Source organism: Leptodactylus fuscus, chromosome 4 (genome assembly GCF_031893055.1).
Source record: "Leptodactylus fuscus isolate aLepFus1 chromosome 4, aLepFus1.hap2, whole genome shotgun sequence".
In the NCBI taxonomy this organism is placed as follows: domain Eukaryota; kingdom Metazoa; phylum Chordata; class Amphibia; order Anura; family Leptodactylidae; genus Leptodactylus; species Leptodactylus fuscus.
Genome location: NC_134268.1, coordinates 66,669,704 through 66,741,792, shown reverse-complemented (window position 1 = coordinate 66,741,792; position 72,089 = coordinate 66,669,704). Strand labels below are relative to the sequence as shown.

The window sequence follows — 72,089 nt, the reverse complement described above, 5'->3', positions numbered from 1 at the left end:
ATTGATTCTCTAGGAAGTTTATCAACTGAATTTGTTATAAATCCCAAACCTAGTTAATATATTTTCCAGTCTAATATTGATGAATCTCGTCTGCACAATTCTCTAATAAGCAAGTCAGCCAAATTGGTGGTCAGTTTTAATTTGCTTCAATACCTGCACTATAAGGTCTCCAGGTTTATTAACTTGCACTAGAGGTCCTTTGATTCTTTGTGCTGATCAATACACAGTGGGCATAGGGAATGAAACTTTATGCTTCAAATATGTTCTTGGTTGTTAGCAGTAAATCATAGTGTTTAGCCTTTGTTCACACTAGTGTCATGTCATGATAACTACAGAAGATTCAATTGTGAAACTAATCATAAAGAATCTCTAAATATCCCACTGACTCATTATAGGCCATTAAGGTTTCCATTAGTTTCTAATGGGAGAGATGAGTACGGCAGAAAACGCTATTCTTGTTGTCAAAAAGCTAAGGATATCGTATTAGCCAGTAGATATAAAATATAACATTGAGAGTCTTTAGTAGTTAGTAAGTTACCACGCCTGAGAACGAAATAGTTTCGACAGCTTGTCATATATCCTATATGTATTTATGTGACCCAATGGTTACCGTGTGAGTTGTATTCAATTAAGAATTTGGTCTTTTTTGCACTTTTTTCTATAGCTCTGTATTTCATTAACCATAATTCTCTTATTACTTGTGCTGCTGTATCACATATACTGTGCTGTTCTTTACCTGTACCACATGCAATATGATTCTACTGATGTGTCCTCCCTTACCTTTTCTCTGGTCTGGACATGTCTAAATATGTCCAAATGACAACTGTTGATTAGCATTTATAAATATGAATAGTTGATATTCTATCATGAGATGCCTATCCTTAATGTACCCATGTTTAGCCATTGATTGATTGATTGATTGATTTTATTGTGTACTGTAGCTGGTCAAAGGTTTTGTTAGTAGGTTGCAATCTTTTCACTGTATTGAATTAGAGAATTAATGGTGTTGTGTCAGATGCAGATGCAGAGTAGTCGTGGCAGATGCTGTGCCACCAGATAGGCTGAATGCCCTTAACTTCTCTCCCCTGCTCAGCTCCTAGGCCAGACACTGACTTAGGGGGCCTGCTGTGCTACTTGATGTTGGTGGTAGTAGTTCCCCTGGGGTGCTGCAAGTCAGAGAGGGGTGTTCTCTACTCTGAGCTGGTGGGATGGTGTTTAGAAGGGTCCAGCTGATGCCCAGTGATGATAAGGCTCTAGGGACGTACTTCACACTTCATTCTCCTCCAGCAGAAGATACTAGGGGGCTGTACTCCTTAGTAGTCATAGCAGGGGTCTGGTTACCTCTAAGCAGCAGGTCCCGGATAACACCGCAAGGTACAGAACTCCTTCTCTCCTCCTGGCACAGTGTACAGCTGTGGTGTATGTTTATTGCTGTACCAGTTCCTGTACGGGGTATATGTTTATTGCTGTACCACTTCCTGTTAGGGGTGTATGTTTATTGCCATACCACTTCCTGTTAGGGGTGTATGTTTATTGCTGTACCACTTCCTGTAGGGGGTGTATGTTTATTGCCGTACCAGTTCCTGTAGGGGGTGTATGTTTATTGCTGTACCACTTCCTGTAGGGGGAGTATGTTTATTGCTGTACCACTTCCTGTAGGGGGAGTATGTTTATTGCTGTACCACTTCCTGTAGGGGGTGTATGTTTATTGATGTACCACTTCCTGTAGGGGGTGTATGTTTATTGATGTACCACTTCCTGTAGGGGGTGTATGTTTATATTTCTCTTCCAGTAAACATGATATCTAAGTCTCCTTATAAGAAATAAAATGTAATACTAATCTTAAAATTGTGCACATTTAGCCCATGTTAGTTAAAAAATATCTTATATATTATAGTCCCTTTTTTTTACCAGCCAAAAGAACTGTTTCAGCTGTAATTGAAGAAGCCACTTATAGGAGAAAGAAAGGGAGAAAAGCAAGGCACAATAGGGAATAGATACTGTACATAGCTTGCAGGCTTTCCCTCCCACACATATGATTTAGTGTTGTTCAACGTCTCACATGGGAAAATGTTGCCCTGCTGACAATATAACTTACAGGCAGTTCTGCCTCAGAGACATTCCATATGCATATTGATAACATGCACTTTGTTTTGCCTGAAGATGCTTTTAGAAAAGCATGTTTAAATGTACCAACAATTTTTATTTATATCCTTCTGCCAGCCACAGATGAGACAAATACTTCCTGGTGGTCCATGTCTTCTACCAGCAATATATGTATTTTATAACCTAGCCGACCATATGTATTTCTTATTTATAGCGTGGGTGAATGTAAACCTGCCTTGAAGTTTAATGAGCAATTAGGAATAATATACCAACATTAATCTTTATGTTTTCTGCCTGATGTAATCCTTCCATTGCTAAAAGTAACATAAAACAGAAATGAAATGTTAATAGTGTCTCAGCAGTGTAGCTATAAATACCCAATCTTCATCGGTTTATATGGAAACGTATGCATGCAACTATATGTCACTAAAGATCTAGCAGGGCCAACTTCTTAAGTTGTAGAGTGAAGTATTTTTAGCATAATGTATTTTCAGGAAATAATGTTTTATGGCATTAATTATAATGATATATAATTCAAGAGTATTCTATTGATATGTTATATATAGTACTGTATATTAGGATTAGTCAGGTATGGAAAAAGGCCACCCATAAGAATGCTTTCAAGCATAGAAGGGTTAATAGTTTTTTTTTTTTTTTGTCAAATGAACAAATTGAAGTGAATGAACAAAAGAGAAATGTAAATCAAATCAGTATTTGGTGTGACCGCCCTTTGGAGTGTTGATATGGCCTTGATCTTGATCCTTGATCTTAGCAGAAGAGACAGAATGTTTAGAGCAAGCTTAGATTACAGAAGACTGGTGGTTGGTGCAGTTAGATTTTAGGAACAACGTCCCTGCTGAGTTCCTTCAAAGCCCCTGCACAAGTGCACCTAGAAGAATTGATGCTGTTTTGAGGGCTAAGCATGGTCACACCCACAATTCACTTTTAGCTAAAGTGTCCTTTTAGCAGCGGCAGTCATAGTTCCTTTAAAACAGAGCTATACAAAGTATCCCCCTAACTGTGTCACATCGCCAGACACAATCTCCCCATAACATTTCCAACCCCATTTCTCTTTTAAGAGGTCAGTCACAGTGTACCCATAGATGTGTTAGTGATAGCACCCACATAACTGTGTTAGCCACAGTTTCCCCATAACAGTTCTATATATTTTTTCATTTTAGGGTCTACAACAGTGCCTAAATGGTGTGTCAAAGTGCAGAATATGTCAGGATGGCCAAGTGGTCTAAAGTGCCAGGCTTATATACTGACCCAAAATTCAGTGTGTTAGGCACAAAATTGAGGTGTAAGTTTTGAATGATACTTCTGACAGTTAATACTGTGCCCCGGTGCCCATAGTGCCCCCATAGGAACTACATTAACAACAAGCTATCAGTGCACCCTAAAAGAGTCACCATGATAATTGTACACTAGGCTTTTCTACTTTCTGTGAGTCCTCTTCCATCTATACTGACTGTTTTTATCCTTGTTTGATTTGCCGCTAGTTATCTTGATACAATATTTCTAATGTATCTAAGGTCTTATTTCAAGAAGTGCATGGTATACTGTATGGTTGCCATAACTATCAGCCTAAGGCCTAGTTCATATCTGCGTTCAGTATTCCGTTCGTGGGTCAGCTTGGGGACCCCCTGAATGGAATACCGAATGCATTGACAAGCATGAGCTTATGAAAGCACATGGACCCCATAGACTATAATGGGGTCCATGTGTTTTCTGCACGGTGTCCGCACGGAACATGCGTAGAGAAAAGTACTTCATGAATTACTTTCCTATTCGCATGAATTGTGTGGACACCATGCGGAAAGCACATGGACCCCATTATAGTCTATGGGGTCTGTGTTCTTTCTTTGTTGTCAATGTGTTTGGTATTCTGTTCGGGGGGTCCCCAAGCTGACCCCCCGAGCGGAATACTGAACACAGATGTGAACCAGGCTTTATACAGGTCATTGCAAAAGCTGTGATATAAAATATAGTTACTATTCACCAAACTACTACTTTTGCATATATACTCTCATTTATTAAAGTACATGACTTCACGTTTTATTATATTGTTTTTTTTATCTTGTTACTGCTCAATACTTTCTATTATTCACAAGCTATCTGAAGGGGTTGCCATTGCCTTTATGTATAGTAATATACTCGTATACATTGAACACACAGTATCAGGACAGATAAAGAAAACTATCAGTATGTGGATTTTGAAGTGTTTCACCTTTCCGCCTTCCTCTTGCTTTATCAATGATTCAGGGACCTCCGAGCTTTCCTTCAGCTGATTCAGGGACCTCCAAGGTTTTCTTCAGCTGACTACTGGAGAATAGATTTGTTACACTGAATTTCTTTTGGCAAAATGTATTGATGAACATTCTTGAAATCTTAAGATATTCTTCTATACATGTGCAGTTCCCACTATGCCATGTATTGTAGAGAAGTGATTGTTTCCAGCAAACATGGCAGGTATGAATGCTTCTCTATGTGTTATGCGATACATTTTTACTTTCTTCTTCTTTTTTTTTTAACTCACAGTTCTTGGAAATGTTACCTGGGTGAAAGGTCTTATCTTAGCGTTTTAGCTTTTTACATTTTAATGAATAATGTTCATGTTGAAATTTACAACTTATCATTAAAAAATAAGTGTAGGTTTTACTATACCGTCAACTTTTTGTCAAGTCACAGGAAAGAAAACAGAAGAGACCTTGGCAAATCGTGAGAATAGAAGACCCTAGGCCATCACTACACATATAGATCTTTTAACTATAAATAATGAACTAATAAATAATTTAGGACAGGTTCATCAACTGTGGTAGGACAACAACTTGCTTAAAGGGCTTTTCTGGGAGTTGAATATTGATGGCCTATCCTTAGGGAATTCTAAGTTAAAGGAGATATTTATACTCCATATGGATAAATATCTGGTCGGTGGGTCACTGACCGCTGAGACTCTCACTGATCCTGAGAACACTGGTGGTTTACCCCAATTGTGTTACCAGCCAGTGTGCAGACAGATTGAAATAAGGCTTGCAACTTGATGGATTTGTGCTCCTCATTATTTCAATGGGAGCGCTGTACTGTACTGGTGCACCTATTGAGTGAATGGTAGCATGGATATGTCCTGTCTAGCATGAAACTAAAATAAGCAGGCCACTGTAGGCTGGCTGAATGCAGAACAGGAGTAAAACTCTCCTGTACTCATGATCAGTGGGGTTTCAACATCAGACCACCACCAGGGGCGTAACTTGATGGGGGGCAGAGTGTGTGGTTACATTGGGAATCAGGAGCCTTATAAGCACTAGCATCAGTATTAAGATTGCAGCTTCCATCTGGGTCATAAGCCAAGGAGACCCACAGAATACCCTAACCACGCTAAGGTTCATTAAACTCCTTAGCACCCGTAACCATCATTATCAAGAATTCGCTGTAGGGATGAGGTAGGGGGCCCCAAACAAACGATTGCACCAGGCCCACAAGATTCTATTTACGCCACTGACCACCACTGATCAGAGATTTATCTTCTATCCTTTGGATAGAGGATAAACATTCTTTATGGCAAAACCCTTTTATTACCAATGAGTTTCCTGTTCAGTATCAGTTTTATTTAATAATAATTTACTCCAAAATCTAAAATTATTACATTTGTATTAAAAACAAAACATATTTTCATATATTCTTGTTAACAACTGGGAAACATCTATCTAGAATGTTCCAACCATTATGGTCTATAGACAGAATGCAGTCTAAAAACCTCATCTGAAGGATGTTTTCCTGTTGCCAACACGACTATATAGACATATTTGAACTTGCTGTTTTCTTTATATGGTTTATTTTTATAGATATGGACTTAAATATGGAATACATCTTCAATTGTGAAGGATACAAAGTATAGGAGACCTGAAATTCCATTATTCTATAATTCGAGTCCCCTGTTTAGGACAGTCATTGATTATCCAAAGCAAAAAATGACTATAACAAATTTCTTGTACTCTGGGGAACCTGGCTTGTCTGTATATTACATGGATAACCCATTGTTTTCAATGGATGCCATGTAATGCCTATTTTTCTATATGGTTGTGCTGTTGAGCCCCAATGGTACAAGCACTGGGACACTTCGTACGCTTTTTACTGTTCAAGTACCTTTTCATCAAAAAGGCAGTGTCCAAAATTATTTAGCCAAAGGAGTCCTATGTAATGTGGCCATCTCCAGATCTAGAAGATTATTTTAGCACTATTAGATCAGATTTACATCCTAGTAGATGTTATTTTTCAAGACATTGCACCACAGTACATGTCAAAATATTAAGCCAATGGAGCATAATATTCTTAAATATCTTAGCAAGTGACCTCTTCCTGTCTCTTGTCTGAAGAAACAAGTCTTTTAGTAACATATGTGGTTCTCTGTATATGTAATAGGCAGTACAGCTGCCTCAATTGTTTCTTGGTAGAGTCTATGCAGCTGTTTCTCTGGAGCTGCACCTGAGGCAAGGAACAGCGTAGCCCATCACTTGTGTACATTTCCTGATCCTTCTGGTGCATTTTTCTACGGTCTGTCGTATTTAATCATTAAATCTTACTCTGTGGTTGACACCTTTCTCTTATTGTAAATCCACTGGTCCTTGTATATGCAAGATAAAGGGACAAGTAAGGCAACTATGTATATTGGAACTTTTAGAATCACTTTCTTCCAGAGATCACAGGTCTTGGGACTGACATGAAACACTAGCTATGCCTTCAGCAGTCAAGTATATATATGTATAGATCAGCATTTTGCTTACATACAATGTAATACTTTTTGACTACTTATAACTTGTCTGCAGAAAATACCATATATATAAGGAGACAGGAAATATTATCAAATTATGATGATTTTTTTTCCCATATACAAAATAGAGGATTTGTCTTTTTCACTAAACTTTTCATACAAATCTGTAATATTTCAATGTTTTTTATTCTTTTTCAAAATGTAAGAATAAAGTGACAATTGGGTGTTACTAAAACTCGTCTGTGGACCGTATTTCCTCATACTATGACACTGAAAACATGGGTTTGAAGTGTAAGACTGTTCAACCCCCCCCCCTAAACTGGTTACAGCCTGTTGCCAATATATTTTAAATGCCAAATTAAAACATTATTTCATTGGTTATTTATGCCACATGACCTTTCACTGATGTGTTATAATTGGCTATTTATATATGGTCTTGTAATATTTGGGTGAACCCAGTATAAGTTTCTATACTAGACAGACACAGACAGATAAGAGGAACAGTTATGGTCCCCTTGTTTCCCAGTATGCCAACCTAGTACACCCCTGCTCTGTCTCTTTAGTAATCCACCAGTAATCATTAGTCATGGAGTTCATGATCTTGGGTTGGGGGTTTGAGTGTCCTTAGGGTCTCGTCGTTCTTGTTTGGGGCGTGTGGGTATCGGTGGGTATGGGGTAAACAGGTGATGGGGGGTGCTTAGTGGTGTTCAGGTGGTGGGTGGGGGGTTTAATAGTCTATGAGGGGTGGGGGGTTTGATAGTCCTTGCGTCTCATCTTCCTCTCCCTCAGTCAGTTGCCTTACAGTTAGAGACACTTGTCCTCAAGCTTGTAAAAAAGAGGAAGTAGATAAGTGATCTCCTATGGCATTTATAAGAAATTCTTTATACTTTTTTCATGGTTTTAGAAATACAATATGAGACATCTATTAGGTAATAAGGCAGTACAGGGCAGTCGTGGTATATGTTTTACTATAACAGATCTAGTTTACCTAATAGTGTGTTATATACAAATGTGTTATATATGTGTAACCAATAACCACTCCACAACTCTATTAATGATTACCAGCCAGTCATGTAATGATGCTATAAATACACTTATTTACCATTCACCAGTAATGACTATGTTATAATTGGCTTCACTGCGAGCTTCAGTAAATCATGTTAGATGCATACCTTGTTACTACTATATTGTGCCTGTCAATGCATTGCCCACAGCTACAAGGGGAAATCTGAATGCAGCACGATCTGTACCATATTAGCAAGTCCATTTTACACTGACCTTATAAATGCTATGAGAGAATCTGATCTGATAGTAAAATAGACCTGATATCTGAAAATTCTCAAAAGTCTAAAGAAAGAATTACCTAGCGATCAGCTGTGTAGGTACAAAAATTAAAGGTTCGTCATTCCCGACCAGAAGCCTTTACTGCATAATGTGGGTTTTAGAAACTGTCTTGGTATAAAACCCACATTATACAGTAAAGGCTTATGGGAAAGTCGGGCATGATGTTCAGGGTGCTTCCTATAGAGGGCAGCATAACAGAGGCACTGTCTCCCTATTTACATATTGGGAGACAGATTAGCATATTCTTCCCATAATCCTTTGCAGTGGAACTATGGCTGTATAAGTCTCCACACACCTAACAGGTGGTCTCTCCATAAGGATGGACATTATCCCCATAATCTAGTTCACAGCAGGTGAACATACAGTAATTTCCTGCTTCTGTTTTCTGTGCAGGGGCGTAACTACCATAGAGGCAGTGAAGGCGGCTGCCACAGGGCCCGGGCCATTAGGGCGCCCGGTGACAGCCGCTACCGCTGTGTTTTTTTAAATTTTAAATAGGCCGTTAGGGCCCCTATTCACTTGCTGATCCAGGGCCGGGATCGGCAAGTGACACCGCAGGCCCAACAAATATTATCATTATACTCGGGGGTCTTTGCAGACCCCCGAGTATAATGATCGGCGGATCGGGAGAGGTAAGGGAACATAACAAACAGTGTTACTTACCTCTCCACGATCCTGCCAGGCCTCCTTTCTGACGTCTCTGACGTCACATGAACCCGGCCTGCGTCCCGGGTCATGTGACGTCTGACATCATTTCATAAGGATGCCAGCGGAGAAGACAGCGTAGGAGCCGGGGACAGGTAAGAAACAGTAATTTTTTATGTTTTTATTCCCCCGGGTCTCCGATTATTATACTCTGGGGTCTGAAAAGACCCCAGAGTATAATAATTGTTTATGGATGTCCACTATGGGGGATAATACTGTGTGCAGGGGTCAGTAAGGGACATAATACTGTGTGCAGGGGCCACTATGGGGGATAATACTGTGTGCAGGGGTCAGTAAGGGACATAATACTGTGTGCAGGGGCCACTATGGGGGATAATACTGTGTGCAGGGGCCAGTAAGGGACCTAAAACTGTGTGCAGGGGCCACTAAGGGACATAATACTGTGTGCAGGGGCAACTATGGGGGATAATACTGTGTGCAGGGGCCACTATGGGGCATAATACTGTGTGCAGGGGCCAGTAAGGGACGTAATACTGTGTGCAGGGGCCACTAAGGGACATAATACTGTGTGCAGGGGCCACTATGGGGGATAATACTGTGTGCAGGGGCCACTATGGGGCATAATACTGTGTGCAGGGGCCAGTAAGGGACGTAATACTGTGTGCAGGGGCCACTAAGGGACATAATACTGTGTGCAGGGGCCACTATGGGGCATAATACTGTGTGCAGGGGCCAGTAAGGGACGTAATACTGTGTGCAGGGGCCACTAAGGGACATAATACTGTGTGCAGGGGCCACTATGGGGGATAATACTGTGTGCAGGGGCCACTAAGGGACATAATACTGTGTGCAGGGGCCAGTAAGGGACATAATACTGTGTGCAGGGGCCACTATGGGACATAATACTGTGTGCAGGGCTTACTAAGGGACATAATAGAGTGCGGAGAAGGGGGTCGGTCGAGGTCTTCGACGTCGGTGTCGGTTGGGGGGGGGGCATGTCAAAAGTTCGCCACGGGGCCCCGCCATTCCTAGTTATGTCACTGGCTCTGTGTCTTGTCTTGTTGGCATGCCCAGAGTTAGCACACATGGAGACTTGAGCCTATGGATCTCTCATATAAGGGTGGGGACTCAGTCCTTTGAGTACGTAACTCACGAACTTTAATAAAAGAGTATGGTTGTTATAATAAAAAGAAACAGGGCATGCTAGCTTAAAAGCAGTTGGAACTTTGGTTATCTATCTTATTAATTAATTCTTTCCTTAATTTATTAACTTTTTTCTTTTTTGTGCATATTAACTTGATGATGATATAATAATTTGCCCTACACATATTAGATTTAGTAACTTGGATTTCAGGGGTTTTTTTGTAAACTTTTTTTCTACTTGAGTAATAAAATCAAAATAGAAAGAAATGGAAACTTTTTAAAAACTGTTTACTCAAGGTGATGTGCTGTTGACAAGGAATAATTTTCTTCACCCACGTAGGAGATACAGTCAGCCAATAAATGAGCATTTGCTTGTTTTTCAGCTGTTGGCTGCCATATTCACTGGGGAATGATCAATTCTTCTTATTAAAGCTCCTTTGGTAAAAGGCCCTTAGCCAGAGGTAACGTACTGTATTAGTTATAGAATCATAATTTGTTTTAAAAGAGTATTAATATCTTATTGTCTCATGCAATATCAGTAAAATATAATGTGTTTGTGCAGCAGTACTAGTGACGCAGACCCTTTGTTTTGGTAGTAGGTGGCTGCATATCCCGACAATATGAAATCCCTTACAATTATGGGAATAATCAATTACCGTATATACTCGAGTATAAGCCGAGTTTTTCAGCAGAGTTTTTGTGCTGAAAAAGTGCTCCTCGGCTTATATTCGGGTCATTACGGTAATTTTCTGCTAGCAGGCCAGGATAGCAGACTCCGCCCCCCCACCGCTCCATCACACGCCGGGTGACGTAGCCATGTAAGCTCAGGCCCGCACCCGGCGTGTGGCTGCTTTCTGCCCTGCTGGCAGAAGTACCGTAAGTACTTCTGCAGCTCTTAATGTACAGCATCGCCGCGCTCCTAGCAGGAGCGTGGCGATGCTTTGGGCCCCGGCACCCGCCCCGTCTGGATGCCGGGTCCGGATGCCAGGTATGTACCGTAAGTGTAATGGCGCCGCTCTGCAGAGCGGTCGCCATAGAAACCGGCACCTCCACTGTAATGCTTACAACAGAGATGCTGAAGCTTATGCCTGCGATCTCTGATTGTAGGCATGAGCTGCGGCATCTCTGCTGTAAGCGTTACAGCGGAGGTGCCCTCCGGAGATGTTCTCCCCCCTCCGGAGATGTCCTCCCTCCTTAGGCCTGCCCCATACCTTTAAAGATGCAGGCCGGCTCCTGCGCAGCGAGCTCGCAGGAGCCGACCTGTTCCGACGACAGCCGGGAGCCTAATGAAGGCTCCCAGGCCTGTCATCGCTATATTACTATTACGGCTGGTCTATGACCAGCCGTAATAGTAATGTAGAGAATCTCCCATAGACGGCAATACACTTGTATTGCCATCTATGGGACTTGCAATCAAATGACTGCAGGTTCAAATCCCCCAGGGGGGGGGGCTAAAAAATTGTAAAAAAAAAAAGTTTAAAAAAAAAATATATAATAAAAAATTAAATAAATAAAAGTTCTAAATCACTCCTTTCCCTATAATTCATATAAAGGCGGGTTCACACCAGCACCTGATCTCAGTTATGCAGGTTTCCGTTTTCTGTCGGGAGAGGACAGAAACCGACATTCAGTGTCTGTGGGTGAGCGTCTTCTGCTGCCCATGGCGAAACCGTTATGCATAACGGAGATTGGGCGCTAGTGTGAACCTGCCCTCAAAGTAGAAAATGACTGTGACACACATACACATTAGATATCCCTGTGTCTGAAAGTGCCCGGTCTACTGAATATAGGGATCTGCAGTGCTCCTATTCCGTCGGGAAGGGGTTAATAGGAGCACTGCAGATACCCTATATTCAGCCAGGCTGAATTCCAACTGGGGGTAAAAAACCCAGTCCTCAAGCTCAGGGAAGGGGCAGACAGACAACCAAAACACCCCCTCCCCTCCCCAGTATCTACTACACCCAAGAACTCGGCCATTTTAATTTTTTAAATCTTCCAGCAGCTGCTGGATTTTCCCCCCTAGGCTTATACTCGAGTCAATAAGTTTTCCCAGTTTTTTGTGGTAAAATTAGGGGGGTCGGCTTATATTCGGGTCGGCTTATACTCGAGTATATACGGTAAGTTTTTATTTTGGTCTTTTTTTTGTTTGTTTAAGGGTGTCTACCCTTAGAAGTGAATTTTATATATATTTCTATAATTAAGGTTCTACTGAATAGAATAAAGCTATCTAGAAATGTAACTTTCCATTCACATGTTGGTTTAAACCAAAGCAAAACATCATTTATGCAACCCGTGTAGCGGGCCATCTGCATTGGGTTACGGTATATACATGATGATGTGATATGGACTTTTTCTCATCTCAATAATAAGGAAGTTTTGTGGATCCCTCCTGTGGTGGGTTTTCTGTTCCTTGGATCTTGGACTTCACCTCCGGTTGTCAATGCATACAAGTTTGTGGGACTCTTTGGAGATTATGAAGCTGATTATACCTTTGGTATCCTTGAAGTCTGGCTACCATTTTTATTTTACCTAGAGAGTTCCAAAACTCTGTGGTGAGTAATATGATCTATTTTTAATAACAGAAAAAAGGAATATTCAGCTTAAGAGTTCTGCAGTGCCTTCACTGTTTAAACACAGATCATTATCCTGGTAACTGTGTAATTCAATGGAAAAAGCATGCTGGTCCAATGGATTAACCCCTTAACGCTAAATCACGTACCTGTACGTCAGGGAATGTGGTTAGTTCCCGCATTCCCACGTACCTGTACGTGATTGAGATTGCACGGGCTCAGAAGCAGAGCCCGTGCGATCTCCACGGGAGGTCGGCTGTATCTGACAGCCAGGCTTCCCCTGTAGCAGCAGGGACGGTGATTGCACCGACCCCCGCTGTTTAACCCTTAAGGTGCCATGATCCATAGTGATCATGGCACCCTAGGGGTTTGGCCGGGCTATAAATCATGTTGCCGGCAGCATCAGGAGTCTGTGTGAGCTGTAATTTACAGCTACACGCTGCTCCTTAATCCCTCCCCCCATCGGAGTGAGCTCCGATGGGGGGAGGGTTAACCCCTTGGATGCCAGGACGAGTGGAAGCTAGTCTATGCATCTGCATAGCTAGCTTCCGCTATAGACTGCAATACACGTGTATTGCAAGTCTATAGTTAGTATAGAACCAGTGATCCTCTCTGATCGCAGGTTCTAGTGTGCTTACAGCACAAATGTAAAAAAGTTTTTTTAAAAAAAATAATAATAAAGTGTGTAAAACAAACAAACAAAACAAACAGTTACATTTCTTGTAAATCTGGAAAATCGCTGTTACACTTGTAAGCCTTGTAACGTTCAAAATAAATTAAAATACAATCAAAAGATGATGCCGATATAAAGCAGAGATATGGGAGATAATATTTATTAATGTATTTGGGTGGTATGACTATCTGCCTGAAAAGCAGAGAATATCACATTTTGAAAATTGCAATTTTTTCCAAATTTCCATCAAATTTCCTATTTTTTTAATAAGTAAATACAAAAATATTGATTAGTGTTTACCACTAACATGAAGTATAATGTGTTACGAGAAAACATTCTCAAAATCACTTGTGTAAGTTAAAGCGTCTCAAAGTTATTGCCATTTAAAGTGACACATGTCAATTTTGAAAAAACAGGCCTGGTCCTTAACATACTTTTGGGCTGTGTCCTTAAGGGGTTAAAGCATGTAACTATATTCAAGATCCCATGTTAAAACACACATAGAACATAAAGGAGTGTGTATTTTATGCTCTATGTGTATTTTAGCATAGAAATTTCAATAACTTTGGATGCTTATCCTTTTAATGCACTGGGCCAGTATTCTTTTTTAATGGAAAACAATAGTCTGCTGTTTTTATGTGTTCATATATTCTCCCCTACTCCCTTACCAATGGTTAACTACTGTGTGCGCCATAATAAATTTAGCCCCACCCACATCCCCACAGTTTAATGTTCCCCTTTAGTTTCCTACACACTTTTATGTCCCCTCCAGCTACTCCTACAGTTTAATGCCCCCCCCCTCAAGTTGCCCCATAGCATTAAGATCCCTCCAGCTGCCCCTACAGCAAACAGTTACCCCCAGTTTAATATTCCCCTCTAGCTATCCCCACAGTTTACTATCCCCCTCCAGCTATCCCCACAGTATACAATCCCCCTCCGACTTCCCCAAAGTTTTGTGTCTCCCTCTAGCTCCTTCCACAGTATAGTGTCTGCCAACACAGTTGAATGTCACCCTCCTGCTTCTCCCACAGTTTAATGCCCTCATCCAGCTGCCCCATGGTGTAAGTTCCCTCTGCAGTTACCCCCCCCCCCCCCCCCGCAGTGTTATGTCCATCTCCTGGTGTCCCTACAGTATCAAACAAGCATGAAAGTCACTCACCTTGCCCCATTCCCCTGCTGTACTTCTCTACTGTCTCTGTTCCTGGAGTTTTCAGGGAGCAGCAGGTGCCATGTTAGTGATGTATGAACATCACACATACAGCTCCCGGAGAAGAGACAGGGAGCACAGCAGAGGACACAGCAGAGATTGTGGTAAAGATGGTAAAACACATGAAGCCCCATTAAAGTTTCTCTGTGTAGTCTCTGTTTACACATTACAGTTTTAATTATTTTTTATTTATTTTTTCAAACAAAAAGCTTATTGTATTAAAGAAATATATGGTGTTAGGATTCTCGTATATTCTCCTCACTGTAGTCCTGCTCTCTGTTGCTACTTAAAGGTTCCCGTGCCGACATGTGAAGCTTTTACTGACCCTGCGACTAATCAGAGTTCAGAGACACTGAGCCGGTCATTAGCCGAGGAGGGATATTTAAAGTCTGTTCACAACGCCCCATGTGCCTGCTATTAATTCAGTGTTATTAGCTCAGTTCTTGTTCTCAGTGCATGCCAGTTTGTTTGATGTATTCTGGGTTACTGACTTTGGCTTTTTTAGTGGATATTTGCTTGCTCACTGGTTTGGCCTCGACTCTGAACTCTCAGATTCATCTCAGCTTGTACATGTTTCTGATTTCAGTGTTCTGCGCTCTCCTGGTTAGACCTTGTTTGTTTTTGCTGTGGTTTCTGGTTTGATAAAAGTTTGTACTGCATCTATTTCTAGTGAGATCTATTTCTAGCTCTGGTGAAGTAGTGGGCTCTGGGTAGCCTTAGACACAGATAGAAGCTATAGAAGGAATTAAAATATGGCTCTTGTATTTTGTCTTTAAAGAGAGAGAGAGAGAAAAAAGATAGATTATATTATGTCATGATAAACTTCATCAACACATTGCAAGTCTCTTTTTTTATAGGACTATCTCTCTCTAAGAGTGGTCTGTAAAAGCAGGTAAGGAAACTATTCCACAGGGACTGCTTTCCCAAAAAATAATTGAGCATATCATACATTGCACAAAATAATTTCTTAACATACTAATACAATGTTCATCAACTTAAAAATGTACATTATATATATATATATATATATATATATATATATATATATATATATATATATACACATATTGAGTGTAATATAATACAGTATAAAAACAACTATGAATCCCTAAGCAACAACTATTGCAAATGTCTGATGAATCAAAGATAATCATAGGACTCCATATGTCGTGTAAGCATCGTCCTTACAAGCCAAGCCAAGGCTGCTTCCTGTTTTGAAAGATATTAGAAATAATAAAGCAGTCCAGCATTGCCACAGGGTACAACATGAATCCACAATAAGATGATCTCGTAGCACTTCATATTGGATGCCAGTGGGTCTCCCCTGTAATGAAACTTTTTTTTTTTTTACAACAGAAAAATTCCCAAAGTAAAAGTAAATCAATAGCATTGTTTAATGACGGAGAATAACTACAATAAATGTATATTTGGATCAACACAGATTCATGATTTAACCTACTAACTGTAAATGCAACCACAAAAAGTTACAAAAGTACCAGCAACATTACCGTTATGTCTACTGGATATATAAATGCATGAGAGTGTAGTTTTCGGTGCACATTTTTATCAAATAGTGTTAGTCCGCCTACCAATGACAAAGTTTATGCTTGGAAGACCAGAAGAAAAGAAGCCCAGTTGCGCTCACAGGAGGAGTAGATATGGCAAATCCAGAAGGTGCAAAGGATGATATAAACGTCTTTTTAATGACAGCAAATGGGGCACAACGTGTTTCGAAGATTGACCCCCCCTTTATCAAGTGCAATAAAATGACCACCAGCCTCGGTGAGTTGCAGAGAGGTTATGGGGTCTGGCTGACTTCATTTTGACCGTGCATGCCACACATCTGTCCCAGGGTGATTTTATCTAGAACCTAATATGGTTGAACTACACTTCCTTAATTTATTTGGAGGCCCAGGCTCAGAGAGAGGAGGATGTTTGTAGTTGCAATGTTGCTGGCAGATGGGCTTAGACAATTTGATAAAAATGTCTGCTAAGAACACAGTAAAGGGGCATTATAATGTGTAGGGCCACTAAGTGGGCATTATACTGTGTGGAGTCACTAACGAGGCATTATACTGTGTGGGGTCACTAAAGAGGCATTATACTGTGTGGGGCCACTAACCAGGCATTATACTGTGTGGGGCCACTAACGAGGCATTATACTGTGTGGGGCCACTAACGAGGCATTATACTGTGTGGGGTCACTAACGAGGCATTATACTGTGTGGGGTCACTAACGAGGCATTATACTGTGTGGGGCCACTAACGAGGCATTATACTGTGTGGGGTCACTAACCAGGCATTATACTGTGTGGGGCCACTAACGAGGCATTATACTGTGTGGGGCCACTAACAAGGCATTATACTGTGTGGGGTCACTAACCAGGAATTATACTGTGTGGGGCCACTAACGAGGCATTATACTGTGTGGGGCCACTAACGAGGCATTATACTGTGTGGGGTCACTAACCAGGCATTATACTGTGTGAGGCCACTAACGAGGCATTATACTGTGTGGGGCCACTAACGAGGCATTATACTGTGTGGGGCCACTAACGAGGCATTATACTGTGTGGGGCCACTAACGAGGCATTATACTGTGTGGGGAAACTAACGAGGCATTATACTGTGTGGGGAAACTAACGAGGCATTATACTGTGTGGGGTCACTAAAGAGGCATTATACTGTGTGGGGCCACTAACCAGATATTATACTGTGTGGGGCCACTAACGAGGCATTATACTGTTTGGGGCCACTAACGAGGCATTATACTGTGTGGGGCCACTAACCAGGCATTATACTGTGTGGGGCCACTAACGAGGAATTATACTGTGTGGGGTCACTAACGAGGCATTATACTGTGTGGGGTCACTAACGAGGCATTATACTGTGTGGGGCCACTAACGAGGCATTATACTGTGTGGGGCCACTAACCAGGCATTATACTGTGTGGGGCCACTAACCAGGCATTATACTGTGTGGGGCCACTAATGAGGTATTATACTGTGTGGGGTCACTAACGATGCATTATACTGTGTGGGGTCACTAACGAGGCATTATACTGTGTGGGGCCACTAACGAGGCATTATACTGTGTGGGGCCACTAACAAGGCATTATACTGTGTGGGGCCACTAACCAGGCATTATACTGTGTGGGGCCACTAATGAGGTATTATACTGTGTGGGGTCACTAACGATGCATTATACTGTGTGGGGTCACTAACGAGGCATTATACTGTGTGGGGCCACTAACGAGGCATTATACTGTGTGGGGAAACTAACGAGGCATTATACTGTGTGGGGCAACTAACGAGGCATTATACTGTGTGGGGCCCATAATGAGGCATTATACTGTGTGGGGCCACTAATGAGGCATTATACTGTGTGGGGCCACTAATGAGGCATTATACTGTGTGGGGCCACTAACGAGGCATTATACTGTGTGGGGAACACTAAGAGTAGTCCTTCGTAAAATAAAGAGGGATTCAGCATAGGGAGCCTGGAATTTTACTTAACTAGGGAACCATCATGAGCTTTGGGTCCATGAGATTTTAGTGTGTGTGTGTGTGTGTGTGAAAATAAAAAGCAATGCATGAACATGTGTTATCATATATCTATTGCATCACTGATGTACATGTGATGTTTGATACTTATCATTTTAATGATAAAGTTTCAGTATTTAGGAAAGAGGGCTATCCTCTTACTATGTTTCCAAATTAATAGCGTTTTCCTGGAACAGGTATTTTCTGTATGAGGCAGCTATCTACAGTATGATAGAGAAGAAAAAATACCCCATGCCAGGTGAGACACTAGAAATAACAGGGCGCACTTGCAGTAACAACTCCATGATATGTTGTTTAGTTTTCTCAAACACAATAAAAGAGTGATACCGTAATAGCGATGAGCAAGTAAATTGCAGGTTTATTAGATTATATACATACTATATACAGTAAGGGTACATTTACTGTACAATAGCTGAAAAACAGAATTATAGGATTATTATAATAAGTAACATGTCTGATGTTCTCCACTCTTGTAGAATAATCACTGTCATCTTAAAGAGTCCATCCACTACAAATAGATAATGTTATACACAGAATCCTAACCATTAGGTGTACTACAATATAATGGTTAGCAAAGCACATGCTGCTGATTCTGATATAGACAGAAAACTGCTTATACTGGCTCACAAATATTCACTTAATCTAGAGGGAATTTATTGAGACCCATGAAAAATTAGCTGAAATAGACATGAAGACAATCATGTGATACACGTGATAGATCGTAACTTTTTTCAACATTTTGTCAGTGGTTAGTAGACATCTTACAGAGGACCTATCACCACCTATGCCAACTTCAACACATTGCATTCCACAATAGGTGCCGCTCCACTGATTCTGACTCAGTTGGATGGTTTGTCTATCCCTACCATTCATAAGCAATTGTTGCTGTTAGTTTCAGCACCCAATGTGTTAATTAGTCTCTACTGTCAGGTGGGTGGTCCTACAATGTTTCATCCCAGCTCCACCCACCTGACAGTAGAGATCCTAATTATCATATTGCTTTAAGGAATTGCTTAGAAATGGTAGGGGCTACAGAAAAAAATCCAACTGTACAAGAATCTGTGCCTATTTAAGAATGTAATGAGTTGGAAATGGTGGAGATGAAAGGTCCTCTGAACTCATGTTTTCAGCTTAAAAAAGATTGCCGCATCTTCAAGGAAACAGATAATATCCAAAGAAGTGGATTCAGTAATCGGGTTATTTCCTTTACACATTTTTTAATATATGGAAGTTACTACTTTGAAAAGGACATACAGTCCGAAACGCGTCAGTCTGACGCTGAAACAAACTTTATTGTGTGTAAAAGTGTTTTAGGCGAATGTTTCAATAAAGAAGAAGTTTTATTCGCCATCATTGGCCGTGCTGGATTCGTTTTATCTAAAGATGTAATTACCAACGCTCTGAACCGAGGGACCAGAATATCCATGCAGAGCCAGGGGCACATAAGAAGTGGAGAAGTTCGATTGAACCCATCACCTGGAAGTGGCGGAGTATTTCTTTTCCCTGTTTTCCCTGTCTATCATGTCTGTATGCCAGATTGCTAGCACGTAGGGCATGAAAAAGTCAGAGTTCATGGTGGATTCTCAGGATTTTGTGCAGAAAGTGATTTTTAGTTTTTACTGCCTGAAAAGTGGGTAGAGATCAAAGTGGGTCACACTGTGGACACCTAGCTCTGATGGATATATTTTAACTTGTACCAGAAAACTGGTGTAAGTTATATCAGCTCCATTGGCTAGAATGAAAACTTGTATATTTCAGATATTATATCTGCATATCTTCTTAAATTAAAACTTTAACAAATATCTAAGTGGCGTGGAGAAGACAACTATAAAATGGCAACATCTATATCTCACATCTAAATGTTTTCTACCAAACACTTGGGTAACAGAAGACTAAAGTAAGCCGCCATCACCGCATCCTACCATGAAAGTGCATTCCACGCTAAACTAAGAGCAAGGTCTTTGTCTATTTTTAGAGTGTGATTCAGACTTTTTCGTGTGGTCCTCCTGATAAATTGCTAGTCATTCCACAGATCAAACAAAGGGAAAAATACATAGACAGGAAAAGAATGGTGCTTAAAGATTTTTCTCCTCCTCAAGCCATTTGATGTTTTCTCCGGCTGCTTCTTCATCTGTAAAGTACTTTCTCAAAAGTTTACTATAATAATCAAAAAAAAGTGAAAAAACGATACAGATTTTTTTCAAAATACAAAAAAGATAGTAATAACTATATTTCATCTTTAGTGTTAGTTGCATTGTGCATTTTCTGCTCCTCGGATAGTGATTAAATAGGGGGATATCTTAATCAGCACTGACAACAACCTATTATATGCCAGAGGAAAAACCATTTGTTTGAATTTGCCAGCGGGCACCTTAAACTAATGTGCACTGTCAATCTAGATGCTAAACGGGCAGATTTGAGGCTCAATATTGACTTCTTGTTAAATTAAGGATCACTCTTATTTACCTCAGATTTGCCAAAAGGACAGCATCCAAAGATTACGTGCATGTCTTATATAGTGGTACTTTTATACTGTGGAGCAGTCAAGCTTCGAAGGTACGGTTTGCTGAATGATATAAGTATGAGATAATATAGCTGCTTTATAATATATCGGTTTCCTTGATGGAGAAAGATGTTGGTGATGGTCTAGGTTTTTCTCTGGCTTCTGGTTCTAGTCATACCGAAGATAACACCTCTCCAGAGGCATCCTTTCCTTTTTTCTCATCAAAGACATGGACAATCCCAGGTTTCAGTAATAGATCATCTGATTCGATCTGACTTTTACTTTCCTCTACTTCACTGTATTTCCCTTTGGATGACTGGGTCGCCTTATTTAAGACCTCTTTAAAACGATTCTTGAGTTCAGGATCTGGACAGAAGACGTATTCGTAGAGCGCTCCTGCCAGAACTGCTCCTATCACTGGTCCAACCCAGTATACCTAGGAAAAGATATAAGAGATAATTAATATTAACAGTGATTAATGGGGTATAACAACCTGGACATATTATTATTGTTATATCATTTGGGCAGATACTGCATGTGTATCAACAACACAAAATTGGACTTGCTGTTACTTTTTGTCTATTTTCTGATTTCAAGATTTCTTAAATATAATGTTGGACCCAATCACCATATTTTAATGACTTTTATTATATATTTTTCCCTTTTTCCGTTAATTTGTTACATTTAAAGGCATTCTATGGTTGGTATGATATTTACCCATATCCCTGTTTCTGGAAATGGTACATTACTACTACTCCCCCTCCCATCCTCTCTGTTATACTTACCTCTCTTCCTTCCAGATTTCCACCTGCGGGACGGCTCCTCGATGATTTCTGACTGCCAGCGTGTGCAATGGTGGGGAAATGGGCTGACTTGGTTGGGTAGGGTTAATAGTGGGTGGGATAGCTAGAGGGACGGGGAGTGGAGTGTATGGGTGGGAGGGAAAGTGGAAGGTGGGGATTGAGGTGAGAGGGAGCTACTGTGGAAGTTACATAGCAGGAAGCCGAACCAAGTAAACAAATGCAGAAGCTACCAGGAGCTTCCAGAGACACCCATAAATCACTCAAAACACTGCTAAAGGTATTTGGTTACATTTATTAATAGTACTAACAGACATTTTTTATTAAAACAAACAAACAAACATTTTTGCCTGAAATACCCCTTTAAACCTGTATTAAAAAAGAGCCATTGGTCTACAAAATCGAAATTGTCCTTTTTTGACTGTTCAAAATCTGTAGCGTATGGCTATGGTAACCCTGGAACTTTAATCATAACTGATCTTAACTAGAGATGAGCGAATAGTATTCAAAACTATAGTTTCGAATACCTCACTCCCATAGGAATGCATGGAAGCAGCCGAACACCAAGGGGTTAAGCTCCGGCCACCAACATGCATTCCTGTGGAGCGAGGTATTCGAATCTAGTATTCGAATCAACTCTAATCTTAACCCATTTTAGGATATATCTTGGATTTTTTGGCTGGCACTGTCCATAAGCCATATGTTGCATAATTTGTGGGATAATTTCCATCAATGTAATAAAGAATTTTAATATGATACATTTTTCAATGTAAAGTCCCAAATACCCAGCGGATAACAAGCGGTCACTCTCAACAGAAAGACCAACTTAAAGCTGCAGCTAATAGAAATGAACATTTCCATGAATATTGTCAGATACTGTGTCATGTTATTTATTGGAAACAGAGCATGAAAGATGTTATATGTTGTATAAAATGTAATTCACTCTTCAACGTAATAATCTGTTTGCATGTCTTCCTTGTATTTTCTATTACTTCAATTTACAAAGTTTGAAGTCATAGAGGTTGGGCCTTTACCTTTCTAATACAACATAATCCGATGAGAAATGACAGAATATGATGTCTAAGATTAAATTGCTGCTTAGATATGTTTGTAAAAGTCAAGTAAAACATAATGTGTACCTGCCCGGTATAGTCCTGGTGTTGGGAGGACTGTAGTGTGACTGTCAGAGCCGTATTCCTTTTATCCCAGCATGGAGGGGGTGTCTGCGTGATTTTTAAGTACTAAGTATGAAGCATTTAGGAGAATGCAGGATATATTTACTGAATTACCATATTACTTGATTTTCATTGTGTGCTTTTCACACAAATCTAACTGCTATGAACTAAATCAGTGAAGCTAAGTGCAAACATTAGAGACATTTTTAAGAACAGGAAATGAAAGCTATACTGTGATTGGTTGCTATGGAAACAAAGACATTTCATAAATGTGCCCCTGTTTTTATACATCTGAACACAATGTACTGTTAGGATTCTCAATATGTGATATCCTAAATGCAGCCATCATACTTTAGTGCAGCATTGCTGACAACCATTATTTTAATGCTGCCTACAAGTGAAGCTTTGGCTGGGTCTACAGACAGTCAGATCTTGAAGACACTGAGCCAACTTGAGTGCTGTTTCATCGCAATTGTGAGTGGTGACAGGGTAATTAAACTTTGCTGGAGGCTACTCAGGTACCTGCTATTGTTTATAGTTAGGATTGTATATCTACTGATTCCCGGATTATTAATTTTGGCCTGTCTTCCTGATTATTCATTTTCTTACTGACTTGGCTTTGTCTGTGAACTTCTGGACTTAACCCTTGGCTTGGATATCTTTATTCTCCTGCTACTGTGTAGATACTCCTCTTCTCTCTTGCTTTTAACTCTGCTTGCCTGATTTGTGTCTGCTGTAGGTTTACTGGCCTGTAAGTGGTTTTTGCTTAAACTAATTCCACTGTGAGCTGTAGGGAAAAAGTCAGGGTCGCCTTACACTCCATCAATGGAATCTAACAGAAAAAAGTTGAGGTATATTGCTTCAGATGCAATATTATAGAGGTATTCTCCCTTAGAAGCATTGGCTTCACTCTGCTTGTACAGAAAGGGGTTGCAAATGTGATGTGCCACAGATCTGCAGTCATTTTCAACTTTTCACATTGCAGATAGTGAAGTGGATAGATGTGGACAGGTAAAATACAGTATATCTCTGGATCCACAGTGAAAAATCATAGAAGCTCAGGGGAAGATTACTTCATAAAAACACAACTAAATGTTGAGACATTTTACAGAAAAAAAAACAAAAACTGTCATACGTGACTTGCACCACGTTTATCAATAACTTTGCCTGGGGTTTGTGGCTTATCATTAATGGGTTGTGGCCTACTGCATTAGGGGGTATGACTTAATGAAAACCTTTCAGTACCTTTGCACAGTCTAGCTCCTCCTGGTGGAGCATTTTTTGGGCATTAAAGGGATCCTATCATTGGGTACCCTTTTATTCTGACTAACACATAGGAATAGCCTTAAGAAAGACTGTTCTTCTCCTACCTTTAGATGTCTTCTCCATGCAGCACCACACCTCTAATGAGGCGACAGCCTCAAGTGGCACTCCGGAGAGGTTGGCAGTCGAAGCAATTTTTTTTTTTTTATTACTTTTTTCCCTAAACTAACACAGGAGAGCGGCCGCCCTTAAAACAACCCAAGCGGGCCCTCTCCTGTGCTGGTTTGGACCTCTGCGTCTGAGCGCAGGCGGCGTCATCACGCCACATACGCTGAGACGCAGATGTCTTACTGCCGGGAGAAGAGGCGGTGGCAGCAGCAGGAGCAGCGGCGAGATTGGTAAGTAGTATACTTTTTTTTTTTTTATAATAGGCCGCTACCTGCTGCAGTATCCCCAGCAGGTAGCGGCCTGTTTACCTTCCTGCCCAGGCCTGCTCACTGCCGCCCCCGCTTCCCCTTCTACTACCAGAGCCCAGGCCGTGATCCCACTACGGCTATTATTATACTCGGAGGTCTTTTCAGACACCCGAGTATAATAATCGGAGCCCCAGGGGAGGTGAGGAAACATAATAAACAGTGTTACTTATCTCTGTAGGATCCAATTTTAATCCTGGCAGGCTTCTGACCTATATGGTAATGTACCAGACATCATGTGGTCTGAGATATTACCATATAGGCCCAAAGCTTGTGCTAGCAGTGCCATATAGGCCCAAAACTGAAGTAGTAATAGCCTGTTACTGCTAGCACAGGCTTTGGTCCTGTATGGCAACAGGCTGTATGTATATATGCAGGGGTGTGTGGAGAAGTGAGGAGTCAAAGTTTACTGAGTAAGCGGCCGTTTTCTTGTGGCCGCTGGCACGCGCAGTCTGCCCAAGGCCTAGAAGATTGAAACCCAGGACAGAAGAAGACACAGGGAGAGGGTGTTCCAGAAGAAGATAGAGGCATTGCTGGAGAGTTCTCTCGCACCATTGGGGACGCCCCCAGTGCAGTTTGAGGGCTGGGGCCCTCCCCCAGTGCTGCAAGAGAACTTATTTGCATATAGAAGAAAACCCAGATTTCTACCGAACGGTGGCGCGGAGAAGACATCTAATGGTAGCAGAAGAATAGCCTTTAAGGCTTTTCCTACATGTTAGTCAGAAAAAAAAAGGTATCCAATGATAGGATCCACTTAACTAAGCCAACAAATACATGGAGTAAAGTCAATTTATCATCCAGAATCAGCCATTGTGATAAATCTGGAGCCATTTAAGACTGTCTATCTTTGCACTGGTTCTTAGACAGTATACAGGCTCCTTGAACAGACAAGAATAAATTCACATTGCCCTCATTCTGTCAGAACTTTATCTTCCAATGGAAAAAATAAATGTGACAGATAAAAGCTCCTTTCTTTTTTAACTTTAGAGTGAATGATGATAAATGAAAATGGAAGGTACTCCACCGGTATTCTTCATTCTGTCAACATTTCAGCATATTGTTCTGATCCTACAACATATCAGAACAATGGAGAGAATGATGGCAGTGTGAACATAACCTAAATGCTGATTCATGTCCTATGAAATATACAATTAACATGTAAGTGAAACAGCAATATTAATAATATACTGAATATAATGATTTTACCCAATGGTGCTCCCATATGTTCATAATGACAGCTGGTCCAAAAGATCTAGCTGGATTCATGCTGGCTCCTGTATAATTGATCTAATGAGACATTGGTACACATACAGTAATGTTAGAAACATATTGTTAAAATAAAAACAGACACAATATCTATAATAAAGATGATGGTTTTACAGAAAGGAAGCATTTTTAATATGGCTCTTTAGGGCAAATAGACTCACATCATTTTTTATGCCCATATGTAAGTCACATCAGTGACATCAACAATGAAGAAAATTGTCTTCTAATTCACTGAAATAAATGATTTACATTGTTTTATGAAATGTGTTGATTTAGTATATAGAATATGTGAAAACCTATATATTGTAAAGGATTGAAGTACAGCATTATGTTTCTTTTTTTTACCACTGCAGTCATCATATCAACCACGTTGTCTACCTTATTGTATTTAACCCTTCCCGCCGATAGCATTTTTTGATTTTCGTTTTTCGTTTTTGACTCCCCTCCTTCTAAACCCCATAACTTTTTTATTTCTCCACTCCCAGAGCCATATGAGATCTTAATCTTTGCGGGACAAATTTTTCTTCATGATGCCACCATTAATTATCCTGTATAATGTACTGGGAAGCTGGAAAGAAATTCAGAATGGGGTGAATTTGAAGAAAAAATGCATTTCTGCAACATTCTTACGGGCTTCAGTTTTACGGCGTTCATTGTGCAGCCAAAATGACATGTCTCCTGTATTCTGTGTTTCGGTACGATTCAGGGGATACCAAATTTATATGGTTTTATTTACATTTTGACCCCTTAAAAATTTTTTAAACTGTGTTAAAAATGTTTTTTTCTAAAAGTCGCCATATTCTGACAGCTGTAACTTTTTTATACGTCAGTGTACAGGGATGCATAGGGCATCTTTTTTTGCAGGGCCGGGTATACTTTTTAGTTCTACCATTTTCGGGAAATGCTATTGCTTTGATCACTTTTTATTTAAATTTTTATCAGAATCAAAACAGTGAAAAAAACGGCAGTTTGGCACTTTTGACTATTTTTCCTGCTAAGGCGTTTACCGAACAGGAAAAATATTTTTATATATTTGTAGAGCGGGCGATTTCGGACACGGGGATACCTAACATGTATGTGTTTCACAGTATTTAACTACTTTTATATGTGTTCTAGGGAAAGGGGGGGTGATTTGAATTTTTAATACTTTTTAAATATTTTTTTTTCCTTTTTTTTTTGCATTTATTAGACCCCCTAGGGGTGTTGAACCCCAGGGGGTCTGATCACTAATGCAATGCATTACAATGCTAATGCATTGCAATGCATTGCAAAAAATCATCATTTCTTTTGCAGGCTGAATAGACCAGCCTGCAAAAGAAAGAGATTGCAGACCTGTCATGGCAACGTGACGTGATTACTGGCAAAACGGCGGCCTTTGACCGTTGCGCCGGAGGGGTTAATGCCTCCGATCGGTCCGGGGCAGTAGACACTCGACGGCTATGGTGGCCGCCTGGCTCCCGGGCAGTCGCCATAGTTAAACACCCGGCATGCGCCGTACTATTACAGCGGATGTCAGGAAGGGGTTAAGAAGGCTTACCAAAAAAGAGGACTTACCATCAATCCTGATGTGTATTTTCAGAGATATTTGTATTTCCTATTAAATAAAACTGGAGCATCTTTTCTTATGCTAGACTCACACCTGCACTGGGGTCTCCGTTCTTCAGGTCCAAGTGACCCGAAGAAGCAAACAGAAGCCTAATCCACTTAAAAAGCATTTACCTGCAGAGTTTTTTCTCCGCATTTTTGAAGTGGATTCGGGGATGGAAACCCCAAACAAGAAGCAGGTCCAGGTGTTGCAGCTGTGTAGAGGTACAAGACAATCTGGGGATCTTTTTGCCCAGTGATTTAGGCAGGACATTGAGTCAGTAAAGAAGGGGATCCCCTGGAATATCTCTATGAACTAATCTCCACACCTCATACCAGAATGGGCTAAAAGCCTAAGAGCTGAAAGAAACCACATGAAAACTCATTGATTTATCATGTTGAGGGAGTAGATAAGGGTAGGGGTATAATACCAATGTATAAAATGTATACTGTGTTTTGCTGTAAGTAGAAAACCTAAAGGACTTAGAGGCCTAGCTCCATTTTATCTGTCATTGTTCCTGGGTCTCCCAATTGCTGCTTCCCATTTAGTCATATATCTACTGTATGTTAGAGTGGCGTGCCTTCATCCATAGATGAAAAGATCTGATAAAGTGTCATAATCACTCAGATGCCATGGAAGTGAAAGCCTTGATGCCTTTAAGTTGGAGGCAACAAAGTGGCAAATCTTAGAGTAGTGTAACCACTCATGCATGGGCACCTCTTTAATAATCTGGATATAATCTGGATATAATCTGGCGTGGCTTTATTTCAGACATGCTGCTTTCCATGCCATTGCAGGCAAAATGCACATTGCAAAAGTGACCATACAGTATATGGTTTTGCTTGGATCACTGAAGTGGGAGCAGCTTATTGCACCTCTTCAGTTACTAAAAGAGTCGCGTTCCCTGTGTTTTATGTGTATATGTCCTAACAGTGATTTCCATAAAACAGTCATAGTATATTAATATAGTAATGTCAAACCATTCATTAAAATAAATGAAAAGTCACAATACTTAATACTTACAGCAAATAAATGTCCTATGGCCACAGAGAATCCAATGGCTAATGCTACCGCTCCAGTGATGTCATTGCGCTTGGAATCACAGCTTGCACAAATTGTGAACAGTAGTTGGAAGGTTATTACCAGTTCAACAAGGATCCCATGACCAGGGGAAAGCAGTGGATTCACCTATGGATACATTTTTATAAAAAAAACCAAAACCTTAATATCACTTTATGTCACTTTATGAACGTCTGTGTGATGAATAGACATTGTAGCAAACAATATAGTAAAGAATGGATTCTTGAAATTGTAGTTTTCAATTTTGCATTTATAATTGGCTTCTAGTATTGATTTATTGACATGAATTAATATTTTTCATGTTTATAATCCAGATCCCTAGATTAAATAGTACTTTTTATCAGCTATAGAAATGCAATAAAATGGTTTATTCAATGTGGATAGTGCAGTTCCCAGCAAAGAGAACATACTACCAAGCAATAAGTGAACTCATTTGCAGATATCTTTTTGTTATAAAATGTTTGGCTGTGATCATTACCTTGGTAACGCCCAATTCACCAGCAACTTGTGATGGCGTAACTACATAGAGAATTCCTGCTCCTGCAATAGCACCCAGGCACTGTGCAACAATATAAAAGGCTGACTTTGCGATGCTGATCTTCCTCATGCACACCATTGCAATAGTGACTGCTGGATTAATATGACCTCCACTAATATGTCCAAAACACTGCACTAGGGTTGCAATGCTAAGTCCAAAGCAGAGTGAGATGAGGACCAGGTCTGCTGGTTGACGATTTTCCTTTGGACTCCAGTTAATAGTTGAACCAAGACTCAAAAGAACAAATATGAGCATAGCCAGAAACTCTCCAACCACGGCTTTCCAAAACGGTTGTGTCCAGACTCCCTTGCATGCCACCATAATGGATTCACACTTACACAGGCGACCGCTCTTGCTGAAATAGAAAGAATAACCCCATAAGCTCCCATCTTTAACCTATAACTATAACCTTATTTTCTATTATGTGGAATTTTCTGTAATACTGTTACAAGTAAAACGAATAAAATTTCACACGTTGTAGAACTTTACTAGAAGTTTATTGTATGAAACACAAGTTTCCTAGACCTCTTGAAGCCTTGTTGTTACTAGACATATTTATTCCCTACAAAATGCTTTTTGGCAGTTCTGCGAGGCAAATGTAGTTTGGGGGCACCATGGAAGATTTATCGCATTAAAACACATGAGATTTTCTACAAATCTTCTCATGCTTTTCTAAGATGTAGTTAGATATAGAAGAACTTGTGCTTATTATTTTGGGCAAATATCAATTCAACATTGTGTTTGTAGAGGAAGCGCTTTGTAAAACTCGATATTAGACCAAGCACATAAATCAACATGAAACCGTTCCATCCTGGCTGGAGGATTTTGACGAATTAATCCGTAAATTTTAATAAATATATCGGATTGTTCTAGTGGGCACTTAACATGTTCATGTATTACAATTGTACTGCCCTGCATAGCAGATACAGAGTTCTGCATGTATAAGCTGTGTCTATCTTATATTGGCATCTGATAGACCTACTTGTATAGAGTGCATCAGGACAGGGTCATAAATAAAAGGATAGAATTAGAATGATTGACTATTGCATTTCAACAAACGATTGCATTTCAATAGAAATTGATTGAATTCCAATAAAATCAATTGTATTCAATAAAAAGACGATTGCATTTCAATAAAAATCAAAGCTATAAAAACGTTTGCCTTGCAAAAAGTCAATGCACATTGGTGTAGGTATTGGGAGATTTTCTTAGTATATATACCAATAGTGGTGTGAAGATTTCTGGTGTGATTTGGAGCAAAGAACTATCTAACATGTGCCACATTTATCAAGAGTTCTATGTTTTTAAGTCAGTTTCTTGATTTGTACTAAAAGGGGCTATATGTAGGAGAATTTCTAATAAAGTGTGTTTTTATGTAAGCTTATTCTTAGTGATTCACAATTGTATAGTTTAAGCACAAATACCTAAAAAACAAAGTACAATTGTATATAGCATGGTATGTAACATTATAAGACCATTTTAATTGATTGTTTCTTCAAAGGTCAGAAATAATTTCCCTGCATGTTCATAGTACAAGCTATGCTATGAAGACCCCTGAGACAGGCACTTTATGAACACTCCTGAGTCTCATTTCACCTCTGTTACATGAAATAAGTTACCCACAACCTTTTAATTAGTGATTAACATGATAAATTACAAGACAATTAATAGAATAGACAGACATAATAACCAAATAAAATATCCACTTACCAAGGTAACCCCTATTACTAACAGAGGGCTGTGAAAGAAAACTAAAGTGAGGAAAGCAAGGGTGTACAGTATCACTTTAGGTAACTTCTCGTCACAGGCTGCTGCACAACAAGTATATAAACAGAACTGAAGGTATGTTACTACAGGATTACTACATTCCCATGTGGGCTGATGCAGGATCCACCCAGTTTTCAAGGGGATGGCGACAGCACACTGTTCTCTTACATGATGGACCCACTTCTAAGGGCAGGTTCACATAGAGGAATTGGGAGAGAAATTTGAGGTGATCTTTCAGCTCAGATTCTTCTCCAAATCCTGGCCCTGTGGAACCCACAATGGACACAATGGGGTAAATCGGCGCAGCCTCATGCAATGGGTTCTGCAGCTGAATGAACCTCAGAATCCATGGCAAGATTAAACAAGGTGCTGCTTTATTCAGAATACTCAAAACAATTGGAGTCCCATACTGGATGGAATATACAGCTAACTTCAAAATCAGTACTGAATTCCTCTATGTGGCCTATCCTTATAATAATATTACCTCCCCCATCCCTACACACACAGAGCAGTTTCTAGCTTTATCTGTGTGCCAAAATGCTGAGGATGGAGAACACCCAACAAAGTGCGAGATAATATACCATAACTGTGCCTATCAGCAGGTCCGGTATCTCAGGGCACCTCTGTATCTGACAGGCTGTTAGAAAAAGTGCTAGACCTCTCAATTCTTATAAGTAATAGAAGTCAGACTTTTTGTGACTATACCAGACTTCCTTTAATCATGAACAAGGGGTTCCCCAGGCAAGAACTATCCCTTCTGCAGATTTCATAAATGTTCATAGATGTTTTCAAAAACATTTATGGTAAAGGTCCACAAGATGCCTGTTCCAAACATAAGGAGGCTAGTAGGATTTTGCATTGGGGTCTAGGAGCTCCATAGCTCATGTGCCTAGGGGCTGTGCTCCCCAACTGATAAATGGGACATTTGCCAAAATTTCTATCTTGTGTAAATAAATCTTAAAAGAATAAATAGTAGCATAATGTGTATTATTAGTTTCCATGAAGGTACCTTTAGGTAGCTTTACAAGAAGTATATTGATAATAGCAAACAATAATAACTAACAAATACAGTGGCAGAAAGAACTGACGTGGTAAATAATACAGATAATGTATTTACATGTTATGTTATCTGTAAAGGCAGAAAAGAAGATTTTAGTTATAATAACTCTACTGTGCTTTATGTTGTTTTATGTAATGGTAATACCACATATTCATCAATAGAGGGCGCTTTTGGCTTACAAACCAGTCCTGGTAACACTGACCGAAGTCTTCAATAAATTCAGAGCATATTTAATTCCTATTTTTACAACATATTAAAAAGTATTTTATTACTGTAAGAATTTGTGTGATTTGACGTCTATCTTCTGTTGTTTTTTCCGTGCACTTATTGGTCTATTACTTTGATGTAATAGTCTAGATCATTTCTCAAATACCTTGTCTGAGGAATATATCGACATGTTTAAGCTGATGTTTTCTTACACAGCATTTACATGTACTGTGCAAGTGAATGAAAACTGTATTAAATAACCATTCACAAGTAATGTTTCTTTCCTCTTTGGATCATGCACTCAAGTAGCTATACTATTTCCTACTGATTTCATTAGGAATAGACCATAATGGAAATATGTGCAGAATAAAAGATATGTAAAACATGTAATATTTTTACTTGCTTGTTTTGTTTTTTTTTGGGTTTTTTTTTGTTTCTAACCAAATTAAGATGAGCTAGAGATTTTTGACAGCTGTTTGTTTTCCCCTCCAATGGGAATGGGAATTTGGTGACTTTTATTAAACATGTTAAAACAACTATATCTTTGGAAATGACGCAAACAAACTGCAGATGTTTTTTGTTGTTTTTTTTTTTTTTGAGGCAGACATACTTGAGTGGACTGTAATAAGTCCATTCCATACAAGTAGATAGAACCCATTCAGATGTTAGAAAGTAAAGAGGAATTTGAGACAGGTATCTGTCTTGGATGTTTTATTTTCTGCCCCAGCCCCCCCCCCAGCATTCCATTGTGGCTTTCCACCACTGAATAGGTCCACATAAATGAGTCTAACCCGTGGGGAGTCTCCAACTGTGACAGCCATGGCTGAGTCACCTGCAGAATCTCTATCTATCTATCTATCTATCTATCTATCTATCTATCTATCTATCTATCTATCTATGCACACACACGTCATAGCATATACACACACACACGACGGATCATGAACATACACAAAATACAAAACATGTACAAATACAGAAGACATAATATGTGCACAGAGACAAAAGACTGAGCATGTACTCACACATACACAAAAGTCATGAACACACACAGAATACAGAATATATATACACACACAGAAGACAGAACATGTGTACACACACACACACACACACACACACACACACACACACGAACAGCTCTTAACTGCAGGAGCCAAGTCAGGGATTGATTACACTGGTCTGTCCTAGCCCAATGTGATGGATCATCCCCTGCAGAATATGATTCAGAGAGGAGGGAGCTATCAGCCTGTGTGGGCATTTGTAGAGATCAGAGATAAGTATTGGGGGGGGAGGGGGGGAGATAAAGCACTTGGCAGCTGAGTCGGCCCCCTCGGGAACTTGGGTCCTTGGCACTTGCTGTTTGCAGATGTCAGCCCTCTATCTATCTATCTATCTATCTATCTATCTATCTATCTATCTATCTATCATCTGTCTGCTGAACATATAGATAAGTCAGTAATATGGGAGTCTGAATATATTTGGGTCTATCAAACATATTTTCAAATACATTATTAGCGGATTCTCAGTTTACATAGAGACATTCCAGACAGAGCCGCCTGTATCAGCCAGAAAAAGAGCGTAGCTTCTCTTGCTTTTTGAGGACTTGGCAAGTCCATTCATTACATGGAGAATTTATTAACTTCACTGAAAATTATTTTACTGCTGGTGACACAACAAGATCATTAGACTATTGCTACTGGGTTCCCTTATAGACTGTAGCTGTTGGCAGGAGACAGTCTGTGTTCTAACAAATATCTAACATGGAGTAAGATGGTGTAATATGGAAACCTCTATAAGTTTATGCGAATTTATGGACTCTTAGAAGACATTCCTAAGCATGTAGGTTTGACTAGGAAACTGTAGATATTATACTATGATGTGTGTTGCTAATACTAGATTAGATTAACAGAGAGAGTCTGGGTGACCCAGGCCCGACTCTCTCTGGGAGCCATTCAGTTCTACCATATTTTATCCAGTTGGCCATCTTTGAGAAGACAACTTCCAGAAGGATGGTCATCTCAAAGGGGTTTTCTGCATACAGTATGCATTTGAAAAGAAGTCTTTTATATATGGTAAAAGATGCATTATATAATATTAACATGAATTTATCAATCATGTATAGCATCCATAACATGAAATTCAATTCCATTAAAAGTAACCATAAGGAAGTAAAGCAGATCTTTCACATTGACACTGAGGTTGGAATTGGAGATATATAATTCTCTATTATTTGAATCAGTGTTTTGTATGTAACCCCCCCCCTGTTTCAATGCTACAAGGATCCATAATCTGAGCCTGTGAGTCCTGCTGAGCCTGCCCACATAGCGATTGACAGCTTCATTGTTTATAATCTTATACAATAAAAGTGTCAACTACTATGTCTAGATGGAGTGACAGCTTTCTTTTTTACATGAAAATAGTGATTAACTAATAGAAGTTGATACATGTCTCAGGATCTCCACTCCCTTAACATGATGTCCACAGAGTAGTAGATGTGACAAGGCCATTTACTGCTGTGATTGTTACAGAGAATTTGTCACCTTCCCTGGCATGACTGTTATTGAATAAGCAATTCTGGATCATCTTTTTCTACGTTGTGTCGCTCCTCTGTTATATTCCCCCTGGAAAGTGTATGAATACTGCAAATTGATAGCTATGCGTTGTCATTCCAGGAATCAAAGGGTTGGGTCCCTATACACAGTATGACAGGCAGTAGTAATTGGACAGCGTCAGGCTGTGTGTGGACACCCACCCAAATGGTAACACCCAGTTGTCAGTGTATTCATACATTCCAATGCAGAGGTCTTAAGAACAAATGCTCGAGATTTATTATTTCATGGGAAATCCAAGAACACATTAAGGGTCCATTCAGATCATGTTTTTACATCAGTTTAACAGATGCAAAAATGGATTAGCGAAACTGATACAAAAAAGCGTATGCAAACCGATTCCAACAGATGGCCACCTGTTTCCATAGACATCAGTGGTTAAAAAAAAAAAAGATCTGTTTCTGTCCATTTTTATTGAACGGACACAAAAGCATGGTATACTACGTTTTTGTGTCCTTCAAAAACACGGACAGCAATAGATCAGGTATTTTTTTAACATTGATGTCTATGGAAATGGATGGCCATGAATGGAACCTAAAACATATAGACATATCATGAGTAGTGACAGATCCGGATCCACTCATTAATGACTCATTAATACCACTTTTACAGCAAACTTACAGTAATTTTAATAATAGACAATTTTGTTTTGTACCACACCAAGCATGTTTGCAAGAACTACATTTTTTGCACTATATATGCAATATGTGCACAACTACATGGCCAGTTGCTGCTGTATTTACTAACTTTGTGTGAATTGTGCAAGCGTCAGGTGAGTCTGATATAATATATAACACTACTAAACATTAATACATGAAATATGTCATAATATAGTACTCATAATCATACAAATAACACACCGCTTGGTTCCAAGTGTCACTTGTATACTGTTAACTATCAGTGAGACATGCAGATGATGTAGACAAGAGTTGTCTGCATTATGTGTATCTTAAAGCACTTACCCTCGAACTCTTGTATCAGATCTGTCACTCATTCCTCCTTAGGATAGAATAAAATGTTCTGATAGCCCACACCAGAAGAACACAAGGAGTCAGATTACAGCAAGCTGTCTGATTGGGTTTTGCAAGACTAGGGGTGGACATGGACAGTGCTATTTGCTCCAGCTATGACGTAGGAGATATATTCTTGCCAAATGTAATTTGTATTTGTTAATATTTATGGAGCAATTACATCCTTTTCTACGGCTAATTTGGGAAATATTGTCTAAATAACCTGCAAAAATAAAAAGAATAAATGAAAAAAATATATATATTTTTAGCTTTTCAATCTTTTGTGGTGGGGGGTAGGTAACATACCAGGTAAGTGCTAGATGTGGTATGGAAGAAACCCCACCAATTTCTTGCATGTCCTATTTTGAGTGGCTCTAGTTTGCCAAACATAACAGTGATAACAGCCAGTTAGTTACTTGTTCATTAGCCATACCATCTCCATAATGTACATGACCATGTTTTCCCCCTACCTGTAGGGTTCTGTTCACATCTTCACAAGGAGCTTCAACATGCAGCTCTCTTTTATCTGATAAAATGGCAGACCCCTTAGGGGGCATTCACACGGAGTATTTTGTCGCAGATTCTGACACGGAATCCGTGCCAGAATCCGCCCGGAAAAAAAAGACTCCCAGCTTTTTTTCCCATTGATTTCAATGGGTTCTGCGTGGAAAACGGAACCCATTGAAGTCAATGGGAGGCTTTATTTCCGTGCAGATGATGACGAGAATTCAGGTCAACATCAGAGCATGGAAACTCCGTGTGAATGCCCCCTTACAAGTTAATGGCATCTGTTAAAAAAAAAATGGAAATCTTGAGGCGGTGTAAATAGAGCCTTAGTTTTCAGGAATTGTGCATAATGAACAACAGTCAATAGTCAAGGCTTATGCCGACTGTACATAGAGCTTGCTGATGAGAATAGTTTCTTCTAGTGAGCAGCTCTGGTAATGGAGATGGGACATTAAACCACCAAACAAAACTACATCATCTTTTTCTGTCATATATTGAAAGTTTTATAATCTGTGAATAGATGGAAGTAAGACGGTTGAAGGTGAAGGCCCCTAGAAGGTGAAGGCTCCTAGAAGGTGAAGGTTCCTAGAAGGTGAAGGCTCTTAGAAGGTGAAGGCCCCTAGGCAAATGCTCTTTTTGCACTAAGACCTCCTGCACACGACCATATACAGGCTGCAGGTCAGTGAAAGCAGCACGGATGACACACAAATTGGTTTCCATGTGTCATCCATGGTTTTAAATAACCAATACATTCCAATGAATTCACAGAGCCCCAATTACAGACAGGAATAGGATCTGCTCCATAATTTCTATTTCTTCAATTTGTTCAAGATAAAGAGTCGCAAAAATTATAGCTGTGTGTACGGACCCATTGAAATTTATGGGTGTGTAATTTTATGTGCGATTGCTGGTCCACAATTGCGGATAAAAATACTTTTGTGTGCATGAGGCCTAACAAAAAAGAGGTTTGAAAAATTTCACCTAATGTATTACAACATGTTCATGTTCCTGGTGGAATATACATTTGGATGAGGTTTTGAAAAACATATACATGTGTCCTGTAGTCCAGGTCAGTGGGAGGTATGTCCCGGATTGTGAGTTCTGTTCCACAATCCTGATTGATGGGAGGTGTGTCCCAGATTCAACTCATCTGCATCCGGAGAGGACGCAGATAAGTTGAATACAATGGGGAAGCAGGAGCGGACAGCTTTTGCTTCACCACTGTTCTCCTCTCTATGCTCTGGCCACGGGAGCTGTAAGTGCGATGTGATGATGTCACTCACATTGTGCCTGCAGCTCCCTGTACACTCCAGGAGAAGAGACAGAGTAGGTGAGCCAAGAGATGTGTGTATCAGGGATATTATTATGTTAAACTTTTGGGGGGAGGGTGATTGGGCATTAGACTGGGGAGAGATAAAGGGGGGCATTAAACTTGTGGCAGACAAATGGGACATTAAACTGGGGGCAGATGAAGGGATATTAAACTGGGGCAGCTGTAGGGAGCAATTAAATGGGGGTAAGATGAAGGGCGACATTAAGCTGGTGACAAATAGAAGGGGGGCATTAAACTGGTGGCAGTTGATGGGGGCAAATAACTGGGGACAGATGAAGGTGGGCATTAAATTGGTGGCAATTAAAGGGGGAAATTAAACTAGGGATAGATGGAGGGAACATTAAACTGGGGACAGATGGAGGAGTGGACATTAAACTGGGGGGACAGATAAAGGGTGACAATAAACTGGGGGTAAATGGAGTAGCTGGAGGGGAATATGTCTGCCTTTAGATGCCCCCAGTTTAATGTCCCCCTCCATCTATCCCCAGTTTAATATCCCCCTCTATTTGCCCCTAGTTTAAACTGGGGTGTGAGGAGAGGGACTTCATATTGTGGGAAAATTAGAGGGAACATTATAATGTGGGATCATATAATGTTGCATTGATTGTAGGAGCATTATACTGTGTGGCGGTACAAAGAAAAATGGGAGAGAATGGGCAGAGTCAACATAGAAGTGGGGGGAGCTAAATTTGACGTGGCATGCATAGCACGCCACACATTTGGTCCCACTTTCTGTCCTTTGAAAGCTGGGAGATATGCAAAATTGCCACACCTTCACATTTCCTTAATTATGACTTTACTAACAATACACATAAATAGTGATGCAATATACAGTATATACAGAAATAATAATGTGCACATTACACATATTCTTTTATAACACATTCTACACGTTTACTTATATAAATGCATTTACACAAAGTCACACATACACAGGCTCGGACTGGCCCACCGGTGTACCGAGGAATCCCCCGGTGGGCCCCCGAGCCCTGACTTAAAGTTTTGATTTTTACCAATGCAGATGCATTGGTCGGGGCCCGATCGGGATGGCCAGGGGCCCCAACCGGGCACCTGGCCAATGCATCTGCCTCCACACACAGGGGCCCCCATTAGCTGATGCTGAAGAAGTACACATCGGAGGACAACGTGTCTTTCTTCAGCATCAGCTAACGGTCGCTCCCTTCACTTACCTGCAGCTGCTTTGCTTCTCTCCTGTGAGGTCTCCCCTGCTGCCTGCACGCACTTCCTCCCCCTCCCCCCTCCTCCTCACACAGTCCTGTTACATCGCAGCGTGTGGGGAGGACAGGAGCCGACTGCTGAGTTCACTACTGCTGGAATAGGTGAGTAAACTCTTTTTGTAAAATCTGTATGTTTAATATGTTTATATGTACATTTGTGTGTAAAGTATGTGTCTTGTATACTGTGTGAGTACTGTATGTTTGTATACAGGTATGTGTGAGTATATACTGTATGCTATAATAATGTGTATGTATATATGTGTGTGTGTGTGTGTATATATAGTATTCATATAAGTATATATATGACTTATATGGTATATGAATGTATATAAATGTATATGTGCTATAGTATTGTATGTGTATATTGTATATTGTATTGTATATGTGTGAGTATATATGGTATATGTATAAGGCCTGGTTCACATCTGCGTTCGGTGATCTGTTTGGGGAGTCTGCATGGGAACCCCCTCCCCCTTCCCCCCGAACGGATTACCAAACGCATTAGCAAGCGGTGTGCAGTGAAAGTACGTGGACCGCATAGACTATAATGGGGCCCAATTATAGTCTATGTGTGCTTTCACTGCACACCGCTTGCTAATGCGTTCGGTAGTCTGTTTGGGAGGGTCCCCATGTGGACTCCCCGAATGCATTACTGAACGCAGTGAGTGCAATCCCATCCACACATTGCAGAAAAACACACACGGCGGACACACTGCAATTTCCAAAACTGTTGCGGTTTTGGAAATTGCAGCATGTCACTTATATCTACAGAAACACCTGCAGTTTCCCTATAGGTATAAGGCTAAGTTCACATGGGGTTTTTTGGTCCGGAACCTGAGGCGGAGGCCGCCTCAGGTTCCGGACCAAAAACAGGTAGCCGCGACTGAATGCCGGTGCACTGCACCATCATCCAGCTGCGCACTCTGCTCCAGATTAGGCCCAATAAATGGGCCTAGATGGGAGGAGGGTGTGTCTTCAGGCTGAATTGCGAGGCGAAACGACCTGAAGAATGAGCACCTCGCTTCTTTTTCTGGGAGCTGGAACAAACCGGCTCCCGGAAAAAAAAAGAACTAACCGGCTCCCATTGATTTCAATGGAAGCCGTCTTTTTGGTCAGGATTTTGAGGCCGATACGGCCTCAAAATCCTGACCAAAAATCCCTGCGTGAACTTACCCTAAAGGAAACAAAGTCCTCAGAGGAAACCTCTGCGGAGTTTCTGCAATAAGCGCTGCAGGAAAAACTGATGTGTTGCCGCCGGGGTTTTTCCCGCAGCGCTTTTTGCTTTGTCTTGCTACATGGGGCTTTAGGCTGACGCTAGGTTCACACTATCGTTCGGCAGTCCGTTCTCAGCTTTCCATCTTCTGCATGTAGAAGACAGAAAGCTGTCAGACCGGGTGCGGCAGTGTGCGTTTTATGCTCTCTGCCGCAAAACCATTTTTTTTTTTTTAAATCGGACACAGAGTACTGCATGTTCGACTCTGTGTCCGATTTTAAAAAATCGGTTTAATGGCGGAGAGCATAAAACGCTCACCCCCGCTCACAGCCGGACATCTTTCTCACCCATTCAAATGAATGGGTATCAAAGAGTCCTGCAGGTTTCTGTCTCCTGCCTCTGTTTTGTGCAGGAAATGGAAACCTGCAGAACGGAGACCGGGCGCAGATGTGAACGAGCCCTAAGGCTGAGTTCACACGGAGTTATTTGGTCAGGAATCCACCTCAAAATCATCCTCCAAAAAAGCCTCCCAATAGAACTCTAACCCAATAGAACCAAATTCCTGACCAGAAAACTCTGTGTGAACTCAGCCTTATAGTATAATGCTCAGTCTATTGAGATAATAAGGATGAAGCCCAATAGTGAGATGCAGCTAAAAAAAAATAGCTGTGGAAAAAAATAGCGGCGAATCTCAATGTATTTTTTCCACAGTGTTTTTTTCCCCGCACTTTCTCCCGATTGCGCAGCTGAAAGTAACCGGCCATGTTTTTAGAAGCGCTCACATTTTAGAGTTTGTGGCTGTTCCACATCTTTTTTCCTGCAGTGTGTGGATGAGGTAAATTTGATTATATGTCATTCACTTTGCTGGTTTTTTCTGTAGTAGCCAAAGACGTTGTGTTTCTGCAATGTGAGGTTTGAGGTATTTATGGCCTAGTCAGAGTATAGGCCATAAAAAAAGTGTAACCCTGGAAACCCCTTTAATATGTTAGCCCCATCACTGCTCCCACACAGTATAATGGCCCCATCACTGTATCCCATACATTATGGGGGACCAGTGAAGTGGCCATAAAATATTTGGCCCAGACAACCCCTTAAAACGAGTTGTCTATAAACTGGAGTGATCGCTGTGGTGGCCGCCAGGGAGGTGTAAAAATATATATATATATATTTTTTTTTTAAAAAAGAGCCTTCTCACCTGTCCCCAGCCCCCCGTTGTCCCCGCCTGTGTTTGGTCTCATGGCCTCATTTCTGGAGTTCCTGTACCTAATTGGTCTCAGCGATCACATGAGGTGCAGGACTCCCAGCAAGTAGTGCCAGTACGAGACTGAATGGACACTGGCGGCAGACAACGGAGCGCCAAGGACAGATGAGTATTCTTTTTTTATTTATTTGTTTTTTATTTTACACCTCCCTCCCACCACATGAGTTGCTCCAATTCCTGGACAACCACTTTAACCCCTTAGTGACCAGCCTATTTTAGACCTTAATGACCAAGCCAAATTTTGGAAATTTGCCCTGTGTGACTTTATCAGTGAATAATTCTGTAACAGTATAGCGCATCCAAGCGATTCTGATATTGTTTTTTCGTGACATGTTGTACTTTACTGAGAAGGTAAAATTAGACTGATATAACTTGTGTAAATTTATTAAAAAAACTCGCAAATGCTGAAAATTTTGAAATTTTTACAATGTTTTCCATTTTCAGCTGCGATATCTCACATATGCACAATAATACAGGGCAAAAAAGTTACTAGTTATATACTTCCAAATGTTCCTTTTGTGTTTCAAGCATATTTGAAATAATTTTAGCATATTTGAGTAATTTAGACAATTTAGAAGTTTATCAAATTTAAAAGCAAATTTTAGAAATTTTGAGTTTGTGATTTTTTCCTGTACCAAGCTATGTTTGCAGACAAGAATAGGTGACATAATGACAGAACCTTCCATTAAATGACCCAATTTGTAAAACTAGACCCCTTCAGGTATTCTTTGAGGGGTACAGTGAGCATTTTGATCAAACAAATATTGTTTTGCAAGAATTATTACAAATGATGAAAAAAATTACATTTTCATTTTCTTCAAATATGTGTCATTTTAAAACCAGTTTTTTTGCACACAACACGTCAAAAAGAAGAAACACACCCCAAAATATATCACCCCACTTCTCCCGTGTTAAAAAATGTACACTTTGTGGCCTTAGTCCTATATACGCACGTACAGTAGGGCCTAAGAGGTAGGGAAGGCCAAATGGATTTCAAAGCACAAATTTGGCTTGCAGATATTTTAGGCCCATTGCACATTTGAACAAGATTTGAGTTACCAAAGCAATTGTAAACCCCCATAAATGACCCCATTTTATAAACTAGACCCCTTGAGGTATTCATTGAGGGGTATAGTGAGTACTTTGACCCCATATGTTTTTAGAAAATTTGCGTCAAACAAAAAAATTTCATTTTGTTACACAAAAGTGTCATTTTATAGGCAGTTTTTTTGCACATAACACATGAAAATGAAGAAAAAAACACTCCAAAATAGATTACTCCATTTCTCCTGTGTTCAAAAATGTACACTTTGTGGCCTTAATTCTATGTACGGACGCCCGGTAGGGCCCAAAAAGAAGGGAGCACCAACTGGATTTCAAGACACAATTTTTGCTTCCAAATGTTTCAGGCCCATTGCGCATTCAAGCAAGATTTGAGTTACCTAAACAATTGAAACCCCCCATAATTGACACCATTTTATAAACTAGACCCCTTGAGGTATTCATTGAGGGGTATAGTGAGTATTTTGACCCCATAGGTTTTAAAAGAATTTGTGTCAAACAAAAAATTGTCATATTCTTTACACAAAAGAGTCATTTTAAAGGCAGTTTTTTTGCACACAAGGCATGAAAATAAAGAAAAACACCCCAAAATAGATGGCCCCATTTCTCCCGTATTCAAAAATGTACACTTTGTGGCCTTAATCCTATGTACGGACGCACGGTAGGGCCCAAAAAGATGGGAGCACCAACTGAATTTCAAGACACAAATTTTGCTTGCAGATATTTTAGGCCCATTGCACATTCAAACAAGATTTACGTTACCAAAACAATTGAAAACCCCCATAAATGACCCCATTTTATAAACTAGACCCCTTAAGGTATTAATTGAGGAGTATAGTGAGTATTTTGACCCTATAGCCTTTTCACAGATTTTACTAACCTTGGGATGTGTAGGTTAAAAATTACTCAAATGTCCCTTTATCCCCAAAGTTTTCATTTTCACAAGGGGTTAAATGAGAAAAAGCCCCCCACATTTTGTTACAAAATTTCTCCTGAACACGGCAATACCCCATATGTGGCCATAATCTGCTGTATGGGGACATGGTGGGGCTCAGAATGGAAAGAGCGCTATTTGGGTTTTGGAGGGCAGATTTTCCTGGAATAGTTTTCAGGTGCCATGTCGCATTTGCTGAACCCCTAGTACCAATACAATGGAAACCCCTCAAATGTGACCCCATTTTAAAAACTACACCCATCAAAGAATGTATCAAGGTGTATTATCACTCTGAGCCTAAAAATGCTTCCCAAAAATTAATGTACAAAATGAAAATTGAAATTTTGAAAGAAATCTGCCATTTCGGTGCCCAATACGTTGCACCCACTTTGTGTTGTCAGAGACCTGCACTCTGCCAACTATTAAGGGGCCATCCTGAGGGTCAAAAAATTATATATGTGGGTGTAAACTGCTGCTTGGGAACACAGCAGGGCTCAGAAGAGAAGGAGCAGTGTGCTTTTTAGCTTTTGGGGTACAGATTTAGAGGGACCCTCTGGGCGCCATGATGTTTTTGCAGAGCCCTGGAGGTTCCAGTAAACTGGAATTCCCTAAGAAGTGACCCCATTTTGTAGGGGCAATTTTAGGGTCTCGGCAAATATGACATGGTGTCCAAACACCAACAATCTAAATCTGCACTCCAAAAAGCACATATCGCTCCTTCACATCTGCGCCCTGCTGGGTACCCAAATGGCGGTGTATGTCCACATGTATGACACTGGTGTACCCCGGATAACGGACTTAATGCCATATGTGGGTAGAAAGGCTGTTTGGTCACAGCCGGGCACAGAAGGGAAGGAGCGCTAATTTGTTTTTTGGCGCACAGTTTGGTTTTTGGACATCACTTTTGCAAAGACCCTGAATTGCCAATAAAGTGGAATCTGCAGACATGTCACCCCATTTTGGACACTAGCCCACTGATGGGATTTATCAAGTGGCGTAGCGAGCGCTTTTAACCCTTGAGTGTTGCATTTATTTAGTTTCCAGAAATGAAATCGCAACTGACAATGAGAAGTTAAAAATGAAATTTTTCCAGAGATTCGCCATTTCAGTGCCCGATATGTTGTGCCCAACTTATGTCAGCAGAGATACACACTCCAAAAATTGTTAAGTGGGTATCCCGGGCACAACAGCTTTTAGAGCGTTCATCTCTGATACAAGGCGGGCACAATATATTATGCACTGAAATGACGGATTCGTAGAAAAATTGGTATTTTCACTTCTCACAATCAGCTTCGTATTCATTTATGGATAATAAGTTATAGCAACACTTAGGGGTTAAAAATGCTCTCTGTACCCCTGGATAAATCCTTCAGGGGTGTAGTTTCCAAAATAAGGTCACATATCAGGGGATTCCACTTTACTGGCGTTTCAGCTCTGCAAAAGTGTCATGGCATCCAAAAACCAAACTGTCTGTGCTCCAAAAACCCAATAACCCTTCTTCCCTTCTGTGTCCAGCTGTGCCCTAATATCAGTTTATACCCACATATGACATTACGTACATTATCCCGGGTACACCAGTGTCATACATGTGTCATACATGTGGCATAAACTGCAGTTTGGGCGCACAGCAGGGGGCAGAAGGGAAGGAGCACGATGCGGCTTTTGGAGTACAGATTCAGATGTTTGGTATCTGAACGTGATGTCATGTTTGTAGAGCCTGTAAGGTACCAGAAAAGTGGATTCCCCAAAGGAGTGACCCCATTTTGAAAACTGCACTCCTCAAAGAATTTATCAGGGTGTGTAGTGAGTATTAGTATCCCAGACGTGATTGCAGAGGGGATGGCGAAGAGGGAATATATAAGCTGTGCGGAGGACATTGCAAACACCAAATTCCCTACTATGTCCCAGTAGCTCCTATGATTGGTCGAGTCACTCTGGGGGTCACTTTGGGGGTCATTTCTGGTGTCCGTTCCCTCATAAGGTGTAAATATGGGGTGTCCCCTGATATACGCTCGCACAGCTTATATATTCCCTACCTGCCGCAGCCAGTTGTATTCTAATGATTTGGTGATTTTTGTCTTCACATTGCTGGATGCTATATTTTCTTAATTTTTCTGGTGATGTGGCCATATAAGGGCTTGTTGTTTGCGGTATGAGGTGTATTTTGTAATGACACCATTTTTGGGTGCTTACAATCTATTGAGTACATTTTATTAACTCTTTTTTTGCTGGATTTAAAAAAATAAAATCAATTCTGGCATTGAGTTTTCCCTTTTAAATTTTGCGCTATGCAGCGTACAGTATAAGTAACATGTGACCTTTATTCTGCGGGTCGGTACGGTTACGGCGATACCTCATTTATAGTATTTTTTTTTATGCGATACTAATTCTGCAGAACAAAAACACATTTGGGGACATAAATCAGTGATTTTTGCATCGCCACCTTCTGAGAGGCGTAACATTTTTATTTTTCCGTGGACAGTGTTGGTTGGGGGCTTATTTTTTGTGGGACAACCTGCGCTTTTTATTGGTACTATTGTGGGGTGTATATGACTTTTTGATCACTTTTTATAGCATATTTTCTAAGGTGAGATGGTGAAAAATCACTACTTCCGGCGGGTTTTTTCCGTTTTTTTCCCCCGACGTTTACCGTATACATTAAATATTATTTCAGTTTTATTGTACAGATTGTTACGGACGCGGCGATACCAAATATGTATTGTTTTTATTAATTTTTAGGTTTTTTTTTTTACATAACTCATTTTTTTATAGAAAAAAGGAGACTTTTGGGGCTTTATAACTTTATTCATTTTTTTTCAAAAGCTTTATTTATTTATTTTTCACTTTTTTTCACTTTTTCTTTCACTTTTTTATGTGTCCCTCTTAGGACACTTGATTCAGCAATGACTTCATTGCTGAATCAGTATTACAGGCTGGAGACACAGGAGACACAGGCTGCACGTGTCTCCAGTCTGTATCAGGAAGCCAAGCGATGTAGACGCATCGCTTGGCTTCCTGACAACAGGGGCAGGATCAACCAGGTAATGGAGGCTCAGGCAGTCTGGGGTCACTGGCCAGACCCCAGGCTGCATGTTTTGTATATCGGCACCCTCCGATCTCGCCGCGGGGGGTGCCGATACCGCCGGCACCATCACGGAACCGCTTCAGTTCCGTGATCATGTTTGAACACGGAACTGAAGGGGTTAAAACCCCCCCATCGGAGACCCCTCCGATGGGGGGTTATGGAGCAGGGTCTTAGCTGTAAGATACAGCTAAGATCCGCTCCATTCACGTCGGCACTGACAGGGAATCCTTCCCTGACTGCCCGACGTAGTTTTCCTATAGGGCAGTCAGGAAGGACCTGTCAGTGCCGACGTAGATTCCCTATGGGCCGGTCGTTAAGGGGTTAAAGGATTTATCCATCTTTCTAATATTGATGTTCTGTCCTTAGGATAGGCCATCAATATTACATCTGCGATGATACAACAGCCAGGACCTCTGCAGATCAGCTTTTTCAGGACACTTCAGTTACGGGTAATGGTAACATTTCTAGGAGCCATGCTGTTCACTTGCCATACAGGCTGTAGCAGTAGCTATATGTAGTGCACATGGTATAGTGCGTGAGTAGCATGGCTCCCAACATGTTATTACCTTTAACCGCACTGTCTCGGTACCGCTGATCTGCAGGGTCCTGGCGGTGGGCCCCTAGAAACAATTCCACTGGTGGGCCCTAGACATCCCAGTCCGACCCTGCACATACACATTGCACATACTCAGGTATATAAATTACACATACTTAGGTATATACAGTACACACACTCACATATACGCGTAGCTCCCAAATTTCAAAGGACAGAAAGAGGGACATAACGTGTGGTGCACATAGCATTAGCTCCACCAAATTCTAAATTGACTCCGCCTAATCCCATTCATTTCTTTTTGCCCTCCCCAAACAGTAAAATGTTCCTACAGTCACCCTAATATTATATGTCCCACATTATAATGTTCTCAAATTGACCCCACAGGATTTCTTCCCATTGATTTCAATGGGATTTTCAAGGCGGATTCTCTCTGGAGATTGGTCATGTCGCACTTTTTTGTCTGAAAAAATCAGCCAGAGGGAAAAACTGCTACTGAATGCCATTGAAATAATTTGTCTCAAAATCAGCATGCAAAAAAACTCAGTGTGAACATACTCCTAGAGGTCTGGTGGCTGTGGCAAGCCTTATGGTATTTCAGCTGTTTTCTTTGATTTTAGCCTCACTAAGATTAAAGGGGTATCCCATCTCAAGGATCCTATCTATACTGCTAGGCTATGAAAAATTTCAAAATACATTGCTTCACTGCTTCATTTGTTGCCTGCAATATTAGACTATTCATCCCATTGTTTGCTCATTGTTTCCTTGGTGCCTGGTCTGCATCTGATAACATAGGATGAGAAGGATGAGTCACTGCTCTCTGGGGCACTGAGGGGTTAATGTCCCTCTCTAATTGTCCCTAGGTTAATAGCCCTCTCCAGCTGCCCCAGTTTAATGACCCAATCTACACTCACTGGCCACTTTATTAGGTACACCTGTCCAACTGCTCGTTAACACTTAATTTCTAATCAGCCAATCACATGGCGGCAACTCAGTGCATTTAGGCATGTAGACATGGTCAAGACAATCTCCTGCAGTTCAAACCGAGCATCAGTATGGGGAAGAAAGGTGATTTGAGTGCCTTTGAACGTGGCATGGTTGTTGGTGCCAGAAGGGCTGGTCTGAGTATTTCAGAAACTGCTGATGTATTGGGATTTTCACGCACAACCATCTCTAGGGTTTACAGAGAATGGTCCGAAAAAGAAAAAACATCCAGTGAGCGGCAGTTCTGTGGGCGGAAGTGCGTCGTTGATGCCAGAGGTCAGAGGAGAATGGCCAGACTGGTTCGAGCTGATAGAAAGGCAACAGTGACTCAAATAGCCACCCGTTACAACCAAGGTAGCCAGAAGAGCATCTCTGAATGCACAGTACGTCGAACTTTGAGGCAGATGGGCTACAGCAGCAGAAGACCACACCGGGTGCCACTCCTTTCAGCTAAGAACAGGAAACTGAGGCTACAATTTGCACAAGCTCATCGAAATTGGACAATTGAAGATTGGAAAAACGTCTCGATTTCTGCTGCGACATTTGGATGGTAGGGTCAGAATTTGGCGTCAACAACATGAAAGCATGGATCCATCCTGCCTTGTATCAACGGTTCAGGCTGGTGGTGGTGGTGTCATGGTGTGGGGAATATTTTCTTGGCACTCTTTGGGCCCCTTGGTACCAATTGAGCATCGTTGCAACGCCAAAGCCTACCTGAGTATTGTTGCTGACCATGTCCATCCCTTTATGACCACAATGTACCCAACATCTGATGGCTACTTTCAGCAGGATAATGCGCCATGTCATAAAGCTGGAATCATCTCAGACTGGTTTCTTGAACATGACAATGAGTTCACTGTACTCCAATGGCCTCCACAGTCACCAGATCTCAATCCAAAAGAGCATCTTTGGGATGTGGTGGAACGGGAGATTCGCATCATGGATGTGCAGCCGACAAATCTGCGGCAACTGTGTGATGCCATCATGTCAATATGGACCAAAATCTCTGAGGAATGCTTCCAGCACCTTGTTGAATCTATGCCACGAAGAATTGAGGCAGTTCTGAAGGCAAAAGGGGGTCCAACCCGTTACTAGCATGGTGTACCTAATAAAGTGGCCGGTGAGTGTAGTTCTCCCCTTATTAATGTCCTCCTCTAGTTGTCCCCTTATTAATGTCACCCTCTAGTTGTCCCTTTATTAATGTCACCCTCTAGTTGTCCCCTTATTAATGTCACCCTCTAATTGTCCCTTTATTAATGTCACCCTCTAGTTGTCCCCTTATTAATGTCCCCCTCTAGTTGTCCCTTTATTAATGCCCCCCTCTAGTTGTCCCCTTATTAATGTCCCCCTCTAGTTGTCCCCATATTAATGTCCCCCTCTAGTTGTCCCCTTATTAATGTCCCCCTCTAGTTGTCCCCTTATTAATGTCACCCTCTAGTTGTCCCCTTATTAATGTCCTCCTCTAGTTGTCCCCTTATTAATGTCACCCTCTAGTTGTCCCCTTATTAATGTCCCCCTCTAGTTGTCACCTTATTAATGTCACCCTCTAGTTGTCCCCTTATTAATGTCATCCTCTAGTTGTCCCCTTATTAATGTCCCCCTCTAGTTGTCCCCTTATTAATGTCCCCCTCTAGTTGTCCCCTTATTAATGTCCCCCTCTAGTTGTTCCCTTATTAATGTCCCCCTCTAGTTGTCCCCATATTAATGTCCCCCTCTAGTTGTCCCCTTATTAATGTCCCCCTCTAGTTGTCCCCTTATTAATGTCCCCCTCTAGTTGTCCCCTTATTAATGTCCCCCTCTAGTTGTCACCTTATTAATGTCACCCTCTAGTTGTCCCCTTATTAATGTCATCCTCTAGTTGTCCCCTTATTAATGTCCCCCTCTAGTTGTCCCCTTATTAATGTCCCCCTCTAGTTGTCCCCTTATTAATGTCCCCCTCTAGTTGTTCCCTTATTAATGTCCCCCTCTAGTTGTCCCCTTATTAATGTCACCCTCTACTTGTCCCCTTATTAATGTCATCCTCTAGTTGTCCCCTTATTAATGTCCCCCTCTAGTTGTCCCCTTATTAATGTCCCCCTCTAGTTGTCCCCTTATTAATGTCCCCCTCTAGTTGTTCCCTTATTAATGTCCCCCTCTAGTTGTCCCCTTAGTAATGTCACCCTCTAGTTGTCCCCTTATTTATGTCCCCCTCTAGTTGTCCCCTTATTAATGTCCCCCTCTAGTTGTCCCCTTATTAATGTCCCCCTCTAGTTGTTCCCTTATTAATGTCCCCCTCTAGTTGTCCCCATATTAATGTCCCCCTCTAGTTGTCCCCTTATTAATGTCCCCCTCTAGTTGTCCCCTTATTAATGTCACCCTCTAGTTGTCCCCTTATTAATGTCCCCCTCTAGTTGTCACCTTATTAATGTCACCCTCTAGTTGTCCCCTTATTAATGTCATCCTCTAGTTGTCCCCTTATTAATGTCCCCCTCTAGTTGTCCCCTTATTAATGTCCCCCTCTAGTTGTCCCCTTATTAATGTCCCCCTCTAGTTGTTCTCTTATTAATGTCCCCCTCTAGTTGTCCCCTTATTAATGTCACCCTCTACTTGTCCCCTTATTAATGTCATCCTCTAGTTGTCCCCTTATTAATGTCCCCCTCCAGTTGTCCCCTTATTAATGTCCCCCTCTAGTTGTCCCCTTATTAATGTCCCCCTCTAGTTGTTCCCTTATTAATGTCCCCCTCTAGTTGTCCCCTTAGTAATGTCACCCTCTAGTTGTCCCCTTATTTATGTCCCCCTCTAGTTGTCCCCTTATTAATGTCCCCTTCTAGTTGTCCCCTTATTAATGTCCCCCTCTAGTTGTCCCCTTATTAATGTCCCCCTCTAGTTGTCCCCTTATTAATGTCCCCCTCTAGTTGTCCCCTATTAATGTCACCCTCTAGTTGTCCCCTTATTAATACCCCCTCTAGTTGTCCCCTTATTAATGTCCCCCTCTAGTTGTCCCCTTATTAATGTCCCCCTTTAGTTGTCCCCTTATTAATGTCCCCCTCTAGTCGTCCCCTTATTAATGTCCCCCTCTAGTCGTCCCCTTATTAATGTCACCCTCTAGTCGTCCCCTTATTAATGTCACCCTCTAGTTGTCCCCTTATTAATGTCACCCTCTACTTGTCCCCTTATTAATGTCCCCCTCTACTTGTCCCCTAATTAATGTCCCCCTCTAGTTGTCCCCTTATTAATGTTCCCCTCTAGTTGTCCCCTTATTAAGGTCCCCCTCTAAATGCCCCCTTATTAATGTCCCCCTCTAGTTGTCCCCTTATTAATGTCACCCTCTAGTTGTCCCCTTATTAATGTCCTCCTCTTGTTGTCCCCTTATTAATGTCCCCCTCTAGTTGTCCCCTTATTAATGTCACCCTCTAGTTGTCCCCTTATTAATGTCCCCCTCTAGTTGTCCCCTTATTAATGTCACCCTCTACTTGTCCCCTTATTAATGTCCCCCTCTAGTTGTCCCCTTATTGTCACCCTCTAGTTGTCCCCTTATTAATGCCCCCCTCTAGTTGTCCCCTTATTAATGTCCCCCTCTAGTTGTCCCCTTATTAATGTCCCCCTCTAGTTGTCCCCTTATTAATGTCCCCCTCTAGTTGTCCCCTTATTAATGTCCCCCTCTAGTTGTTCTCTTATTAATGTCCCCCTCTAGTTGTCCCCTTATTAATGTCACCCTCTACTTGTCCCCTTATTAATGTCATCCTCTAGTTGTCCCCTTATTAATGTCCCCCTCCAGTTGTCCCCTTATTAATGTCCCCCTCTAGTTGTCCCCTTATTAATGTCCCCCTCTAGTTGTTCCCTTATTAATGTCCCCCTCTAGTTGTCCCCTTAGTAATGTCACCCTCTAGTTGTCCCCTTATTTATGTCCCCCTCTAGTTGTCCCCTTATTAATGTCCCCTTCTAGTTGTCCCCTTATTAATGTCCCCCTCTAGTTGTCCCCTTATTAATGTCCCCCTCTAGTTGTCCCCTTATTAATGTCCCCCTCTAGTTGTCCCCTATTAATGTCACCCTCTAGTTGTCCCCTTATTAATACCCCCTCTAGTTGTCCCCTTATTAATGTCCCCCTCTAGTTGTCCCCTTATTAATGTCCCCCTTTAGTTGTCCCCTTATTAATGTCCCCCTCTAGTCGTCCCCTTATTAATGTCCCCCTCTAGTCGTCCCCTTATTAATGTCACCCTCTAGTCGTCCCCTTATTAATGTCACCCTCTAGTTGTCCCCTTATTAATGTCACCCTCTACTTGTCCCCTTATTAATGTCCCCCTCTACTTGTCCCCTAATTAATGTCCCCCTCTAGTTGTCCCCTTATTAATGTTCCCCTCTAGTTGTCCCCTTATTAAGGTCCCCCTCTAAATGCCCCCTTATTAATGTCCCCCTCTAGTTGTCCCCTTATTAATGTCACCCTCTAGTTGTCCCCTTATTAATGTCCTCCTCTTGTTGTCCCCTTATTAATGTCCCCCTCTAGTTGTCCCCTTATTAATGTCACCCTCTAGTTGTCCCCTTATTAATGTCCCCCTCTAGTTGTCCCCTTATTAATGTCACCCTCTACTTGTCCCCTTATTAATGTCCCCCTCTAGTTGTCCCCTTATTGTCACCCTCTAGTTGTCCCCTTATTAATGCCCCCCTCTAGTTGTCCCCTTATTAATGTCCCCCTCTAGTTGTCCCCTTATTAATGTCCCCCTCTAGTTGTCCCCTTATTAATGTCACCCTCTTGTTGTCCCCTAATTAATGTCCCCCTCTAGTTGTCCCCTTATTAATGTCCCCCTCTAGTTGTCCCCTTATTAATGTCCCCCTCTAGTTGTCCCCTTATTAATGTCCCCCTCTAGTTGTCCCCTTATTAATGTCCCCCTCTAGTTGTCCCCTTATTAATGTCACCCTCTAGTTGTCCCCTTATTAATGTCCCCCTCTAGTTGTCCCCTTATTAATGTCCCCCTCTAGTTGTCCCCTTATTAATGTCCCCCTCTAGTTGTCCCCTTATTAATGTCCCCCTCTAGTTGTCCCCTTATTAATGTCCCCCTCTAGTTGTCCCCTTATTAATGTCACCCTCTAGTTGTCCCCTTATTAATGTCCCCCTCTAGTTGTCCCCTTATTAATGTCCCCCTCTAGTTGTCCCCTTATTAATGTCCCCCTCTAGTTGTCCCCTTATTAATGTCCCCCTCTAGTTGTCCCCTTATTAATGTCCCCCTCTAGTTGTCCCCTTATTAATGTCACCCTCTAGTTGTCCCCTTATTAATGTCCCCCTCTAGTTGTCCCCTTATTAATGTCCCCCTCTAGTTGTCCCCTTATTAATGTCCCCCTCTAGTTGTCCCCTTATTAATGTCCCCCTCTAGTTGCCCCCTTATTAATGTCCCCCTCTAGTTGTCCCCTTATTAATGTCCCCCTCTAGTTGCCCCCAGTATAAACTTGGGCATCTGGAGGGGGAAATTAAACTATGGAGCAGCTGGAGGGGACATTTTTGCCTGGACAACCCCTTTAACATGAAAACTCAAGAGCAGAATTGTTATCTCACATTCCTCTCCTCCTTAAAAAGAGTTAATAATAAATGATCAGATAGTAATATGTATTTTATCCTAAAACGAACAAATCCTCATACAGCAATAGCTATAGAAAATTGAAGAAGGCCTTAATGCAAAAAAGTATTGGCAAATAAGGGGTTAAATGCTCAGCTGCATCTGTCACCTCGGTAACTAGAACCAGCAGCAACCAATGGGATTGCTGCATATAGATTTGAAATATCAGTTGGTTGCCGTCAGTTACTGGTCAGTGTGGACAGAAGATGGCCGTCCGTGCGCTCAGCTCTGCTGCGGTGATGACCTTCTGGCAACCTGTTTGGTAAGTGACTGAGATCTAACCCTGAAGATGATAAGAAATGGCCGATCATTACACAGACTGTATTACAGACACCAGCTAGGGGGGAGACTGGGAAGAAACTTGCAGTATTAGTCTCTGGTCACATGAGCTTCTCTCTTTTCTGCTCCATTGTTCATGCAACAGATAAGAAACATTTCCATTAATATCCTTAATAATTTCATGAAGTTTTCTTCCCATGTCCAGTGGTCAGTTGTCACCAGTCACCAGCACATGCGACAAAAATGTCTATGGTTGACCAAAATCATGGCTGTCATCTTCTTGTAGTCCTTACACAGACAGTAGGATTATTGTCACTGTGTAGTAAAGTGCAGCCTGCAGGCAATAAGTACACTGTGCAATATTTATATATACAATAGTGGTTTATGGGTGATATATTATATATATTATTCACCTGCACGTCATATAGTCACATGCATAGGAGCTAACATACATGGCTTTATCCTTGTATCTACGCAGAATGAAGCACAATGAATGTGTCAGAGGTATCCAGGTAACATGTATGTAATGTCTGTGTGAGTGGTGTCCTCTTTTTTAGCAAGTATGTCTCTAAACAGTACGTGTAAGGTGAGTATATTATATATGCACATATGTATTTCCATGTCTATCTTTATGAGCACATGTAATTAGACATATCTGTAAGAAGTATCTCTTATGTATCAGGTGTCCCTACAGTAAGTATGTGTGTAAGGGGTGTTCACACTTTTGACCCGTGTCCACCCTGTGTCATTCCGCTGGATTTCTGTTCTCAGCCCCAGTGAAACTGGACAGGGGACGGCTTCCCGGCGGTCAGCTTTAAAACCCATTCATGTGAATGGATTTTTAAAGGTAACCACCAGTGTCTGCCTTTAGCCTCTCCCCAGGGAAACTGTTTATTTTGGCCAGACACAAAGTCCTGCATGTCCGACTTTGTGTCCGGCCCAAAAAACGGTTTTCCGGCAGAGAGGCTACAGGTGGACACCGACTGTTAATTTTAAAAACCTATTCAAATAAATAGGTTCCCTGTCCAGTTTAGCCAGAGCTGAGGATGGAAACTCAGCAAAATGTCACAGGGCCGTTACGGGCGCAAGTGTGAACACCCCTAATGTGTTTGCTGTATATATAGATGTAGCAATCTGTAAAGTCAAGTCTTACATGTTGCTGGCACAGTATCTCACTGTAACAGAGGCAGTGCTGCCCTATAGTTCATATGAATTGCGCAGGGTTGGAAGGCTAACACAGAGAAGCAAGAGGCACAAATGGGTAGAGGAAAGAGGCATGGAGGGGTAGATGAGAGCAGCGCGAGGTGTGGAAAGGTAGATGAAAGAGGCGAGTAGGATGGGAAAGGAGAGAGGTACAGGGGTAGATGAAAGAGGTATAAGGTTCACTGGAGAGGTGGGAGGCTCAGAGAGAGGTATAGAGGGGTGCAGGAGGGAGTCACAAGGTGAGGTGATATTTAGACGAGAGAGCACAGAAGGAAGGAGGGGAGAGGAGAGAGTCATGAGGTGCACTGGCACAGAAGACAGTGTAGAGAGTTGTGAGGCTTGGAGAGAGGCAAGGGTGCTATAGAGGGGTGCAGGAGAGAGTCACAAGGCATGGAATAAAGGAGACAGGTACAAGATGTAGAAGTCTAGAGTAGAGAACAACAAAGCATGGAGGGGTAGAGTAAAGGGGTGTGGGGCATGGTGGGGTAAAGGATAGAGGCACTAGGGACTAATGGCTAAAGGAGAGAGGCACAAGGTGTAGAGGGGTTGAAGAGAGAGGCAAAAGACGCAGAGGCACAATTGAGTAGAACAGAGACAAAAGTGTGTGGCAACCAAGACAGTAAATATAAGCGTGGAAAAGTGGACAGCAATGAGGAGGGGTAGAAGAAAGCGGAGAGAGGTGTGGTAGAGTAGAGAAAATGAGTCAAGGGTTGGGCTCATGGAGGGAGATTGCTAATAGGTTTGTTATTCTGGAGGAAAGAATAGAAGTGGCAATATTGTAATAACTATTAGATAGTGCAATAACTATCTAAACTAGGGGTAGAGGAGTGAGAGAGATGTGGAGAAGTAGACGAGAAAGGAGACTAGCAATAGACACGGGGAGAGATGCAAGAGGGGTAGAAGAGAAAGAGGATAGTAGCAAATAGTGATACAGGAGAGAGGCATGAGACATGGGGGGGTAAAGAAATGTGGAGAGTGGTGGGTAGAATATAAAAGGAAGAGATGAGGAGTGGTGGAGAAGAAAAGACAGAAGCAAGTAGGGTAGGCAAGAGTGGCATTAGCCATGGTGGGGTAGAAGATAAATAAGAAATGCTTGGAGGGGTAGAGGACAGAGGACAGAATTGAGTATGGGTAAGGATGAGAAGTGTGTAGAGATACAGGAGAGAGTTAAGAAGTAAGGAGGGGAAAAGAAGAAGTGTGAGGTATAGTGAAGTAGAGGAGAGAGGACAGAAGAGAGAAGGGATAATGAAAAGAGGTGTGAGGGGAGAACGGGTTTAGAGGATGCAAGACAGAGGTAGATGAAAGAGGCGAGTTGTGTGGGAAAGGCGAGAGGCAGAGGGGTAGAGGAGAGAGCAGAGAAGCAAGGGGTAGTGGATATATGTGTAAGGCTTGGAGAGAGGCAAGAGGTATAGAGGGGTGCATGGAGGCATGGAGAACTAGAGGAGAGATGTGAGAGGCACAGAAGGATGGAGAAGATGGTGTTAGAGGGGAAAGCTATAACCCTCTTATTCCTTAATATAATATCTATAGTATAAAGATTGTATGCATGGTAGAATAGAGAAGAGAGAAGCACAGAAAAGGTGAGGTTAGAGGTGTGGAGGGGTAGAGGAGAGAGCACAGAAGCAAGGGGGATAAAGGAGAGAGGTGTGGGGCGCACTGGGACAGAGGACAATATAGAGAGTTGCAGAAAGGTAAAAGACAGAGGATAGAGGTTGGAGGCTCGGAGAAAGGCTAGAGGTATAGACGGTGCAGGAGAGAGTCATAAGACGTAGAGGTGAGAGGCAAGATGCACTTAGGAGAGAGGCATGGAGGGGAGAGGTGAGAGGTATAGAAGAGGTGTCCAAAGCAAGTAGGGGTAGAAGCGAGAGGATTCTATGTAAAAAGTGTATGTACATTTGTTTGTACTATATGTACAATATGTGTCAGGTGTCTGTATTGTATATATGTATATATAAATATGTATATTTATAAGTATTGTCTACTTACAAAATAATGTAATAACTATATAAACTAGATGTAGAGGAGGGAGGAATGAACTGAAGTGGTGGACTCCAGTGAGAGAGATGCGAAGGAGTAGACGAGAAACAAGACTAATGATAGGCACAATGGGGGAGATGCATTAGGTGCAGAGGGGTAGAAGAGAAAGAGGATGGTAGTGAATTGTGATAGAGGACAGAGGCATGAGCCACAGTGGAGTATGAAAGGAGAGAAGTGAGAGGAATAGAGGAGTAGAGGAGAAAGGACAGAAGCAAGAGAGGCATGAGCCATGGTGGGGTACATGAGAAAGGCGTAGACAGCAGAGCTTAGAGGTGCAAAGGAGTAGAATAAAGAAGACAAAAGTGGGTGGCACACAAGACAGTAAAGTGAGGCAGAGAGAAGAGAGGACAGAAATGAGGAGGGATAACAGAAAGAGGAGAGCGGTGTGGTGGAGTAGAGAAGATGAGTCGAGGAGTGGAAGAGGAAAGGGGCATGGAGGGAGATTGCTGGTAGGTTTGGAATTCTAGAGGAAAGAAGAGTCAAGAGGCAAGGAGGGGAGAAGATAAAGGATAGAGGATCCAGGCACTGAGGGGAAGAATAGAACAGAGAGAGGCACAGAGTGAGCGAGTAGAGAGGTATGGAGGAGAGAGAGTACAGAAGTGAGGAGGGGTAGAGGAGAGAAGAAAGAGGCATGAAGAACTAGAGGAGAGATGTGAGGCACAGAAGGATGGAGAAGATGGTAGTAGAGAGGAAAGCTATAACCCCCTTATTCCTTAATATAATATTTATAGGTATTTATATAAAGGTTGTATGTATGGTTGTATATATACATATATATATATATATATATATATATATATATATATATATATATGTGCGTTTATGTACAAACTTACTAAGAATTTCTCTTTTCAATTTGTTTCTGTTTACTGTATATGACAGATGGGTATTGTATGAATATATTTCTACAATTACATACTGTGTATGTGTATATATTTTCATCTGTTTTTGGGGTTGCAAATTACCTGATAAGTATTTCTATATACAAGAAGTGTAAGGTTTGCTGTGTGTATTTAATATATATAATATGTATGTAATACAGATAGATAGATAGATAGATTAGATAGATAGAAAATATGTTGTAGTACATTACTGTTACTAATATACTATAGTATATTACGATGTTTTAAAAAGTTTTTGAATGACATGTTTAATCCCATCGACCACTCAGTGGCCTTATTAAGATGGGTCCCTACACTAACACTTTACATATAAGTCAGGAGATAACCTTTCTAAAGACTCTCTGCTACATTACAGTTAGTACAAGTAAAGTCTTAGTGTAGGGACCCATCTGAATGAGGTCGCCGTGACGTGGCAGATGGGCTCGCACAATTTTCCAAACTGTGCGCCAAGAACCTCACATTTTTAACCATAGTAAATGATACATGAAAGTGTAATCCAAGAATTTTATCAGTTAAAACTCCGCACCAGATGTATCAGCTTCCCTGGAACTAGTTTGTGTGTCTACAACTATCTAGGCTCTAGTCCCTGGTTCCTCTACAGCCTATTCTGGATGCATCAGTTCTCATCTAATCTACCCGATCATTTACATTTACAAAGTACACTCATATACACTGCTCAAAAACATAAAGGGAACACTCAAATAACACATCCTAAATCTGAATGAATGAAATATTGTCATTGAATACTTTTTTCTGTACAAAGTTGAATGTGATTACAAAAACATCACACAAAAATCACCAAAGGAAATCAAATTTATTAACCAATGGAGGCTTGGATTTAGAGTCACCCCCAAAATCAAAGTGGAAAAACACACTACAGGCTGATCCAATCTTGATCTAATGTCCTTAAAATATGTGAAAATGAGGCTCAGTAGTGTGTGTGGCCTCCACGTGCCTGTATGACCTCCCTACAACACCTGATGAGGTAGCGGATGGTCTCTTGAGGGATCTCCTCCCAGACCTGGACTAAAGCATCTACAACTCCTGGACGGTCTGTGGTGCAACGTGACGTTGGTGGATGGAGCGAGACATGATGTCCGAGATGTGCTGAATCGGATTCAGGCCTGGGGAATGGGCGGGCCAGTCCATAGTTTCATTGCCTTCATCTTGGAAGAACTGCTGTCACACTCCAGCCACATGAGGTCTGACATTGTCCTGCATTAGGAGGAACCCAGGGTCAACTGCACCAGCATATGGTCTCACAAGGGGTCTGAGGATCTCATCTCGGGCCCTCCAAAGAAATGCAACTCCACACCAACTACTGACCAACTACCAAACCGGTCATGCTGAAGAATGTTGCAGACAGTAGATCGCTCTCCACGGTGTCTCTAGCCTCTGTCACATGTGTTCAGTGTGGGCCTGCTTTTATCTGTAAAGAGCACAGGGCGCCATTTTTAACCATAGTAAATGATACATGAAAGTGTAGTCCAAGAATTTTATCAGTTAAAACTCCGCACCAGATGTAACAGCTTCCCTGGAACTAGTTTGTGTGTCTACAACTATCTAGGCTCTAGTCCTTGGTTCTGATAGCCCACACCAGAAGAACACAAGGAGTCAGATTACAGCAAGCTGTTTGATTGGGTTTTGCAAGACTAGGGGTGGACATGGACAGTGCTATTTGCTCCAGCTATGACGTAGGTGATATATTCTTGCCAAATGTAATTTGTATCTGTTAATATTTATGGAGCAATTACATCCTTTTCTACGGCTAATTTGGGAAATTTTGTCTTGCAAACAACTAGTGAATCCCATCCACAAATTGTGTAAGAATAGACACAGCGGACATGTTGCGATTTCCAAAACCTTTGCTGTTTTAGAAATTGCATCATGTAAATTATGCCTACAGAAGCTCCAGCATTTTACCTAAAGGTATAATAGAAGCATAAAGTCCACAGAGGAAACCTCTGTGAACTTTCTGTGAAAAGTGTTGTGGGAAAAATCGCAATGCATTATTGCCGTGGTTTTTCTCGCAGTGTGTTTTTGCTATGTGAGGCCTTAGCCTACAGGAGTTTTCCCACTAGCAAATCTTATCCTCTATCCACACAATAGAGCATAAGTCTGATCGCCAGGGCTTTGACTACTGGGACCCTCAGCAATTATGAGAACCTCATGTGCCTAATGTGAATTGAGCAATGATGTGAATGTGTCACTGCAGCTCTCTTCACATGTGTGACAATGGAATGCAGTTCTCATTGGTCTTCATTAGAGATGAGCGAACAGTAAAATGTTCGAGATTCGATATTCGTTACGAATAGCATCTCAATATTCGACTATTCAAATGAATATCGAATCCCATTATAGTCTATGGGAGAAAATGCTTCACTACAGGGGATCCCACCACTCGACTCAGGAGAGTCACCAAGTCCACTAAGACACCCCAGGAAATGATGCCAACACACTGGAAAGCAACTGTGACAGCAGGGGAAGCATGTCTGGGGGCATCAAGTACCTTTATTATGTCAGGATCCCCTGTCAGCTTGCGATTTGCTGGAGCGGACTTTTTCCCATAGGAATGCATTCACCAGAGTTGATTGGCCAGTCTACGACATTCAGCCAATCAACGCTGGTTCTGCCTGAGGAGGCGGAGTCTAAGAGCCCTCCATAGCAGTTTCCATTCTGGTCCGATTTTAGACTCCACCTCCTCCGGCAGAACCAACGTTGATTGGCTGAATGCTGTAAGACTGGCCAATCAACGCTGGTCAATGCATACCTATGGAGAAATGAAGCAGAGCCAGCCATGTGCTCAGCTTGGCTATTCCTCCTGTCACACACATCTCTGTTGTAACATAGCTCAGCACACACTCAGCTCTGCTACATCTCTACACTCTGTTGTAGAGATGTAGTAGAGCTGAGTGTGCACGGAGCTCTGCTACTCACGAGATATGTGTGACAGGAGGAGTACATGGGGGGTTGGTTGGGTGTAGTGCAGAGCTGCTACACCAGAGATGTAGCAGAGCTGGCCGATGATAGCAGAGCTGAGTGTGTTAGTCTGCTGCATATCTGTCAGCTCTCCTACATCTACATCTCCTACACACTCAGCTCACCTACATCGGACACTACACGCTCAGTTTATCGGTATATCCGAGCTGAGTTTGTAGTATCGGACACTGCTGTTTGTTGATTAAGCAGAGCTGGGATTGTAACGACTATCCTATTCATTACACAGCATATACCACACGCTGTGTAGTGATTAACCCTTCCCCCCCACCCCCACCGGTGTCCGCTAACCTGCAGCTCTTTGCTCTTGGACCACTTCGATCCATGGTCCTGGTTTCAGAGCACCCTGCCCCCTCTCACTGACTATTATTATAGTATTATTATAATGTTACCCTCTAGTTGTCCCCTTATTAATGTTACCCTCTAGTTGTCCCCTTATTAATGCCCCCCCTAGTTGTCCCCTTATTAATGTCCCCCTCTAGCTGTCCCTTATTAATGTCCCCCTCTAGTTGTCCCCTTATTAATATTACCCTCTACTTATCCCCTTATTAATGTTACCCTCTAGTTGTCCCTTTATTAATGCCCCCCTCTAGTTGCCCCCTTATTAATGTCCCCCTCTAGTTGCCCCCTTATTAATGTCACCCTCTAGTTGCCCCCTTATTAATGTCACCCTCTAGTTGTCCCCTAGAGCTAATAATAAATGATAAACGAACAAATCCTCATACAGCATTATCTATAGAAAAATGAAGAAGGCCTTAATGCTGAAAAAGTATTGGCAATTAAGGGGTTAAATGCTCAGCTGCATCTGTCACCGCGGTAACTAGAACAGCAGCAACCAATGGGATTGCTGCATATAGATTTGAAATATCAGTTGGTTGCCGTCAGTTACTGGTCAGTGTGGACAGAAGATACAGACAGTAGGATTATTGTCACTGTGTAGTAAAGTGCAGCCTGCAGGCAATAAGTACACTGTGCAATATTTATATATACAATAGTGGTTTATGGGTGATATATTATATATATTATTCACCTGCACGTCATATAGTCACATGCATAGGAGCTAACATACATGGCTTTATCCTTGTATCTACGCAGAATGAAGCACAATGAATGTGTCAGAGGTATCCAGGTAACATGTATGTAATGTCTGTGTGAGTGGTGTCCTCTTTTTTAGCAAGTATGTCTCTAAACAGTACGTGTAAGGTGAGTATATTATATATGCACATATGTATTTCCATGTCTATCTTTATGAGCACATGTAATTAGACATATCTGTAAGAAGTATCTCTTATGTATCAGGTGTCCCTACAGTAAGTATGTGTGTAAGGGGTGTTCACACTTTTGACCCGTGTCCACCCTGTGTCATTCCGCTGGATTTCTGTTCTCAGCCCCAGTGAAACTGGACAGGGGACGGCTTCCCGGCGGTCAGCTTTAAAACCCATTCATGTGAATGGGTTTTTAAAGGTAACCACCAGTGTCTGCCTTTAGCCTCTCCCCAGGGAAACTGTTTATTTTGGCCAGACACAAAGTCCTGCATGTCCGACTTTGTGTCCGGCCCAAAAAACGGTTTTCCGGCAGAGAGGCTACAGGTGGACACCGACTGTTAATTTTAAAAACCTATTCAAATAAATAGGTTCCCTGTCCAGTTTAGCCAGAGCTGAGGATGGAAACTCAGCAAAATGTCACAGGGCCGTTACGGGCGCAAGTGTGAACACCCCTAAAGTGTTTGCTGTATATATAGATGTAGCAATCTGTAAAGTCAAGTCTTACATGTTGCTGGCACAGTATCTCACTGTAACAGAGGCAGTGCTGCCCTATAGTTCATATGAATTGCGCAGGGTTGGAGGGCTAACACAGAGAAGCAAGAGGCACAAATGAGTAGAGGAAAGAGGCATGGATGGGTAGATGAGAGCAGCGCGAGGTGTGGAAAGGTAGATGAAAGAGGCGAGTAGGATGGGAAAGGAGAGAGGTACAGGGGTAGATGAAAGAGGTATAAGGTTCACTGGAGAGGTGGGAGGCTCAGAGAGAGGTATAGAGGGGTGCAGGAGGGAGTCACAAGGTGAGGTGAAAGTTAGAGGAGAGAGCACAGAAGGAAGAAGGGGAGAGGAGAGAGTCATGAGGTGCACTGGGACAGAAGACAGTGTAGAGAGTTGTGAGGCTTGGAGAGAGGCAAGGGTGCTATAGAGGAGTGCAGGAGAGAGTCACAAGGCATGGAATAAAGGAGACACGTACAAGATGTAGAAGTCTAGAGTAAAGTAGAGTAAAGGGGTGTGGGGCATGGTGGGGTAAAGAATAGAGGCACTAGGGACTAATGGCTAACGGAGAGAGGCACAAGGTGTAGAGGAGTTGAGGAGAGAGGCAAAAGACGCGGAGGCGCAATTGAGTAGAACAGAGACAAAATTGTGTGGCATCCAAGACAGTAAAGATAGTCATGGAAAAGAGGACAGCAATGAGGAGGGCTAGAAGAAAGTGGAGAGAGGTGTGGTAGAGTAGAGAAAATGAGTCAAGGATTGGACTCATGGAGGGAGATTGCTAATAGGTTCGTTAGTCTGGAGGAAAGAATAGAAGTGGCAATATTGTAATAACTATTAGATAGTGTAATAACTATCTAAACTAGGGGTAGAAGAGAGAGAGAGATGTGGAGGAGTAGGTGAGAAAGGAGACTAGCAATAGACATGGGGAGAGATGCAAGAGGGGTAGAAGAGAAAGAGGATAGCAGCAAATAGTGATACAGGGGAGAAGCATGAGACATGGGGGGTAAAGAAAAGTGGAGAGTGGTAGGTAGAATAGAAAGGGAAGAGATGAGGAGTGGTGGAGAAGAGAAGACAGAAGCAAGTAGGGTAGGCAAGAGAGGCATTAGCCATGGTGGGGTAGAAGATAGTTGAGAAATGCTTGGAGGGGTAGAGGAGAGAGGACACGATTGAGTATGGGTAAGGATGAGAAGCGTGTAGAGATACAGGAGAGAGTTAAGAAGTAAGGAGGGGAAGAGAAGAGGTGTGAGGCATAGTGAAGTAGAGGAGAAAGGACAGAAGAGAGAAAGGATAGAGAAAAGAGGTGTGAGGGGTAGAGGAGAGATGCTAGAAGCACAGGGGTGGAGGGACAGAAGAGAGAAGTATGTGGGACAGATGAGTAGAGGAAAGAGGCATGAAGGGAAGATAAGAGCAGTGTGAAGTGTGGAAAGGTAGATGAAAAAGGCAAGTGAAGTGAGAAAGGAGAGCGGGTTTAGAGGTATGGAGGGGTGCATAGAGGCATGGAGAACTATGGGAGAGATGTGAGAGGCACAGAAGGATGGAGAAGATGGTGTTATAGGGGAAAGCTATAACCCTCTTATTCCTTAATATAATATCTATAGTATAAAGATTGTATGCATGGTAGACTAGAGAAGAGAAAAGCACAGAAATGGTGAGGTTAGAGGTGTGGAGGGGTAGAGGAGAGAGCACAGAAGCAAGGGGGATAAAGGAGAGAGGTGTGGGGCGCACTGGGACAGAGGACAATATAGAGAGTTGCAGAAAGGTAAAAGACAGAGGATAGAGGTTGGAGGCTCGGAGAAAGGCTAGAGGTATAGACGGTGCAGGAGAGAGTCATAAGACGTAGAGGTGAGAGGCAAGATGCACTTAGGAGAGAGGCATGGAGGGGAGAGGTGAGAGGTATAGAAGAGGTGTCCAAAGCGAGTAGGGGTAGAAGCGAGAGGATTCTATGTAAAAAGTGTATGTACATTTGTTTGTACTATATGTACAATATGTGTCAGGTGTCTGTATTGTATATATGTATATATAAATATGTATATTTATAAGTATTGTCTACTTACATAATAGTGTAATAACTATATAAACTAGAGGTAGAGGAGGGAGGAATGAACTGAAGTGGTGGACTCCAGAGAGAGAGATGCGAAGGAGTAGACGAGAAACAAGACTAATGATAGGCACAATGGGGGAGATGCATTAGGTGCAGAGGGGTAGAAGAGAAAGAGGATGGTAGTGAATTGTGACAGTGGACAGAGGCATGAGCCACAGTGGAGTATGAAAGGAGAGAAGTGAGAGGAATAGAGGAGTAGAGGAGAAAGGACAGAAGCAAGAGAGGCATGAGCCATGGTGGGGTACATGAGAGAGGCGTAGACAGTAGAGCTTAGAGGCGCAAAGGAGTAGAATAAAGTAGACAAAAGTGGGTGGCACACAAGACAGTAAAGTGAGGCAGAGAGAAGAGAGGACAGAAATGAGGAGGGATAACAGAAAGAGGAGAGTGGTGTGGTGGAGTAGAGAAGAAGAGTCGAGGAGTGGAAGAGGAAAGGGGCATGGAGGGAGATTGCTGGTAGGTTTGGAATTCTAGAGGAAAGAAGAGTCAAGAGGCAAGGAGGGGAGAAGATAAAGGATAGAGGATCCAGGCACTGAGTGGTAGAATAGAAAAGAGAGAGGCACAGAGTTAGCGAGTAGAGAGGTGTGGAGGAGAGAGTGCAGATGTGAGGAGGGTTAGAGGAGAGTAGCAAGTCGGTGTCTGCGTTTAGCCTCTCCCCAGGGAAACCGGTTTTGGCCAGACACAAAGTCCTGCATATCCGACTTTGTGTCCGACAAAAAAAACCTGTTTTCCGGCACGGAAGGAAGTGGGGTAGAGGATAGAGTCATGAGGTGCACTGGGACAGAAGACAGTATAGAGAGTTGTAGGGAAAGAGTTGTGAGGCTTGGAGAGAGGCAAGGGTGCTATAGAGGGGTGCAGGAGAGAGTCACAAGGCATGGAATAAAGGAGACAGGTAAAAGATGTAGAAGTCTAGAGTAGAGAAGCACAAAGCAAGGAGGGGTAGAGTAAAGGGGTGTGTGGCATGGTGGGGTAAAGGATAGAGGCACTAGGGACTAATGGCTAAAGGAGAGAGGCACAAGGTGTAGAGGGGTTGAGGAGAGAGCCAAAAGACGCGGAGGCACAATCGAGTAGAACAGAGACAAAAGTGTGTGGCATCCAAGACAGTAAAGATAGGCATGGAAAAGAGGACAGCAATGAGGAGGGGTAGAAGAAAGTGGAGAGAGGTGTGGTAGAGTAGAGAAAATGAGTCAAGGGTTGGGCTCATGGAGGGAGATTGCTAATAGGTTCGTTAGTCTGGAGGAAAGAATAGAAGTGGCAATATTGTAATAACTATTAGATAGTGTAATAACTATCTAAACTAGGGGTAGAGGGGTGAGAGAGATGTGGAGGAGTAGACGAGAAAGGAGACTAGCAATAGACATGGGGAGAGATGCAAGAGGGGTAGAAGAGAAAGAGGATAGTAGCAAATAGTGATACAGCGGAGAAGCATGAGACATGGGGGGTAAAGAAAAGTGGAGAGTGGTAGGTAGAATAGAAAGGGAAGAGATGAGGAGTGGTGGAGAAGAGAAGACAGAAGCAAGTAGGGTAGGCAAGAGAGGCATTAGCCATGGTGGGGTAGAAGATAGTTGAGAAATGCTTGGAGGGGTAGAGGAGAGAGGACAGAATTGAGTATGGGTAAGGATGAGAAGCGTGTAGAGATACAGGAGAGAGTTAAGAAGTAAGCAAGGAAGAGAAGAGGTGTGCAGCATAGTGAAGTAGAGGAGAAAGCACAGAAGAGAGAAGGGATAGAGAAAAGAGGTGTGAGGGGTAGAGGAGAGATGCTAGAAGCACAGGGGTGGAGGGACAGAAGAGAGAAGTATGTGGGACAGATGAGTAGAGGAAAGAGGCATGAAGGGAAGATAAGAGCAGTGTGAAGTGTGGAAAGGTAGATGGAATAGTCAAGTGAAGTGAGAAAGGAGAGCGGGTTTAGAGGATGCAAAAGAGAGGTAGATGAAAGAGGCAAGATGAGTGGGAAAGGAGAGAGGCAGAGGGGTAGAGGAGAGAGCACAGAAGCAAGGGGGTAGAGGAGAGAGGTGTGGGCGCACTGGGACAGAAGACAATATAGAAAGTTTCAAAGAAGTAAAAGAGGAAAGATGTGTGAGGCTTGGAGAGAGGCAAGAGGTATGGAGGGGTGCATGGAGGCATGGAGAACTAGAGGAGAGATGTGAGAGGCACAGAAGGATGGAGAAGATGGTGTTGGAGGGGAAAGCTATAACCCTCTTATTCCTTAATATAATATCTATAGTTTAAAGAATGTATGCATGGTAGACTAGAGAAGAGAGAAGCACAGAAAAGGTGAGGTTAGAGGTGTGGAGGGGTAGAGGAGAGAGCACAGAAGCAAGGGGGATAAAGGAGAGAGGTGTGGGGCGCACTGGGACAGAGGACAATATAGAGAGTTGCAGAACGGTAAAAGACAGAGGATAGAGGTTGGAGACTCGGAGAAAGGCAAGAGGTATAGACGGTGCAGGAGAGAGTCATAAGACGTAGAGGTGAGAGGCAAGATGCACTTAGGAGAGAGGCATGGAGGGGAGAGTTGAGAGCTATAGAAGAGGTGTCTAAAGTGAGTAGGGGTAGAAACGAGAGGATTCTATGTAAAAAGTTTATGTACATTTGTTTGTACTATATGTACAATATGTGTCAGGTGTCTGTATTGTATATATGTATATATAAATATGTATATTTATAAGTATTGTCTACTTACATAATAGTGTAATAACTATATAAACTAGAGGTAGAGGAGGAAGGAATGAACTGCAATGGTGGACTCCAGTGAGAGAGATGTGAATGAGTAGACGAGAAACAAGACTAATGATAGGCACAATGGGGGAGATGCAATAGGTGCAGAGGGGTAGAAGAGAAAGAGGATGGTAGTGAATTGTGATAGAGGACAGAGACATGAGCCACAGTGGAGTATGAAAGGAGAGAAGTGAGAGGAATAGAGGAGAGAGGACAGAAGCAAGAGAGGCATGAGCCATGGTGGGGTACATGAGAGAGGCGTAGACAGTAGAGCTTAGAGGTGCAAAGGAGTAGAATAAAGCAGACAAAAGTGGGTGGCACACAAGACAGTAAAGTGAGGCAGAGAGAAGAGAGGACAGAAATGAGGAGGGATAACAGAAAGAGGAGAGCGGTGTGGTGGAGTAGAGAAGATGAGTCGAGGAGTGGAAGAGGAAAGGGGCATGGAGGGAGATTGCTGGTAGGTTTGGAATTCTAGAGGAAAGTAGAGTCAAGAGGCAAGGAGGGGAGACGATAAAGGATAGAGGATCCAGGCACTGAGGGGAAGAATAGAAAAGAGAGAGGCACAGAGTGAGCGAGTAGAGAGGTGTGGAGGAGAGAGTGCAGAAGTGAGGAGGGGTAGAGGAGAGAAGCAAGAGGCATGAAGAACTAGAGGAGAGATGCGAGGCACAGAAGGATGGAGAAGATTGTGGTAGAGAGGAAAGCTATAACCCCCTTATTCCTTAATATAATATTTATAGGTATTTATATAAAGATTGTATGTATGGTTGTATATGTGTGTTTCTGTATAAACTTACTAAGGATTTCTCGTTTCAATTTGTTTCTGTTTACTGTATATGAAAGATGGGTATTGTATGTATATATTTCTACAATTACATACTGTGTATGTGTATATATTTTGATCTGTTTTTGGGTTGTACAAATTACCTGATAAGTATTTCTATATACAAGAAGTGTAAGGTTTACTGTGTGTATTTAAAATATATACAATATATTTGTAATACAGATAGATAGATAGATAGATAGATAGATAGATAGATAGATAGATAGATAGATAGAAAATATGTTGTAGTACATTACTATTACTAATATAATATAGTATATTAAGATGTTTTAAATTTTTTTTGAATGACATGTTTAATCCCATTGACCACTCAGTGGCCTTATTAAGATGGGTCCCTACACTAACACTTTACATATAGGTCAGGAGATAACCTTTCTAAAGACTCTCTGCTACATTACAGTTAGTACAAGTAAAGTCTTAGTGTAGGGACCCATCTGAATGAGGTCGCCGTGACGTGGCAGATGGGCTCGCACAATTTTCCAAACTGTGCGCCAAGAACCTCACATTTTTAACCATAGTAAATGATACATGAAAGTGTAGTCCAAGAATTTTATCAGTTAAAACTTTGCACCAGATGTATCAGCTTCCCTGGAACTAGTTTGTGTGTCTACAACTATCTAGGCTCTAGTCCCTGGTTCTGATAGCCCACACCAGAAGAACACTAGGAGTCAGATTACACCAAGCTGTCTGATTGGGTTTTGCAAGACTAGGGGTGGACATGGACAGTGCTATTTGCTCCAGCTATGATGTAGGAGATATATTTTTGCCAAATCTAATTTGTATTTATTAATATTTATGGAGCAATTACATCCTTTTCTACGGCTAATTTGGGAAACTTTGTCTAAATAATCTGCAAAAATAAAAAAAATAAATGAAAAAATATATATTTTTAGCTTTTCAATCTTTTGTGGTGGGGGTAGGTAACATACCAGGTAAGTGCTAGATGCGGTATGGAAGAAACCACACCAATTTCTTGCATGTCCTATTTTGAGGGGCTCTAGTTTGCCAAACATAACAGTGATAACAGCCACAGTTAGTTACTTGTTCATTAGCCATACCATCTCCATAATGTACATGACTATGCTTTTCCCCTACCTGTAGGGTTCTGTTCACATCTTCACAAGGAGCTTCAACATGCAGCTCTCTTTTATCTGATAAAATGGCAGACCCTTTAGGGGGCATTCACACAGAGTATTTTGGCGCAGATTCTGACACAGAATCCGCACCAGAATCCGCACGGAAAAAAAAGCTTCCCAGCTTTTTTTCCATTGATTTCAATGGGTTCCGCGTGGAAAACGGAACCCATTGAAGTCAATGGGAGGCTTTATTTCCGTGCAAATGATGACGAGAATTCTGCGTCAACATCAGCGCATGGAAACTCCATGTGAATGCCCCCTTACAAGTTAATGGCATCTGTTCTAGAGATGAGCGAACACTGTTCGGATCAGCCGTTCCGAACAGCACGCTCCCATACAAATGAATGGTAGCAGCTGGCACGGCGACCGGCCGCCGGCAAAGTGTACGTGCCAGGTGCTTCTATTCATTTCTATTTTAGCGTGCTGTTCGGAATGGCTGATCCGAACAGTGCTCGCTCATCTCTAATCTGTTCAGAAAAAATGGAAATCTTGAGGCAGTGTGAATAGAGCCTTAGTTTTCAGGAATTGTGCATAATGAACAACAGTCAATAGTCAAGGCTTATGCTGACTGTACATAGAGCTTGCTAATGAGAATAGTTTCTTCTAATGAGCAGCTCTGGTAATGGAGATGGGACATTAAACCACCAAACAAAGCTACATCATCTTTTTCTGTCACATATTGAAAGTTTTATAATCTGTGAATACAGTAGATGGAAGTAGGTCGTTTGAGGGTGAAGGCCCCTAGAAGGTGAAGGCTCCTTGAAGGTGAACGCCCCTAGGCAAATGCTCTTTTTGCACTAAGACCTCCTGCACACGACCATATACAGGCTGCAGGTCAGTGAAAGCAGCACGGATGACACACAAATTGGTTTCCATGTGTCATCCATGGTTTTAAAGATGTTGTCCCATCACAAGGATCTTATCTATACTGCTGGTTTATGTGGATTTAAGATTTTTCCTAAATGCATTGCTTTATCAAAACTGCTTTGTTTGGCCGCTATCTTAATTTATTCACTTCATTGTTTACACTCCATTTCTATGGCCCCTTGGATTATCTGCTGATTTGTCAAGTGATGTAGCTGCCTGCTCTCAGGGGGGAGGGAGGGGCTGGGAGCAGCTCTGAGCTGTTTGAGAAGCTCCGCTACTTGAATGGCACAAATAGAGGAGGTGAGAGCTCGGGGATTTCTGAGCTCCTATCAGTCGGTTTAATTGGATTTGGCTGATAAGGGCTGAGATAGGGAGTCCATTACCTCTGTATGAAATGCAAACTGACTCAAATCCAGCTGTGCTACATAAGCTTCACACTGTGGTAATTCATTTACAATCAATCCTGTGCAAGTGAAAACCCGCCCACCTATGTGCCGAGAGAAGCAGGAAGTGAAGAGAGCACAACAGCCTGCAGGTTAGTGAACGAGCATCATGGGAATACCCCTTTAACTAAGCAATACATTCCAATGAATTCACAGAGCCCCAATTACAGACAGGAATAGGATCTGCTCCATCATTTCCATTTCTTCAATTTGTTCAAGATAAAGAGTCGCAAAAACTATAGCTGTGTGTATGGATCCATTGAAAATACTTTTGTGTGCATGAGGCCTAACAAAAATATATACTGTGTTTGCAGGGCCGCTATCAGGAATTTTGGGGCCTCATACAGCCTAAGTATCTGCCCCCCCCACCCCGCCATTTTAAAACTACTTTACTTTGCGACATACCAATTCTGTATTACATTTCCCTTTATTTAGCAGCATTACAAGGCTTAATCAGATTCTATTTGCAGGTAAAATCTGCTACGTGTGAAAGCGCCTATAGAGAGCCAACACCATTTATAAGAGCCCTCTTAATAAATCCTCAGGGCTTTTTCACATTGCGTTTTTGGCCTGCCTTACCGGGATACTTTGGTAACCATTCAGAATCCGCTGTCAACTTATCCCTGCATGAAGAACTGGCCATTAAAAAAAGGGGGGCCTGCAGTTCTCCATGCAGGTATAAGTGGGTAGCTGATTGTGACTGGTTACCAACGTATCCCGGCAAGGGAGGCCAAAATCGCAATGTGAACACTCATTTAAAGTGAAAGTCCCACCCCCAAACAGGCTGCTATGCTAGTAGCATAACAGCCTACATCATTATCAATACAAAGCACACATACCTTTGGAGGCATTGTGCGCTTTGTAGTTCTGCAGCTAAAAACTTATATATTATATATTATTTCCCCAGTTCCCTCTCCGCAGTGCCGCACACCCGATGCCCCAACAATCCCCCCCCCCCCGTCCACCTTCTAACATCTTTCCATTGCCCCCTGTACCCATACCTCCCAACTTTAGAAGAACCGAAAGAGGGACAAAATGTGCGGCACGCTCTGCGCACCGCGGCAAATTTAGCCCCGCCCACTTTTGTGTTGACTCCACCCATTCTCATAAATTTTTCATGTGCCCGCACACAGTATAATCCTCCGACAGTCACCCGTAAATTATATGTCCCCCTCTATCTCTCCCCCAGCTTCATATACACCCTTCATCTGCCCCAGTTTCATGTCCCCCTCCATCTCTGCCCCCAGATTCATATCCTCTCCATCTCTGCCCCCAGATTCATGTCTCCACATCTCTGCCCCCAGATTCATGTCCCCTCCATCTCTGCCCCCAGATTCATGTCTCCACATCACTGCCCCCAGATTCATGTCCCCTCCATATCTGCCCCAGGTTCATGTCCCCCCATCTCTGCCCCCAGATTCATGTCCTCTCTATCTCTGCCCCCAGATTCATGTCCTCTCCATCTCTGCCCCCAGATTCATGTCCCTCCATCTCTGCCCCCAGATTCATGTCCCTCCATCTCTGCCCCCAGTGTCATGCCGTCCTCTCCATCTCTGCCCCCAGATTCATGTCTCCACATCTCTGCCCCCAGATTCATGTCCTCTCCATCTCTGCCCCCAGTGTCATGCCGTCCTCTCCTTCATCTGCCCCCAGTTTCACTTTCCACCTTAGTGTACA

The 72,089-nt window shown here is 41.9% G+C and overlaps 1 protein-coding gene across 1 annotated transcript; it reads right to left on the bottom strand.

Annotated features, from left to right (window-relative positions):
- Window positions 1-18,383: 18,383 nt before the first annotated feature.
- Window positions 18,384-35,367, bottom strand: AQP4 (aquaporin 4). Its single transcript, XM_075270584.1, has 5 exons — window positions 35,335-35,367; window positions 28,667-29,081; window positions 28,132-28,296; window positions 25,464-25,544; window positions 18,384-20,982 (listed from the first exon to the last, which is right to left on the bottom strand). Exons 1-5 carry the CDS (start codon window positions 35,364-35,366, stop codon window positions 20,719-20,721), a joined length of 957 nt encoding a protein of 318 aa, XP_075126685.1. The 5' UTR covers window position 35,367; the 3' UTR covers window positions 18,384-20,718.
- Between the last annotated feature and the right edge of the window lie 36,722 nt (window positions 35,368-72,089).

Bases quoted from the DNA above. Each gene is read 5' to 3' on its own strand.
- AQP4 (XM_075270584.1), bottom strand. From the start codon at position 35,366: ATGAGTGACAGATCTGATACAAGAGTTCGAGG. The intron at 25,545-28,131 runs GTAAGTATTAAG...ATGTCTCATTAG, and splicing joins CCATAGGACATTTATTTGCT to ATCAATTATACAGGAGCCAG. The intron at 20,983-25,463 runs GTAAAATCATTA...ATCTTTTCCTAG, and splicing joins ACATATGGGAGCACCATTGG to GTATACTGGGTTGGACCAGT.